This window comes from Ascaphus truei, chromosome 11 (assembly GCF_040206685.1).
Source record: "Ascaphus truei isolate aAscTru1 chromosome 11, aAscTru1.hap1, whole genome shotgun sequence".
Lineage (NCBI taxonomy): Eukaryota > Metazoa > Chordata > Amphibia > Anura > Ascaphidae > Ascaphus > Ascaphus truei.
This window is the reverse complement of record NC_134493.1, coordinates 58,434,070-58,502,828: the sequence shown is the minus strand read 5'-3', so window position 1 is coordinate 58,502,828 and position 68,759 is coordinate 58,434,070. Positions and strand designations below refer to the sequence as shown.

At 48.1% G+C, this 68,759-nt stretch overlaps 2 protein-coding genes across 4 annotated transcripts; both read right to left on the bottom strand.

The window, feature by feature from the left end:
- Window positions 1-17,828: 17,828 nt before the first annotated feature.
- On the bottom strand, window positions 17,829-25,159 carry LOC142463617 (uncharacterized). Its single transcript, XM_075566580.1, has 4 exons — window positions 24,746-25,159; window positions 23,165-23,288; window positions 20,857-20,930; window positions 17,829-20,005 (listed from the first exon to the last, which is right to left on the bottom strand). Exons 1-4 carry the CDS (start codon window positions 25,071-25,073, stop codon window positions 19,638-19,640), a joined length of 894 nt encoding a protein of 297 aa, XP_075422695.1. The 5' UTR covers window positions 25,074-25,159; the 3' UTR covers window positions 17,829-19,637.
- Window positions 25,160-48,814: 23,655 nt separating this feature from the next.
- Window positions 48,815-61,682, bottom strand: LOC142463614 (uncharacterized). 3 transcript variants are annotated; one of them, XM_075566575.1, is made up of 6 exons: window positions 61,439-61,682; window positions 58,950-59,246; window positions 53,551-53,793; window positions 52,734-52,756; window positions 52,517-52,555; window positions 48,815-50,092 (listed from the first exon to the last, which is right to left on the bottom strand). In XM_075566575.1, the coding sequence occupies exons 2-6, from the start codon at window positions 59,206-59,208 to the stop codon at window positions 49,451-49,453; spliced, it is 1,206 nt and encodes a 401-aa protein (XP_075422690.1). In that variant the 5' UTR covers window positions 59,209-59,246; window positions 61,439-61,682; the 3' UTR covers window positions 48,815-49,450. The 3 variants fall into 3 exon arrangements, with proteins under 3 accessions (XP_075422690.1, XP_075422689.1, XP_075422691.1); XM_075566574.1 differs by having other exon boundaries at window positions 58,950-59,243; window positions 61,439-61,681; XM_075566576.1 differs by lacking the exon at window positions 61,439-61,682 and adding an exon at window positions 61,313-61,415 and having other exon boundaries at window positions 58,950-59,243.
- Between the last annotated feature and the right edge of the window lie 7,077 nt (window positions 61,683-68,759).

The following is a 68,759-nucleotide window of genomic DNA, read 5'->3' as shown; positions in this document are numbered from 1 at the left end:
CCTTGGGCCTATGCCTTGCGTAGCGCTTAATCAGCGCCACTGGGCACACTTTTTCATTACGGTTCCTCGTGAGATGAACCCACACTCCCCTTCCCCCTTGGTCGGTTTTAGACCTGTGGATCTTGCACGCTACCGACGTAGTATTAATAATCACGTTTGAGAAAAGCAAACCCACACCCCGGCTTGCTTTAGATGCTGCCACTAGCTCGCCGACCCTGAAGGCGCCAAAGAAAGCCACGGCAAATGCTACTCTGAACAGTTCCCTTCCCGCTGTATTGACACATACCTCTTTTGCTGCCCTCATCCATAACTCAAGCCTGTCCAGTGTTACCGGCTCCCTACCGTCAGTTCTCTTGGCTTCGCCCCTACCCCAGCCTATGAGGATTCTCCTTACTATGAAATCCTTGGTTATGTCCTTGCGGTTATGGAGCTTCAGGAAGAAAGCCAAACCTGCCAACATGGTCCCAACACTGGTCCGTGTCACCCCAGCTGTCTTCTGGGCCTGTAGGAAGCTAATGATCCGTGCGCTGCTACCTCGCTTACCCTCAACTCTGTCCGTTTGCTTGAATGCTAGCCGTGTGTGCCAAGCCCGGAGGTAGGTTTTCCAGGTGCGTGGGGCTAGCGACTTCTGGACCAGGTCCATTAGTCCGATATCCCTATCTGCCAAAGGTGACGTGGGCACGTTAGACCTATGGCCTTTGCCGCTGGCGCTGCTCGCCTAAATGCAGTCCAATTGAACCGCGATAAGGCATCTGCTATCACATTTAATCTCCCCGGGACATGCTTTGCTTTAAAGTTGATGTTGCTGCGCATGCAGAGCAGCACCAGCCTCCGCAACAGCCGGATCACCGGGCTTGATGTTGCGGAGAGGCTGTTTACTGCTCCCACTACCCCAAGGTTGTCGGACCAGAATATGATGTGTTTGTTACTGAGCTCCTTAGCCCAAAGCTCCACCGCCACTATGATGGGAAAAAGCTCCAGGAAGGCGATGTTCTTTGATAAACCCGAGTCTATCCATGCTTGGGGCCATGGTTCTGCGCACCATTCCCCTTTTAGGTAAGCCCCGAAGCCTAGCGACCCCGCCGCGTCTGTGAACAGCTCTAGCTCCTGGTTACTACGGCCCCCTTCTATCCATAGCTTTTTGCCATTAAAGTCCTGGAGGAAAGCTTCCCAGACGCCCAGGTCTGATCTAAGTTCTTTAGTGACCCTGATGCGGTGCAGTGGTCGGGATGCCCCCGCGGTCGACCTCTCTAATCTCCTGCTGAAAATCCTGCCCATGAGTATGACCCTACATGTGAAATTTAGGAGCCCGAGCAGTGCCTGCATCTGTCTTAGTGAAACCTTCCTAGCACCCTTGCATTCCTGAATAAGACCCCTCAGTTTGATAACTTTATCCCTGGGCAACCTAGATTCCCCGGCCACTGAATCGATCTCGATCCCTAGGAATGATAAGGTGCTGACCGGGCCCTCTGTTTTGTCCTCAGCTATGGGTATCCCCATGTTACGCATTAGCCCAGAGCTGCTCTCTAAGAGCCTCTTGCAAAGTGTGGACTCAGGGGGCCCCACGAGGAGGAAATCATCCAAGTAATGTGCTATAGTGTCACACCCCGTACGATTCATTATGCACCAGTGTATAAACGTGCTAAATGCCTCAAAAAAGGCGCAGGAAATGGCGCAGCCCATGGGTAGGCACATGTCCACATAGTAAGCCCCCTCGAACTTGCAACCCATGAGCCTGAAACTATCTGGGTGTAATGGTAGTAGGCGAAATGCTGACTCTATGTCCAGCTTGGCCATAAGGGACCCCCTCCCATAAGTCCTGACTATGGTGATGGCCCTATCAAACGATTGGTATTGGACATGGCACGCCTGCTGATCGATAGCGTCATTGACGGATCTGCCCTTGGGGTAAGATAGGTACTGAATGAGCCTGAATTTGCCGGGTACTTTCTTTGGAACTACCCCTAAGGGGGATATGATTAAATTGTGTATGGGCAGTGAGTGAAATGGCCCTGCCATGCGTCCCAGGCTTATCTCCTTGTTGATTTTTTCACGCACAACGTGCGGGTAAATCGAGGCGGATTTAAGGTTGCGCCTTGCGCGGGTGGTTACCAAATTGGACCCCACTGGAATGACAAAACTCTCCCTAAAACCTCTCTCGAGAAAATCCGCTGTCGCCTGACAAGGGTAGGCCTGGAGCCATGGCAGCATACATTCTAATTTAATTGGCGTTTCCGCCCTTGCCGGGGCCACTATCAGCCTGCTTGCCGGTGGTCTTGGCGTTTCTAAAACATTTGTGCGCTGGGTGGTCGCCGCTGCAGGTTGAACAAACGTGTAGGAACCTACACTCCCCTCCCCTAGAGCAAGAGTTTTTATTGAAGGCCCAGCACTCTGATCTCTTGGGTTTACCCGGTGGTTGATTAGCTGGCCGCCCACCCGGTCCCCTGGCAAAGGGAGCCAATTTCTCCGGTGTAACCCGGCGGATCCATAAGTCCAGGTCCTTAGTGCCAAAATTCAGAACGGGGTTACCGTGCATCTTGTGCCTAAACTCCTCATCGTATTCGTGCCACGCTGCGCCCCCATACGTTTTGCGTGTGTCGTGTATCAGTTCGATGTACTTAAGGACATTCAGGCCCTCCTCTGGGTGCTTCTCCAGCAGGCAGCTGGCTAACACTAGGTAACCCCTTAGCCAGTTGTCCATGGTTTTATGCTTGTTACCGCCCTCATCGCCTGCAGCCTTCGCTTTTTTCTTGGCCTGCAACCCCTCAGTAGAAAGGTCGTATACATCTGTGAATTTCCCTTTTATAATTGCCTTTCTCACCTTGGGTGTAACCCGACTGGAGAGAGAGGTCATAGCGCAGGCGTAAGTGTCCTTACCCTTCATCGCTGCGCTGGCGCTGACGCTACCCTCCTTTGTTTTTGGGGCCTTGCTCTCCTCCGCTGCCTCCTGCGTTGCCCCGCTTGGCCTAGCCTTAAGTGCCCGGTTAATTCCCACTAGCTGTTTCTTTAGGAATATATACATCGGGGTCTTGTGTAGTCGCGTTGCACTCTCTGACTCTGAAATGTCGCTGTCGCTGTCACTATCCGAATCGCTAGTCTCAGTACTAGACATAGGATTCATTTCCTTACCCTGAATCCCGTCGGTCGGGTCAGCATCCTGCGCTGACCCAGAAGTGGAGCTTGTTGACTGGGTGCGGCGTCGATTGTCCTCTTCGCCGTGCGCTGCTGAAGACGGGTAGAGGCCCTGGTCCGACTCCCAGGCGTGAGATGACCACTCATTGGCCGCCGCTTCCTGCTGAAACTGAGAAGACCCAGCCTGCGGTTCCCATGTGGGATCCAGGGGCTGGGTCACATTAAATCCCCCGACCCGACGTGACCCCTGGGTGGGAGGGGCAGGGGCCCCACGATGGCTGGGGCGGTTATACACTGGACCGCCCGCGCCCCTGCCAGCTGGAGGTAAGTAGGTGGGATGGTTGGGCATGGCGTATGGCGGTATGAAGTATGTTGGTGCTTCACGGTAGTAACCCCGCTCACAGTCTGTCCTGTACTGTGAGGGGTAAGGTTGAGGTCGCCCTGAAGGGTGAAATTGAGGTCGCCCTGCAGTACCGCTAGGGGCCTCATGGTGGCGCTGCTGCATTGAAGAGCCAAGGCAAAAGCCTGCCTCTGCAGACCTGCCTGTGACCTCCTGTCCCCTTAAGGAACTCGGGCAGGGAAACCCCCCCCTTAAGGAACTCGGGCAGGGAAACCCCCCCTCCCCCTGCTCATAGGAGCCTGTGGAGTGAGAGGGAAGCAGGGGGAGGGGCCAGGCTGCAGGGGGAGGGGCCAGGCTGCAGGGGGAGGGGCCAGGCTGCAGCCCGCGCAGGGGAAGAGCGCCCCTCCCTCCCCTGCTGCTGCTGCCCATGGGAGGGAGGCGAGTAATGACGCCGAGGAGCACGTGGACCCCGGCCGGAGGGGTAAGTGAGCAGGGGGAGCGGGTCCTGGCAGTCCCCCCGACCGGGTTGAGAAAGGAAGGGGGGGACCTGGCCAGCGTGTGCCCCGGGCGGCGCCTAATATTCCCCGCGATCGGGGTGAGGAGGTTGGGGGAGCTGGATGCGGCCGGGGAGGTGATTGAGCCAGGGGAGCGGGGCCCGACCAGCACGCGCCCTAGCCAGATGGTTCCCGCGGTCGGGTTGGGAGGGCTGGTAGTGGGGGACCTGGCCATCGGGCAGCGCGTTGCCGTCATCGGCAGGGGGGTGAGCGGGCTGGCGACGCGGGGGCTGGCAGAGGAGAGGCCGCACACTATTGAGGGCGGAGCGGCTCTCCCCAGAGATCTGGTCCTCCAGTCCTGAAGGCTGGCGGCGTGGGGCCCGGCGAGACCGCGCTTGGGCAGGGGAAGGTGAGCGCGGGCGGCGTGGGGCCCGGCGAGACCGCGCTTGGGCAGGGGAAGGTGAGCGCGGGCAGCGTGGCTTCGCAGGGCCCCGAACCGGGAGGCGGCCTCGGGAAGGGGGGCGCTTGAGGGAGGGCCTGGGGGCAGTGGAGGGGACAGGGGAAGTAGCGGGCGCTGGCGGGAGGCGTCTACGCTTGGCGGGGGACCTGGCCGGGCTGGGGGGATGGGAACGTGGGTTTCTGCCCGCACCTCTGCGCTGGGATCTGCGCGGGGCAGGGACACTTACCTGATCCTCTGTTGCAGCCGCAGCATCGGATTCAGGATCCAGGTGGGTGAGGCTGGCAGGGCTCGAGGGGTCTTCATACAGCGGGGAGCTGCTGTAATCCACGAGGCCGGTCATCATATCTGGAAAGATGTGCAGATCCGCAGCAAAAATCCTGTAAGGTAAGGGAAAAAATTCCGTTATCTCTGACTCTTCCCCCCGGGGACCCTCTCTTTATACCCTCTCACCCTCCTCCCCCTAGATGGGAGGGGACAAGCAGCCTTCCCACTCCGTGGGGGAAGGGGGGTTATCCGACCCCCCAGCTCACGCCAATCAGGACGTCGCAGCCCTTAAGGAGCCTACGACCCCATTTTGGGGCCTCTGTCTCATCATATTCCCCCCACCAGTCTCCTGGTCAGAAAGCGTATTGCACAGCAGATGCTAATGCCAATTATTGACTATGGAGACATAGTATATGGCTCGGCTCCTCAAACCCACCTTAGCAAACTTGACACCCTCTACAATTCAATTTGTCGTTTTGTTCTCCAATGCAACTACAACACACATCACTGCGAAATGCTCAAAGAACTAGATTGGTCATCACTCGAGTCTAGGCGCAAAGTTCACCTTTCCTGTCTTGCCTTTAAATTCTTTCTGGGCAAGCTACCCATCTACCTGAAAAAGCTCCTCACCCCTACCACACGCAGCACCTATCACCTGAGATCAGACTCCAAAAGACTGTTCATGGTCCCAAGGCTCAACAAAGTATTCGGCCGCTCCTCCTCCTCTTACCGTGCACCCCAAAACTGGAACAACCCACCGCAGACTCTCACAGCCGCCACCAGTTTAAGTTCTTTCAAATCTAAGGCTGTCGCACATTTTAATCTGGTCTGTAACTGTTTCATACGCCCATAATACAAATTATCTTTAACTGTGCATGCAATGTCTTGTATATAATGTATACCCTGTTTATTTATGTAACTGTATTTGTAACCATGTATTATTTGTTTTACTCTGTGCCCAGGACATACGTGAAAACGAGATGTAACTCTCAATGTATTACTTCCTGGGGTAACTCTCACTGTATTACTTCCTGGGGTAACTCTCACTGTATTACTTCCTGGGGTAACTCTCACTGTATTACTTCCTGGGGTAACTCTCACTGTATTACTTCCTGGGGTAACTCTCACTGTATTACTTCCTGGGGTAACTCTCACTGTATTACTTCCTGGGGTAACTCTCACTGTATTACTTCCTGGGGTAACTCTCACTGTATTACTTCCTGGGGTAACTCTCACTGTATTACTTCCTGGGGTAACTCTCACTGTATTACTTCCTGGTAAAATATTTTATAAATAAATAAAATAAATAAATCCCGAGTTCCCCACAGAGCTGCGCCCAGAGCGCCATTAAAATAGTGTTTATAGCAACTGCAGTTATATTAACCCGGTCTCCTCCTGCCCCTGCCCCTGCCCCTCCCCCTCCCCCTACCCCTCCCCCTCCTCCTCCCCCTACCCCTACCCCTCCCCCTCCTCCTCCCCCTACCCCTCCCCCTCCTCCTCCCCCTACCCCTCCCCCTCCTCCTCCCCCTCCTCCTCCCCCTACCCCTCCCCCTCTTCCTCCCCCTACCCCTCCTCCTCCCCCTACCCCTCCCCCTCCTCCTCCCCCTACCCCTCCCCCTCCTCCTCCCCCTACCCCTCCTCCTCCCCCTACCCCTCCTCCTCCCCCTACCCCTCCTCCTCCCCCTACCCCTCCTCCTCCCCTTCCCCCTCCCCTTCCCCCACCCCTCCTCCTCCCTTCCCCCTCCCCTTCCCCCACCCCTCCTCCTCCCCTTCCCCCACCCCTCCTCCTCCCCTTCCCCCACCCCTCCTCCTCCCCTTCCCCCACCCCTCCTCCTCCCCTTCCCCCACCCCTCCTCCTCCCCTTCCCCCACCCCTCCTCCTCCCCTTCCCCCTCCCCTTCCCCTTCCCCCCTCCCCCTCCCCTTCCCCCTCCCCTTCTCCCTCCCTTCTCCCTCCCCTTCTCCCTCCCCTACTCCCTCCCCTTCTCCCTCCCCTTCTCCCTCCCCTTCTCCCTCCCCTTGCCCCTCTCATTCCCCCTGCCCCTCTCATTCCCCCTGCCCCTCTCATTCCCCTGCCCTCCCCCTCCCCGTGCTGTATTATTGTACTTTGAGGTGGGAATAGTAAGGTTTTTGATTTATGGCGTGTAAAATAGCGGTATCAGATGGGGTGTGAACGCCGGTGTTAGACATGCAATGGGCGTGGGGATAAAGTGGGAGGGTTACCTTGCTACAGGGTCACGTGGTGTGTTTGGGATTCCCCTGCAGTCTCCCTGTCACCGAGCGGTGACACTGAATCGCGACGTTTAGCGGGAATCTGCAGTCTCCCTGTCACAGAGCGGTGACACTGAATCGCGACGGTTAGCGGGGAATCTGCAGTCTCCCTGTCACAGAGCGGTGACACTGAATCGCGACGGTTAGCAGGGAATCTGCAGTCTCCCTGTCACCGAGCGGTGACACTGAATCGCGACGGTTAGCGGGGAATCTGCAGTATCCCTGTCACAGAGCGGTGACACTGAATCGCGACGGTTAGCGGGGAATCTGCAGTATCCCTGTCACAGAGCGGTGACACTGAATCGCGACGGTTAGCAGGGAATCTGCAGTCTCCCTGTCACAGAGCGGTGACACTGAATCGCGACGGTTAGCAGGGAATCTGCAGTCTCCCTGTCACAGAGCGGTGACACTGAATCGCGACGTTTAGCAGGGAATCTGCAGTCTCCCTGTCACAGAGCGGTGACACTGAATCGCGACGGTTAGCGGGGAATCTGCAGTCTCCCTGTCACAGAGCGGTGACACTGAATCGCGACGTTTAGCAGGGAATCTGCAGTCTCCCTGTCACAGAGCGGTGACACTGAATCGCGACGTTTAGCAGGGAATCTGCAGTCTCCCTGTCACACAGCGGTGACACTGAATCGCGACGGTTAGCGGGGAATCTGCAGTACGGGGGATTATAAAGGGTGAATATTTCTTGTTTATTTCAGCTGGGATTTCTCATTGAGCAATCAGACAATTTCCCCTCTGCTGGTTTCATTGCACACACGCACGCACACACACACGCACGTATACACGCACACGCACACATGCATACACGCACGCACACGCACGCACACACACGCATACAGACACACGCACACGCACGCACACACACGCATACACACACACATGCACGCACACACACACACACGTATACACACGCATACACACACACATGCACGCACACACACACACACGTATACACACGCATACACACACACGCACACACGCATACACGCACGCACACACACACATACACAGCGCGGTGGGCGGCGCGGGCACCATAGCGGACAGGCTGGCGGAATGCATGGCGGGGGATGCATCTTGCACACCTGTCCAGAGAGGGTGAGGCTGGCCGAGTCTCGTGTGGCACCGCCAGAGGTGCGGGACATGCTGCCGTAGCAGGGCCCAGCCATGGTCGTGGCCGCCTGCAGAGGGGGCAGGCGCAGGGTGACGCGGTGCCGTGTAGCGGACAGTGTGGCTGCCTGGATTGCTGGGGGTGCATCTTGCGCACCTGTCCAGTGAGGGGGAGAATCGGAGATGGAGAGGCTGGACGGCCCTTGGGTGACGCCGCCCGAGGCGCAGTCACCTTGATGACGACAGCGGAGAAGTTGCATGGCGGTGAAGCGGCCGCCCGCTGTGGTCATGGCCGGATTCTGGCCAGACGGCCGCCTGCAGGGGTTGCAGGTGGTGGGTGAGGAAACGGCCGCCTGTTGCGGTCGCGGGCGGTGTCCTGGTGAGACGGTTGCGGGCGGTGTCCTGGTGAGACGGTCGCGGGCGGTGTCCTGGTGAGACGGTCGCGGGCGGTGTCCTGGTGAGACGGTTGCGGGCGGTGTCCTGGTGAGACGGTCGCGGGCGGTGTCCTGGTGAGACGGTCGCGGGTGGTGTCCTGGTGAGACGGTCGCGGGCGGTGTCCTGGTGAGACGGTCGCGGGCGGTGTCCTGGTGAGACGGCCGCCTGCAGCGGTGGCAGTACGGCGCCACAGGCTTTGCAGCATCTGGTTAGGCCAGCCATGCGGTGCCGGGACAGTCAGATCATTTGGTCAGGCAGTCTAGGGAAAGGTGGGGAGGGTTGTGCGGGAGCTGCGGTTACCCGGTTGTGTTATAAGGGGAACAGGGCATTGGGAACGTTCATGGCGCACTGAGGGGGCTGGGGGATCAGACACCCTGATTTCGATGCTTGCTCTGCGGTTGGTTCAGGGAGGATGGGGTTCACATGGCGGACGTTGGCGTGGATCTTTTCAGTAACAGTTTGCAGGAGGGGTTGGGGAGGGTCCTTGCGTGTTTGGCAGTACGGGCCTAGTTATGCGGGGGTGGGGGGTTAAATAGACCTGTCGGTGGCAACTCTTAGGGGATAGGTGCTTGTTCTTGTCAGACTGGGAGCTGGGCGGTTTAAGCCCTGGGGGGAGTGGCGAGTGGGCAGGGTAATTTAGACACGACTTCTGGGAGCCCTCTCGCGACAACGGCTGGGTCACAGGGGCCCGGCTGTTACAGGGCACGGGGTCAGCAATTCATGGACAGGCTGACCGCCCCCTCCACCTCTTTATAAAGGAGCCCTCTGGCCGGCAATGGCATTTATCCCATCAGTTATCTTATACTATATTAGTGAAAGCACTGTATGTTTGCCTGCCTGCCTGCCTGCATGCATGCCTGCCTGCTGGATGTCCGGTGTCCCTAGCGGCAATCTCATTGGTCCCTTGGCCCGCCCGCCCCCGCACACCTCTCATTGGCCTCACACACTCACACCACCCCCTTGGCCCGCCCCCCACACCTCTCATTGGCCTGAGGCGGAGTGACGGGCCAAAGGTCCAAAAAAATAAATAAAACACACACACACACACACACACACACACACACACACACACACACACACACACACACACACACACACACACACACACACACACACACACACACACACACACACACCTCTCTTCCCTCTCCAAATCACCTTTTCCCCCTCCCCAGCGGCATCACCTCTTCCCCCTCCCCAGCGGCATCACCTCTTCCCCCTCCCCAGCGGCATCACCTCTTCCCCCTCCCCAGCGGCATCACCTCTTCCCCCTCCCCAGCGGCATCACCTCTTCCCCCTCCCCAGCGGCATCACCTCTTCCCCCTCCCCAGCGGCATCACCTCTTCCCCCTCCCCAGCGGCATCACCTCTTCCCCCTCCCCAGCGGCATCACCTCTCCCCCCTCACCGCTCCAAATCACCTCTCCCCGCTCCAAATCACCTCTCCCCCCTCCCCGCTCCAAATCACCTCGCTTCCCGCAGCTGCCACGCGGCGCGTAAGATGGCGGACCCCCTTCCTCCCTCGCGGCGCCGAGTCAGACGGTGGCGGCGCCCGGAAGTACAGGTAGGTGTCGCTCCCCACCTCCGGCGCCAAACGGAACTGAGAAAGGGCGCATCAACTGAGGTGTGTGTGTGTGTGTGTGTGTGTGTGTGTGTGTGTGTGTGTGTGTGTGTGTGTGTGTGTGTGTGTGTCACTGTCCACTGCCCCCCCCTCCTATCCACTGCCCCCCCCTCCTGTCCACTGCCCCCCCCTCCTGTCCACTGCCCCCCCCTCCTGTCCACTGCCCCCCCCCTCCTGTCCACTGCCCCCCCCTCCTGTCCACTGCCCCCCCTCCTGTCCACTGCGTCCCCCTCCTGTCCACTGCGTCCCCCCTCCTGTCCACTGCGTCCCCCCTCCTGTCCCCCCTCCTGTCCACTGCCCCCCCCTCCTGTCCACTGCCCCCCCCCTCCTGTCCACTGCCCCCCCCCTCCTGTCCACTGCCCCCCCCCCTCCTGTCCACTGCCCCCCCCCCTCCTGTCCACTGCCCCCCCCTCCTGTCCACTGCCCCCCCCTCCTGTCCACTGCCCCCCCCCTCCTGTCCACTGCCCCCCCCCTCCTGTCCACTGCCCCCCCCCCTCCTGTCCACTGCCCCCCCCCCCTCCTGTCCACTGCCCCCCCCCCCTCCTGTCCACTGCCCCCCCCCCCCTCCTGTCCACTGCCCCCCCCCCCCCTCCTGTCCACTGCCCCCCCCTCCTGTCCACTGCCCCCCCCTCCTGTCCACTGCCCCCCCCCTCCTGTCCACTGCCCCCCCCCTCCTGTCCACTGCCCCCCCCCCCCCTCCTGTCCACTGCCCCCCCCCCTCCTGTCCACTGCCCCCTCCCTCCTGTCCACTGCCCCCCCCTCCTGTCCACTGCCCCCCCCCTCCTGTCCACTGCCCCCCCCTCCTGTCCACTGCCCCCCCCTCCTGTCCACTGCCCCCCCCTCCTGTCCACTGCCCCCCCCCCTCCTGTCCACTGCCCCCCCCCCTCCTGTCCACTGCCCCCCCCTCCTGTCCACTGCCCCCCCCCCTCCTGTCCACTGCCCCCCCCCCTCCTGTCCACTGCCCCCCCCCCTCCTGTCCACTGCAGGAAATGCAGGGGGAGGAATCCATGCCTTTGAGGCGCCCCCCCCCTCCCTTTGACGCCCCCCCCCCTCCCTTTGACGCCCCCCCCCTCCCTTTGACGCCCCCCCCCTCCCTTTGACGCCCCCCCCCTCCCTTTGACGCCCCCCCCCCTCCCTTTGACGCCCCCCCCCCCTCCCTTTGACGCCCCCCCCCCCTCCCTTTGACGCCCCCCCCCCCTCCCTTTGACGCCCCCCCCCCCTCCCTTTGACGCCCCCCCCCTCCCTTTGACGCCCCCCCCCTCCCTTTGACGCCCCCCCCCTCCCTTTGACGCCCCCCCCCTCCCTTTGACGCCCCCCCCCCTCCCTTTGACGCCCCCCCCCTCCCTTTGACGCCCCCCCCCTCCCTTTGACGCCCCCCCCCTCCCTTTGACGCCCCCCCCCTCCCTTTGACGCCCCCCCCCTCCCTTTGACGCCCCCCCCCTCCCTTAGACCCCCCCCCCCCCTCCCTTTGACGCCCCCCCCCCCTCCCTTTGATGCCCCCCCCCCCTCCCTTTGACGCCCCCCCCCCCCTCCCTTTGACGCCCCCCCCCTCCCTTTGACGCCCCCCCCCCTCCCTTTGACGCCCCCCCCCTCCCTTTGACGCCCCCCCCCTCCCTTTGACGCCCCCCCCCCCCTCCCTTTGACGCCCCCCCCCCCCCCCTTTGACGCCCCCCCCCTCCCTTTGACGCCCCCCCCTCCCTTTGACGCCCCCCCCCCCCTCCCTTTGACGCCCCCCCCCCTCCCTTTGACGCCCCCCCCCTCCCTTTGACGCCCCCCCCCCCCTCCCTTTGACGCCCCCCCCCCTCCCTTTGACTCCCCCCCCCCTCCCTTTGACGCCCCCCCCCCTCCCTTTGACGCCCCCCCCCTCCCTTTGACGCCCCCCCCCCTCCCTTTGACGCCCCCCCCCCTCCCTTTGACGCCCCCCCCCTCCCTTTGACGCCCCCCCCCCTCCCTTTGACGCCCCCCCCCTCCCTTTGACGCCCCCCCCCCTCCCTTTGACGCCCCCCCCCCCCTTTGACGCCCCCCTCCCTTTGACCCCCCCCCCCCCCTTTGACGCCCCCCCCCTCCCTTTGACGCCCCCCCCCTCCCTTTGACCCCCCCCCTCCCTTTGACCCCCCCCCCTCCCTTTGACGCCCCCCCCCCTCCCTTTGACGCCCCCCCCCCTCCCTTTGACGCCCCCCCCCTCCCTTTGACGCCCCCCCCCTCCCTTTGACGCCCCCCCCCTCCCTTTGACGCCCCCCCCTCCCTTTGACGCCCCCCCCTCCCTTTGACGCCCCCCCCCTCCCTTTGACGCCCCCCCCCTCCCTTTGACGCCCCCCCCCCTCCCTTTGACGCCCCCCCCCTCCCTTTGACGCCCCCCCCCCTCCCTTTGACGCCCCCCCCCTCCCTTTGACGCCCCCCCCCCTCCCTTTGACGCCCCCCCCCCTCCCTTTGACGCCCCCCCCCCTCCCTTTGACGCCCCCCCCCCTCCCTTTGACGCCCCCCCCCTCCCTTTGACGCCCCCCCCCTCCCTTTGACGCCCCCCCCCTCCCTTTGACGCCCCCCCCCTCCCTTTGACGCCCCCCCCCCCTCCCTTTGACGCCCCCCCCCTCCCTTTGACGCCCCCCCCCTCCCTTTGACGCCCCCCCCCCCTCCCTTTGACGCCCCCCCCCCCTCCCTTTGACGCCCCCCCCCCCTCCCTTTGACGCCCCCCCCCTCCCTTTGACGCCCCCCCCCTCCCTTTGACGCCCCCCCCCTCCCTTTGACGCCCCCCCCCCTCCCTTTGACGCCCCCCCCCCCTCCCTTTGACGCCCCCCCCCTGCCTTTGACGCCCCCCCTGCCTTTGACGCCCCGCGCGCACACACTGACTGCCGCACGCACGCACACACTGACTGACGCGCACACAAAGCCTGACTGACGCACGCACACACTGACTGAGGCACACACTGACTGTGTGTGCGTCAGTCAGTCTGTGTGTGTTTGTGTTTCTGCCTCAGACTCACTGACGCGCGAGCAAACACACAGTGACTGACGCACACACGCTACATGAAGCTGTAAAGGAGGGAGGGAGGGGGGGGGACTGGATTGATGTGAATGGGGGCCAAACAGAGAGAGGGGGGAGGAGAGAGAGGAACGGGAACATTACATCCCGGGCAACGCCGGGTCTCTCAGCTAGTTTGTTATAAAAGGAATCGCCGCGGCCTTTATACCTCCAGGGGGTGGGAAACCCGGGGAGGGGCTACAGAGCGGGCTATTTAAAGCCCAGCTGGCAGGCGGGCAGTCTGTTCGCTGCCCGCCTGCTATTTCCCACCCACCCATCCCTTGTTAAAGAATAGTGCGGGGCAACCCTAACCCCGATAGGCAGCTAAAGGTCAACAATCCCATTGTTTACCTGTCGTGTTGTACATGTGAATATTGCGTGCGAATATTGCGTGTGAATATTGCGTGCGAATATTGCGTGCGAATATTGCGTGCGAATATTGCGTGCGAATATTGCGTGTGAATATTGCGTGTGAATATTGCGTGTGAATATTGCGTGTGAATATTGCGTGTGAATATGGCCTGTGAATATGGCCTGTGAATATTGCCTGTGAATATTGCGTGTGAATATTGCGTGTGACTATTGCGTGTGAATATGGCCTGTGAATATGGCCTGTGAATATGGCCTGTGAATATGGCCTGTGAATATGGCGTGTGAATATTGCGTGTGAATATGGCCTGTGAATATTGCCTGTGAATATGGCCTGTGAATATTGCCTGTGAATATTGCGTGTGAATATGGCCTGTGAATATGGCCTGTGAATATGGCGTGTGAATATGGCCTGTGAATATGGCCTGTGAATATTGTATGTGAATATTGCGTGTGAATATGGCGTGTGAATATTGCCTGTGAATATGGCCTGTGAATATGGCCTGTGAATATTGCCTGTGAATATGGCCTGTGAATATGGCCTGTGAATATGGCCTGTGAATATTGCGTGTGAATATGGCCTGTGAATATGGCCTGTGAATATTGTATGTGAATATTGCGTGTGAATATGGCCTCTGAATATGGCCTCTGAATATGGCCTGTGAATATGGCCTGTGAATATGGCCTGTGAATATTGCGTGTGAATATTGCGTGTGAATATTGCGTGTGAATATTGCGTGTGAATATTGCGTGTGAATATTGCGTGTGAATATTGCGTGTGAATATCGATGTCTCTTTGTTCTGTTACCGTGTGAAGTCTTTATACTTCTCAAGGAAATGGAAGGAATGAAGTTCCTAAGAGGAGGGGTCGTTGACCAGTTTAAGACATGACTTCCAGGAGCCGCTCGCGACAACAGCCTGGTCACAGGGGCCCAGCCGTAACGGGGCACAGGGTTCAGCGGTTCATGGACCGGCTGACCTCCCCCCCCCCCCTCCTGTCCAAGGAGCCCTCTGGTGGGAGTGGAATTTACCCCATTAGTTATGTGTTATAAAATAAATACCGCGGCCTTTTATACCTCCAGACACGGTGTCCCTGTCGTTATTCGTACGTTCCACGTGGGGTCAGGGCGGGGTGGGAGAGGGGAGCCGCCTCGCAGCCTCACAGGCCATGAAAGATAAGACATCTAATTCTCCTAAATGGTTTTTATTCCTGACGGATCACAGCCTCCTGGCAGATCCCAGCCTCCTGAAGGATCCCAGCCTCCTGACGGATCACAGCCTCCTGGCAGATCCCAGCCTCCTGGCGGATCCCAGCCTCCTGACGGATCACAGCCTCCTGGTGGATCACAGCCTCTTGGCAGATCCCAGCCTCCTGACGGATCCCAGCCTCCTGACGGATCCCAGCCTCCTGACGGATCCCAGCCTCTTGGCAGATCCCAGCCTCCTGACGGATCCCAGCCTCCTGGCGGATCACAGCCTCCTGGCGGATCACAGACTCCTGGCGGATCACAGCCTCCTGGCGGATCACAGCCTCCTGACGGATCCCAGCCTCCTGGCGGATCACAGCCTCCTGGCGGATCACAGACTCCTGGCGGATCACAGCCTCCTGGCGGATCACAGCCTCCTGACGGATCACAGACTCCTGGCGGATCACAGCCTCCTGGCGAATCCCAGCCTCCTGACGGATCCCAGCCTCCTGGCGGATCACAGCCTCTTGGCAGATCCCAGCCTCCTGACGGATCCCAGCCTCCTGACGGATCCCAGCCTCCTGGCGGATCACAGCCTCCTGACGGATCCCAGCCTCCTGGCGAATCACAGCCTCCTGACGGATCACAGCCTCCTGGCGGATCAGTTGTACGTATTAACTTCACAGATCGCTGCAAGCGCAACACAGATTCTGAAAGACAAAGGGATCCTACAATATCCTGCTCCCCTTTTTACTGCTAAAGACCCGTTGGTGCAAAAGTCTTTCCTAATCTTACTTAGAAAGGATCTCTGACGCCACCCTTGTGCTTTTCCACACACGCGTGTAAATATACACACGCAAGCATCTCTCTTACGGGAATAGCTGGCCCGCAGCCACAGGCTGGCGGCTACACATAGCACACGGCCTCACAAAGTGAAAGCACTTTGGTGTTACAGGACATGCATTAACTCCTTCCGTGCTGCAGATGGCTGTGACACTTCCTCTGACCCCAGCAGAGAAGATGCGTGAGCTGGAGAAGCACTGCGAGCGGAACAGGAAAAGGGGATATTTAGAGTACAGACAAACCTTGTATACACCGAGGAAATTGCACCCAAATATACCGCGTATTAATTTCTTCAGTGGGTAAAAGGGGACGATAGACAGCACTCTGATGGTGTTAAATATATGCAATTGCAGGGTGCACGGAACCAAAGGGGACCCTTATTCCCCTGTATAGTACTAACAAATCTACGTAAGTACCAGCACTCACTGTCTAATAGCTAAATGATGAAAACAGTTGTAATGCAGAATAAACATTTAATAATAAAACGAACCAGAAATAAATCAAATGTGTTTGCAGAAACCAGTATCACAAATGGGCATGTCACAAAGTGAGGGGTGGGGGGGGGGGGGAAGGAAAAGGGGAAAAAAACATGAAACACAAGGAATATACACACAAAACGGAGAACGGAAAGTATGCTAGGGGGGCGAAGTTTCGAGGGACTACCTCTTCATCTGGCCCATTCCCCCTGATCCAAAAGGTCCCAGAGGTACTTCCCTAAGCCTCCCTTCCCCTATAACTGGTCAAATCAGACACCCCTGAAAATAGATAGCAAACATACAGTGTAGGCTAAATACAGCTAAACAGCTAACAGCAGGGCAGCTAGAATCCACTAAAGTCAATGCCAGTAGTTCAAGTACCACAAGAAACTGTGGGCAATGGCACAGTAAAGGCTGAACACAGCTTGCAAGAAAGCAGCTTGCAAAGAAGCACCAGGAGTCCACAACAGTCAATGAAAGGTTAATGGCAATAGCAAATGAAGACAGTAATCAAACCCAGTGGCTCTGCTCCTTGTGCTCGTGTGGAGTGCCGAGTGCCTGTTTAGCTGTATTTAGCCTACACTGTATGTTTGCTATCTATTTTCAGGGGTGTCTGATTTGACCAGTTATAGGGGAAGGGAGGCTTAGGGAAGTACCTCTGGGACCTTTTGGACCAGGGGGAATGGGCCAGATGAAGAGGTAGTCCCTCGAAACGTCGCCCCCCTAGCATACTTGCCGTTCTCCGTTTTGTGTGTATATTCCTTGTGTTTCATGTTTTTTCCCCTTTTCCTTTCCCCCCCCCACCCCTCACTTTGTGACATGCCCATTTGTGATACTGGTTTCTGCAAACACATTTGATTTATTTCAGGTTCGTTTTATTATTAAATGTTTATTCTGCATTACAACTGTTTTCATCATTTAGCTATTAGACAATGAGTGCTAGTACTTACGTAGATTTATTAATTTCTTCAGTGTTCCATGTGCCTTTCTATCTCTGCCCCACATTCATTGCACAAACACTACATATTTTCTCATTTCTGTCTCTCCCTGTGTCCAGGCAAAAAGTCACAAATCCAACAAGCAAATCAGAATTTGGATAACCCAGAAAAGTGTCAATGTACAAAAATCGTAACGGAAACGTCTGTCTCTCTGTAAAGGATATTGAATGAATATGTGCCCACCCGGGTTTATCAGAACCCCAGTACCCTGCCTTATCAGAACCCCAGTACCCTGCCTTATCAGAACCCCAGTACCCTGCCTTATCAGAACCCCAGTACCCTGCCTTATCAGAACCCCAGTACCCTGCGTTATCAGAACCCCAGTACCCTGCCTTATCAGAACCCCAGTACCCTGCCTTATTAGAACCCCAGTACCCTGCCTTATCAGAACCCCAGTACCCTGCCTTATCAGAACCCCAGTACCCTGCCTCTCTCCTCCCAGTACACCACAAGGTTTGAGCTATCCCCTCCTGGCATAAACCACATCACCCCTCTTTAACCCAATAAACCACCAGGCAAGTGAATAGGGATAACTGACCACAGCTTTATTCATACTTAGCTAAAACCGGGGATTGTATTCCCAACACCATTAATAACCAACGCGCTCCACAGCTGCACCGACCTGGCTGCAAATATATAACGCAACCTGACCAACCCCGGGCCTGTCAGACACACGGCTCAATGGGATTGGGTATACGGTATGGTAGCCGTGTCGGAGAGGGATACTGTTTCTATTTTAAGCAATAACACCCGGTCCGCTAGGGGTATGTCATGTTTCTAATGTTTCAACAATAAATATCCCAAATAGGCTTTGTATAGAATTTATTCTGCCCTTCACAAGCAGGAAGAAAACAGGCTTTAAAGAAATATATGAAAACATCAAATTTACTGTATACTTTGGTACTATGTGATTGGCATCATATTAGTAAATACATTTTTGGCAACACCTCCTAATCAATATTACAATTTTAATAGTTCACCAGAATGTGTTCTTATTTTTTCGATGAGCCCCTCATTGGCTGCTTATTTTCCATGTCTCCTCATTGCGGGTCTCACCACACTGTATGACCCTTCTTGACCTTGCCCTTTGCCAGCTTCCTTCCCAGCCGTCTCTTTGTGTTGTGTTCTAATCATCCTACTGAAACATGTTCCTTCCAACGCCTGGGGCCCGCTGAAAGTGTCAGCTCTTCTGCAATGAGATATTACTAATACTGAGCTGAAGCAGGCCGTACAATAATAAAGAATTATTGCGTGTATATGATATTAATGATGTGCTCAGTCAGTTAACGCTCTCCTACCCACAACCTGCACGGCGGGTGTTGCCCCGGGGTGTCTGGAGAGGGAGTATCTTTCTATAACCTAGTTCAGGGGTAGACAAGGCCGGTCTTCAAGATCAAGAAAACAGGTCAGGTTTTCAGGATATCCCAGCTTCAACACAGGTGGCTCAATCAGTTTGCTCAGTCAAAGACTGAGACAAAGTTTGAGCCAGCTGTGCTGAAGCAGGGATATCCTGAAAACCTGACCTGTTGATGGACCTTGAGGACCGGCGTTTGCCACTCCTGCACTAGGCCTAATAAATGTCAATATAGTTATTGTTCTGTATTAATGTTAAAAAGGAAAGAGTATTTACTAAACGCTTAATGCTTAAATAATGCAGAGGTAAGCGTGGGCTGAATGTAACACCCGGATCAGTAATTAGCATGTAAATGAGAATACATCACCACATTACATAAAGTAACAACAAGGTCACAAATGGGTGTGCAAGAGAAGAACTAACAGCTAATTACCAATTATGTTAGGCTACGCCCTCATTTTGATCCCTTACCCCGGGCTGTATGTAATGGTTACTAGTATAGACTCTAGACAAGAATGGATAATACAAATACCCAATATTAACAATGTTAGACCTATTCATATATTAACCCTATAGAAACCAAGCAGCCGGCTAGTCACGGGAATGTAAAAGCTTGACATTTCTGCATATAGATGTAATGCTTTTTATGACTTATTTTGCAAGGTGTTTATGGTGTAAAATTATCTCCCTCGTGCCTGAATGCACAGTTGCCTTGTTACAGCTGATTAACGAAGATTTCTGAGAGTTAACACAACACATCCCATGTTGGAAGACACTTTCATTTGGATGGGCTCTAAGGTCTCTTCCAGCTGCGGGATGTTCCTTATGGGAGAAGGCTGCGGAATGTTCCATATGGGAGAAGGCTGCGGAATGTTCCATATGGGAGAAGGCTGCGGAATGTTCCATATGGGAGAAGGCTGCGGAATGTTCCATATGGGAGAAGGCTGACTAGGAAACATGGTCCTTTATCGTCCTTGGTTTCAGTTAGTCACCTGTAACTGGACTGATATAGTTTCCGGAACTCTACTGTATATAACTTACGGAGCACAGAGAGGGCCGGGGGGGTACAGGGAATCGCAGACCAGAACGTGGGGGGTTACTCGGAATTATATTTTCTGTAAAGGGAATAAGCATGGGAGTATTTAGTAATATTCAGTATGATTGTCCCATTTGATGTCACTAGGGCCAGTTTGTAATAAAAAGCATTACCAGCAGAGGTATCATACAACGGTGCTGACTTATTCCCATAAAATACATTGCATTTAGGACAGTGTGCACCATGCCTTCTTTTCGGGTTTCTTATTTTGTTGCTCTTTTTCCATTTTCCTAATGGTATCTTCTATAGCTTTTTTCACCTCCCTATCGTTTGCCATTATTACCAAGTCTTGCAGTCGCTTATTATGTTCCACCTTCAGGTCAATGTGTTGCTCCATCCTAAAATCTACCAGGGACAAAACCTCTGTTAAGATCAGGAGAAATTGCTTGTCTTTCCCTAGTGTTTTGCTGTTGTTGTTGGGAGTGTAATTCTCCACCTTAAATATACTCTCTATCCCGATGTTCTGAAATTGTTGATGGACTTGCTGGACCTTCTCACAACTTGTTTTGGTGATAACAACAATGGGCAGGAAGCCTACAGAGAGAGAGAGAGAGAGACACAGAAGCTTAGCAAATGTATACACAGGAACCGGAAGAGCTAGCAACATACCTACAATATGACTCATGTAATCTGTTCCTGTAAGGAGAGTCCACAGGTCCCAGGACTGAGGACTGTAGATCAGGAAAATGCAGGCACATGGTCTTAATAACACATATTTATTAGCCAAAAGAGTCCAACATTTCGGCAGGGTTGCACTGCCTTTGTCAAGGCTTTCCTGATATACAATCATATAACTCAGTGACCGACTGAATGAACTTACTGTATTGTCCATGGAGCCTGTTCCTCTTAATGTAGGGTGGCACATGGATCTATAATCCATTTAGTATGTCCTTCCCAACATACCCCTTTCTGCACTAAGCTTCTTTAGCAGTTAACTCTGCCAATTGGTTGTTAACTCCCTATAAAGTTAAGAGGATGTTACCCTCTAACAGAGGTTAATGCATTGGAGGGATAAAGTATTATAGTTCATCAGAAATAAAGAACTGTCCTGTGCTGCAGTGACATCTTATATACCAGCAATTACATTAAATACTGGGGCATTTCATAATACTGCAGAAGCCAAGTTTCTTCTGGTACCTCTTCCAAATTATTTTGTATGAACTGTAGAACATTAATCAAGAACTCATGTTAGCCAATAACCAAGGTCTAACTGCATGCAAGAAGGATCTAGGATATTACCCACACATGTGTGTGTAAGATATATAACATTCTAGTATGAATCCACAAGTCTCAGACACCTCATACTCAAGCTGGTTCCCTTTTCCCAACCATTGTAAAGTGCTGGCATTCCAGATGTCCTAATAGTGTTCAGAGCAATGTGTTACCTGTCATCCTCTGAGCATTTGTAAGAAATGTTTTTATTTCCTCTGCTCTGGATTTGTCGAGTCCTTCTTCCGCGCTGAGAAAAATAGGGATAACAGAAGATCAACAAGTTCATATATCAGTACATTCAATCGTAGTAATGCACGATTGTATAGATAAGAGGTAGCGCACAGCCAAAAACGAGGGAGGGAGGTCCAGATAATGCAAAAATTAGGATTTATTGGCAAGACATATGTATAGAGGTGAACCTCCTACGCGTTTCGTACCATAGTATGAAATCTTGTAATGGGGTGGTGAGAGTCACAATTTATTTATGCAAGCATCACTTTAGAAATAATATTATATTGTATAAAAGGTTTATTGATGACCTGATCATTATTTGGAAGGGTGACACTCGGACACTTTCTTAATTTCTTCATTACATTAGTGATAACATTTATAACTTAAAATTCACATCTAATTTTGATCGTCACCACATTCACTTTCTTGACCTCCTTCTTTATGTTGATGTCAACAACAAACTTCACGTAATGGCTGAAGGAAGACAGGGCACACGGATTTGTGGTATAACCAATTAATTTATTGAGTTAAACACAGTGTTTACCACAAATCCGTGTGCCCTGTCTTCCTTCAGCCACTAGGTGTATTGGATTGGATGCCGCCTATCGTTCAAAGACGGGAGCACCGGTAACTGTATCGTTTCACTTTTCATGTTATTTTGGTGTGCAGCATTTACCCAAATTCGTATTGGATTCTAACAACAAAATTCAAACAGATGTGTTTCGGAAAACCAACCCCAGGAACAGATTCTTAAGGGCGGACAGCTGCCACCCCAGGGCAGTGGTAAGAGGTATACCCAAAGGACAGTCCTCAGACTGACGAGGAATTCCCCTACTTTGGAGAGTTTCCTTATTCAGTCTGAGGAACTAGGTCAGCGGTTCCTTGAAAGAGGCTGTAATAAAGATAATCTGCAAGAAGCCTTTGGGGACGCACTGTATACGGATAGGTGCTCTGCAAGAAACCTTTGGGGACGCACTGTATACGGATAGGTGCACTGCAAGAAGCCTTTGGGGACGCACTGTATATGGATAGGTGCTCTGCAAGAAGCCTTTGGGGACACACTGTATACGGATAGGTGCTCTGCAAGAAGCCTTTGGGGATGCACTGTATACGGATAGGTGCTCTGCAAGAAGCCTTTGGGGATGCACTGTATACGGATAGGTGCTCTGCAAGAAGCCTTTGGGGACGCACTGTATACGGATAGGTGCTCTGCAAGAAGCCTTTGGGGACGCACTGTATACGGATAGGTGCTCTGCAAGAAGCCTTTGGGGACGCACTGTATACGGATAGGTGCTCTGCAAGAAGCCTTTGGGGACGCACTGTATACGGATAGGTGCTCTGCAAGAAGCCTTTGGGGACGCACTGTATACGGATAGGTGCTCTGCAAGAAGCCTTTGGCGACGCACTGTATACGGATAGGTGCTCTGCAAGAAGCCTTTGGGTACCGACTGTATACGGATAGGTGCTCTCTGCTGCCCGACCGAGATGATATGGAACTGAGTTCTTTGACACCAATTGATTTGAACATATCAACAATTAAGGAAAGCAAATGGAAGAAACAGGGTTACTGCAGCTCTGTGACGAACAAGAATTCCCCAATGTCTATTTCTCAATTTAATAGGTGTAGCAACCAAATTAAATCTATCATTCACAAACATTGGGGAATTCTTCGTTTGGACCCGTTTTTGCATAAATATGTAGGACCTGGCCCCAGATTCATCTTTAGAAGGACAAACACCATTGCTACCTACATTTCACCGAGTGTAATCTCTACCCCAATCACAAAAACGATACTACATCTGACGAAAGTCTCATTTCAGTGTGGTGCATGCAAAGCATGTGAACACATGAAACCCTCCACAACCTTTCTCTCCAATGCTGATTAGTCTTAAGTGTTCTAAAATTCTATTCTTTAGAGCTCTCATTGTTCTCCCCAGTACCTTTTCCACAACCACACGTTAAAAGATTGATAACAAATTGTGTATTACAATTAATGAAATTATTAACCCTTCAGTACATTTTTTATTTGGAGCGTTGGAGTTGATATAGTGACAAGTGTGGCAGGTTTTCCAGATCTGTGAGAACCCTTCTCCGCGGGTCCCTCTCGATGCGTCAACTCTTATTTTTCAGGTCCACTTTAAGGACACGGCTTCCATATTCTTGGATCTGTGAAGTCCCTTAATTTGTTTGCACTGTAGCACCTGTATGTCATGCAGGAACGTGAATGGCAGAGTCTGTTAAATCGCTCACCTGTACACGTACAGTGGTACAACAAGGTCTGTGTAAGTCATCTCGGAATTCATTAGACAGCTCTTTGCTATATCGGCAAATGGCTTATTCCAAGACACCGTTTCATCCAGAGGCAGAATGTTAGCTGGGAAATAGGGAGGAGATTACAGTACATAAGGGAACAATTCTAAATCATAGCTTCCCTCTCTGTGTCAGCTTGTTCTCCTGATGAACCCAGGTTTTTCCTCATATATATTCCCAGTGATTCACAAAATAGCAACTAAATAAAGAACCATAAGGAAAATAATTGATATTTATATGTATCATGCATAACTGTTAACGAAGATAGATCTTACAACAAGAGCCAAAAAAGATGGGGAGGACTAAAGGAAAAAAAATGGGGGGGGAGGAAGGAGGAGAGGGGGGGGGGAAAGCGGGGGAGGAGGGTAAGGGTGAAGTGAGGGGGCCGTGTGGTGTGTTGGGGGAAAGATGGAAAGAGGAGGAAGGGGGTGAAGAAAATGTATAGTATAATAATTGTTATTAGTACAAAGGATACATACAGTCCTATATATAGAACAGCAATATAATATATTTAAATTATTAATTTAATAATAAAATTAATGAGAAAACATATTTGAAACCAAAAAAAAATTCAATGAATGCAGAAAGAAAATCAGCAACAAAATTAATTGACAGAATTAATATGGATGGGTTAAGGAAAACGGCTCAAGAAAGGTACAAATCCCCCAAAAATGAGTCAAGAGGGCTGTCAATATCAGCCGAAATAACAAAATGATTATGATGAATTTAAATACCTTTATATCCCAAATCCACGAATATCAGTTTTTTAACACCCCCTCCCCCCCAAGGTGCATAAGAGCCATGTTAATCCGCCTGGCAGGCACATCATATCAGGGGTGGAGCCGATGATGTCGAGGGGAAGGAGGGAGGTACTACACTCACAGCCAAATCCAAATCCTCAATGTAATGTTTAAAAGCATCAACAACGGAAACATTGGAATTCAAAATGATAAAGCTCCTTAACACTGAAAGAAGAGGACTCGGTGCAGATAAGGGTTTCTTACACACTGGCAGTGCAGATAAGGGTTTCTTACACACTGGCAGTGCAGATAAGGGTTTCTTACACACTGGCAGTGCATTCTCTAATGTGTCTCCCTACCTGTGCATTTTGCAATCCAACCCCCTGTATTCCTTTATCAGCAGACTTTTCGCTTCATTTAATTATTTATTTATTTATATAATATTTTACCAGGAAGTAATACAGTGAGAGTTACCGCTCGTTTTCAAGTATGTCCTGGGCACAGAGTTAAGACAAATAATACATGGTTACAAATACAGTTACATAATGAGCAGGGTATACATTATATACAAGACATTGCATGCACAGTTACAGATAATATATATTATAGGCGTATGTAACAGTTACAGACCAGATTAAAATGTGAGACAGCTTTTAATTTCGGTGTTAAAAAATGTAACTAAAACTGTGCCTATTTTGCTGATTTAAGGAACACGAAGGAGATAAAAAGATGGTGTGTTACATCTCCTAAAATAAAATCATTTCTAAAAGTTTGAACTTACCAAGTTGGGCATAAATTTCTTCTGTCTCATAACTGTCCATCTTCCCGAAGCCTCTGTTGTCTACCATGGTGATGGTGTCTGTGAGGACATAAGTTGTTCTACACGTGGTCAGTCCTCCTTGGGACTGATGTCCAGAGGCCACCTGTGCTGGGGTCTCAAACTTTGTACCCTCCAAGACGTACTTGCAGGAGTTGATGAGGGAGGACTTCCCATGTCCTGCAGAGCCAAAGAGCTGCAGCAGAATCCGGGTGTAACCTTCAGCTCCCTTCTCGGCCTTTCTAAGCTGGTATTTCAGGACCTTCTGCCTGAGAGCCTCCAGATCCTCCATGGCTGGTATTGTACACAGATCTGCTTCTGGAGGCGCTGGGGGAAGATTAATATCTCATACTGAGTTCTCTGGGACTTTAAGTATAAAGTGGAAGTTGAGTCAATGTGAAACTGAAAGGGGAGATGTTTCATCTCTTTGAACCGTTGATTTTTTTTCTACATAGAGGAGCTAAAATAAATAAATCTGGAAGCCAGATCATCAGGACAGTCAGAGTGTACGTGGGTTTGTGATATAAACAGGTGTGGTTTAAAGAACAATAATAAATGTTCAAACAACAAGCACAAGTGACATCAATGTGCAATCAAAGGTTATTCGTGTGTATGGATATCAGAATAGAAAGTGCATGTATATTCCGACCTGAGCACATTGCTGCAAAACACAGACACATTCCCAGAAGTTTCTCAATACAAAAGTCAAACCCCAAAAGGAGAACAAATGTGCCCAGGAAACGTAGAAAGAGGAGAAAAAGAGGAACTGGTGCCAAAAAATAAAAATAAAATAAAATTATGTATACACTGTGGGCACTTTATCTACTATATATTTCTCAAACAGTCATATGTGTCTATGTCTGTATGTGTCTCCCTGTGTCCCTCCCTGTGTCCCTAGCGGCAATCACATTGGACCTGCCTCAGGCCAATGACATTGCTCCCTTGGCCCCACACCTGCCCCCGCACACCTCTCATTGGCCTGCGCCCAACACACCAACCCCACTGCCACACTCTCCCAGCCCTCACTGAGCTTTGGGAACGCTTCACAGCACCTAACCCTGGAAACGCTTCACAGCTCTCACCTCTCAACCCACAAAACCCCTCACCGCCTGATACCACCAAAACAACTGCGGAATGAGGTACAGACTCTTACCTATATATATATATTGTTTAACGCATGCTCAACTCCACACACCGCACCATCACGGAATGCACACCACCTCTTAACAACCACCCCCCCCCCCCCCACCAATGCACGCCACGAAAGCACGCTACCACAGCCACTGATAATCACTTTCACCGACACCACCGGACAACACAGTCCCCCCTCCGGACCACCAAACATACACTCCCTTAGCCCGCAACCCCCCCCCCACAACACACACAGCATCCCGTAGCCCGCATCACATCCCCTCCCGTACGACGCAACACCTCCTCTATCCCGCTCAATACATCCAAAACACTCACGTAGCCAACACCCCACACCCACAGAACCCTCCCGTGAAAACACCACAAACCGCACGGTGGACAACACAACACCTACCTCCATAGAGGGCACGCATACCAACCGCGCACATGGAGCGCCAACACTACCTCCCTTCACGAAGCGCCAACACTACCTCCCTTCACCTCCCTTCACGGAGCGCCAACACTACCTCCCTTCACCTCCCTTCACCTCCCTTCACGGAGCGCCAACACTACCTCCCTTCACCTCCCTTAATGGAGCGCCTCACAACCGCGCACGTGGAGCGCCAACACTACCTCCATTCACCTCCCTTCACGGAGCGCCAACACTACCTCCGTTCACCTCCCTTCACGGAGCGCCAGCACTACCTCCCTTCACCTCCCTTCACGGAGCGCCAACACTACCTCCCTTCACCTCCCTTCACGGAGCGCCAACACTACCTCCCTTCACCTCCCTTCACGGAGCGCCAACACTACCTCCCTTCACCTCCCTTCACAGAGCGCCAACACTACCTCCCTTCACCTCCCTTCATGGAGCGCCTCACAACCGCGCACGTGGAGTGCCAACACTACCTCCCTTCACCTCCCTTCACGGAGCGCCAACACTACCTCCCTTCACCTCCCTTCACGGAGCGCCAACACTACCTCCCTTCACCTCCCTTCACGGAGCGCCTCACAATTGCGCACGTGGAGCGCCAACACTACCTCCGTTCACCTCCCTTGACGGATCGCCAACACTACCTCCGTTCACCTCCCTTCACGCAGCGCCAACACTACCTCCCTTCACCTCCCTTCACGGAGCGCCAACACTACCTCCCTTCACCTCCCTTCAAGGAGCGCCAACACTACCTCCCTTCACCTCCCTTCACGGAGCGCCAACACTACTCCCTTCACCTCCCTTCACGGAGCGCCAACATTACCTCCCTTCACCTCCCTTCACGGAGCGCCAGCACTACCTCCCTTCACCTCCCTTCACGGAGCGCCAACACTACTCCCTTCACCTCCCTTCACGGAGCGCCAACATTACCTCCCTTCACCTCCCTTCACGGAGCGCCAACACTACCTCCCTTCACCTCCCTTCACGGAGCGCCAACACTACTCCCTTCACCTCCCTTCACGGAGCGCCAACATTACCTCCCTTCACCTCCCTTCACGGAGCGCCAGCACTACCTCCCTTCACCTCCCTTCACGGAGCGCCAACACTACTCCCTTCACCTCCCTTCACGGAGCGCCAACACTACCTCCATTCACCTCCCTTCACGGAGCGCCAACACTACCTCCCTTCACCTCCCTTCATGGAGCGCCAACACTACTCCCTTCACCTCCCTTCACGGAGCGCCAACATTACCTCCCTTCACCTCCCTTCACGGAGCGCATCACAACCGCGCACGTGGAGCGCCAACACTACCTCCGTTCAGGGCCCGCATCACAACCGCGCACGTGGAGCGCTAACCCAACCTCAATACACAGCAAGCCCTCCTCTATACCGGCCGCCCCACTAAAAACACTCAACTTACACCCCCCTTCCCCCAACAAACCTGCAACCATACCGCAAACACACCACCTCCCGGTGCACGCCACAACCCCCTCCAGGGACCACACATCTCGCCTTCACCCTGCTGCCACATCCGTGTTTCAATGTACACAACAACCCCTCCTGGATACCTGACCCCCCACCCCCCGCCAAACACTCCCGTCGCACGGATGCCCCCCCCCCCAATAACACTCCCGTAGCCCACAACACCACACAAACCCTCACCTGCACGCAAACACAGCAACACCTCCTGTAGGGCCTCACACATCACCTTAACACTCCTGCAACATCAGTGCTTCACAATATAACATAGCACACATTCCATTCAACAACACCTCCTGACACATGTCTGCTTGCTAAAACAATATGGGATCACAGTGTCCCTTACACACACACACAACACTGAAACACACACCAAATAATCCACACACATGCCCTCAACAACGCACCACACACACCATCTCCGTCACGTGCACACACACGCCCTCAGCCACGCCACACACCATCATACACGCCCTCACGCAACACACACACGCACTCAGCCACGCACCACGCGCGCACACGCCATCAACCACGCCACACGCCCTCAGCCACACACACCCAAACATCCTGTGTGGATACGCCACACAAAATAACACTTACACACACACCTACCTACCCCCCACACAACAAACACCACAACGCATGCTGCGGCATATTCAATCCACCTACCCTACACAACACTTCAACACACCCGCACGGACGCAAAGACACACCAACACACCCTCGCCAAGCCAAACACACCTCACCTTCACACTCAACACAATGCAGATTTACTGCTCTGGAACACCTCTCCCCTGGAACGTGAACCCACCACACACCCAAACGTGCGCACAAACACACACCCACAACACTACATAAGCTCTTAGGTGAAATAAAATATATTTCAGAAAATAAATATCATTCTGCCGTGTGTGTCATTTCTGCAACACACACTCAACACACCCACACACAACACCCATACAACACTCGCACACACCCACACAACAATCCAACAACACTCTACTCACACACACAACACTCCCTCACCCCCACAACACTCACACACACACACAACCCTCCTGTGCTCAGACACCACACACAACAACTATTTAACACACCCCTACCCCCACAACACACTCAACGATGGAAACACACCTCAACTTCACCGTCATGATACACACACTACATAAAATTCTAATTTACATGTCTATGCACCCCCTCCCCTTGCACCTCAAACACCACAACACCCTTCCGTAGAACGCAAACACACCACAACAACATAATTATTCACGGTTCACATCACGGGCAACGCCGGGTCTCTCAGCTAGTTTATTTATATTTACATACTTCATACACACACACACACACACACACACACATCCCTCACATTCAGGGACTATTTAACACCTCTAGTCATAAATCGCACACTACACAGGGGGAGGGATAGGCTCTAGTCACATTCCTAGAGACACTGTTTTTGAGTAAACCCTTTCCCTGCTTTATTCCTTGTAACATCGCGGGAAGAAGAGATCAATGTATCTAGAAAGCTCGCACAAATAAAAGCATTTCGTTAGCCACAGAACGGTATCGTCTATTCGTTTTTGATTTTATATATATACTAGCTGAGAGACCCGGCGTTGCTCGTGATGTGAACCGTGAATAATTATGTTGTTGTGGTGTGTTTGCGTTCTACGGAAGGGTGTGTTTGGCTTGGCGAGGGTGTGTTGGTGTGTCTTTGTGTCCGTGCGGGTGTGTTGAAGTGTTGTGTAGGGTAGGTGGATTGAATATGCCGCAGCATGCGTTGTGGTGTTTGTTGTGTGGGGGGTAGGTAGGTGTGTGTGTAAGTGTTATTTTGTGTAGCGTATCCGCACAGGATGTTTGGGTGTGTGTGGCTGAGGGCGTGTGGCGTGGTTGATGGCGTGTGTGCGCGTGGTGCGTGGCTGAGTGCGTGTGTGTGGTGCGTGAGGGCGTGTGTGATGGCGTGTGGCGTGGCTGAGGGCATGTGTGTGCACGTGGCAGAGGTGGTGTGTGTGGTGCGTTGTTGAGGGCATGTGTGTGGATTTTGTGGTGTGTGTTTCAGTGTTGTGTGTGTGTGTAAGGGACACTGTGATCCCATATTGTTTTAGCAAGCAGACATGTGTCAGGAGGTGTTGTTGAATGGAATGTGTGCTATGTTATATTGTGAAGCACTGATGTTGCAGGAGTGTTAAGGTGATGTGTGAGGCCCTACAGGAGGTGTTGCTGTGTTTGCGTGCAGGTGAGGGTTTGTGTGGTGTTGTGGGCTACAGGAGTGTTATTGGGGGAGGGGGCATACGTGCGACGGGAGTGTTTGGGGGGGGGGGGGGGTCAGGTATCCAGGAGGGGTTGTTGTGTACATTGAAACTCGGATGTGGCAGCAGGGTGAAGGCGAGATGTGTGGTCCCTGGAGGGGGTTGTGGCGTGCACCGGGAGGTGGTGTGTTTGCGGTATGGTTGCAGGTTTGTTGGGGGAAGGGGGGGTGTAAGTTGAGTGTTTTTAGTGGGGCGGCCGGTATAGAGGAGGGCTTGCTGTGTATTGAGGTTGGGTTAGCGCTCCACGTGCGCGGTTGTGATGCGGGCCCTGAACGGAGGTAGTGTTGGCGCTCCACGTGCACGGTTGTGAGGCGCTCCGTGAAGGGAGGTGAAGGGAGGTAGTGTTGGCGCTCCGTGAAGGGAGGTGAAGGGAGGTAGTGCTGGCGCTCCGTGAAGGGAGGTGAAGGGAGGTAGTGTTGGCGCTCTGTGAAGGGAGGTGAAGGGAGGTAGTGTTGGCGCTCCGTGAAGGGAGGTGAAGGGAGGTAGTGTTGGCGCTCCGTGAAGGGAGGTGAAGGGAGGTAGTGTTGGCGCTCCGTGAAGGGAGGTGAAGGGAGGTAGTATTGGCGCTCCGTGAAGGGAGGTGAAGGGAGGTAGTGCTGGCGCTCCGTGAAGGGAGGTGAACGGAGGCAGTGTTGGCGCTCCATGAAGGGATGTGAAGGGAGGTGAAGGGAGGTAGTGTTGGCGCTCCGTGAAGGGAGGTAGTGTTGGTGCTCCACGTGCGCGGTTGGTATGCGTGCCCTCTATGGAGGTAGGTGTTGTGTCGTCCACCGTGCGGTTTGTGGTGTTTTCACGGGAGGGTTCTGTGGGTGTGGGGTGTTGGCTACGTGAGTGTTTTGGATGTATTGAGCGGGATAGTGGAGGTGTTGCGTCGTACGGGAGTGGTTGTGATGCGGGCTACGGGATGCTGTGTGTGTTGTGGGGGGGGGGGTTGCGGGCTAAGGGAGTGTGTGTTTGGTGGTCCGGAGGGGGGGACTGTGTTGTCCGGTGGTGTCGGTGAAAGTGATTATCAGTGGCTGCGGTGGCGTGCGATCGTGGTGTGCATTGGTGGGGGGGTGCTTGTTAAGAGGTGGTGTGCATTCCGTGATGGTGCGGTGTGTGGAGTTGAGCATGCGTTAAACAATATATATATATAGGTAAGAGTCTGTACCTCATTCCGCAGTTGTTTTGGTGGTATCAGGCGGTGAGGGGTTTTGTGGGTTGAGAGGTGAGAGCTGTGAAGCGTTTCCAGGGTTAGGTGCTGTGAAGCGTTCCCAAAGCTCAGTGAGGGCTGGGAGAGTGTGGCAGTGGGGTTGGTGTGTTGGGCGCAGGCCAATGAGAGGTGTGCGGGGGCGGGTGTGGGGTCAAGGGAGCAATGTCATTGGCCTGAGGCAGTGGTGTGAGGTGTGCGGGGGCGGGCGGGTGGGCCAAGGGAGCAATGTCATTGGCCTGAGGCAGGTCCAATGTAATTGCCGCTAGGGACACAGGGAGGGACACAGGGAGACACATACAGACATAGAAACATATGACTGTTTGAGAAATATAGTAGATTAAAAATACATATCCTTGCACTCTCAAAAACAGAACCTTTCAGATTCATAGTGCAGACTATTCTCAAGATATTTCTTGATAGAAGATCTCTGATGTTAATTCTCAGGAAGTATACAAAATAGAATTGAAAAAATATATAGTGCAATTGCAATGATTGTGTGGGGGTATATGTCACATGGGGGGTATATCCCATACGAAGGGGTATATGCCTGATGTTGGGTATATGACAGAGGCTCCACAAGGAAGATTGATGGAATAAAAAGGGTTAATCAAAGCAGAGTCAAAACAATCGAAGAGCCATCCACGATAAGCAGCAGTATAACGTAAGGGTTAGGCAGGAGCAAAGTCCGGAGCAAGCTCAGGTCATACACAGGTGAGTCAATACTGGAGACAGGGATCAGGGGTGTGTTACATTAGCTGGGAGCAGAGTTGCAACGCCCTGAAGGTTGCAACTTTCCGACCTTACATACACTGAGCCTCAGAGCAGGAAGTGGGCGAGTGCAAGGCTGCAAAACATCTGGGTGTTATTATTATTATCCTTTATATGTGAAGCACCAGCATATTCCGCAGCGCGGTACAATGGGGTACAGGGTTATGTATATTACAGATTCCGCAGCGGGGTACAATGGGGTACAGGGTGATGTATATTACATATTCCGCAGCACGGTACAATGGGGGTACAGGGTGATGTATATTACATATTCCGCAGCGGGTTACAATGGGGGGTACAGAGTGATGTATATTACATATTCCGCAGCGCGGTACAATGGGGGTACAGAGTGATGTATATTACATATTCCGCAGCGCGGTACAATGGGGGTACAGAGTGATGTATATTACATATTCCGCAGCGCGGTACAATGGGGGGGTACAGGGTGATGTATATTACATATTCCACAGCGCGGTACAATGGGGGTACAGGGTGATGTATATTACATATTCCGCAGCGCGGTACAATGGGGGTACAGAGTGATGTATATTACATATTCCGCAGCGCGGTACAATGGGGATACAGAGGGATGTATATAACATATTCCGCAGCGCGGTACAATGGGGGGTACAGAGTGATATATATTACATATTCCGCAGCGCGGTACAATGGGGGTACAGAGTGATGAATATTACATATTCCGCAGCGCGGTACAATGGGGGTACAGGGTGATGTATATTACATATTCCGCAGCGCGGTACAATGGGGGTACAGGGTGATGTATATTACATTTTCCGCAGCGGGGTACAATGGGGGGGTACAGGGTGATGTATATTACATATTCCGCAGCGGGGTACAATGGGGGTACAGAGTGATGTATATTACATATTCCGCAGCGTGGTACAATGGGGGTACAGAGGGATGTATATTACATATTCCGCAGCGCGGTACAATGGGGGGTACAGGGTGATGTATATTACATATTCCGCAGCGCGGTACAATGGGGGGTACAGAGTGATGAATATTACATATCCCGCAGCGCGGTACAATGGGGGGGTACAGGGTGATGTATATTACATATTCCACAGCGGGGTACAATGGGGGTACAGAGTGATGTATATTACATATTCCGCAGCGAGTTACAATGGGGGGCGCAGGGTGATGTATATTACATATTCCTAGCGTGGTACAATGGGGGTACAGAGGGATGTATATTACATATTCCGCAGGGCGGTACAATGGGGGTACAGAGGGATGTATATTACATATTCCGCAGCGCGGTACAATGGGGGTACAGAGTGATGTATATTACATATTCCGCAGCGGGTTACAATGGGGGGGTACAGAGTGATGTATATTACATATTCCGCAGCGCGGTACAATGGGGGGTACAGAGTGATGTATATTACATATTCCGCAGCGCGGTACAATGGGGGTACAGAGTGATGTATATTACATATTCCGCAGCACGGTACAATGGGGGGGTACAGAGTGATGTATATTACATATTCCGCAGCACGGTACAATGGGGGGTACAGGGTGATGTATATTACAAAAACAGTTACACACCGCTGAGGACAAACATGCACAAACAGATACAGAAGGCAAGGCCCTGGCCCTGGGAGCTCACACTCTAGAGGGAATGAGGGACAATGTTGAAACAAGAAGGTAAGGTGGCTGTTCATTGTAGGATATGGAGCGGCTCAAGTTAGAATATGGCCCAGTCTGACAGCTGAAGCCACTAAGGTTCTGGGATGGATGTTACATTGGGTGGAGATTGGTCCAGCCACACAGCTGGGGGGTTTGAGGGGGAGGGGAGTGGGATGTTAGAAGCACTGCGAGTGGGCTTCCATGAAAAGATGAGTTCTCGGGGAGTGTCGAGATGCCTGAGAGCGGTGGGAGAGTCTGATGGTGCGTGGTAGGGAATTCCAGAGAGAGGGGGCAGCACAGGAGAAGTCTTACAGGCGTGAGGGGAGATAATAAGGTGGGAGGAAAGGCAGGTGTCGTGGGCAGAACGTAGGGGGCGTATAGGTATATATTTGTTGAAGACGGCTGGGATGTAAGCGTGGGCCAGCGTCGCTGAGACCTTGTAAGACATTATTAGAGGTTTAAATGTAATTCTAGAGGCTATGGGAAGCCTGTATAAGGGTATGCGTAGTGGGGCAGCTGACGTGGAGCAGTGAGCATTTTGGATGGATTAGTGTTGGGAGCGGTGGAAAAGGGGGATGGCGACTAAGAGAAGGTTGCAGTAATCGAGGTGGGACATGATGAGTGAGTGCATAGGATTTGAGTTGAATTCTGAGTGAGAAATGGGCGTATCTTGGCGATATTTCGGATGTGGAGATGGCCGGACTTTGCGAGGGACTGAAAGTGAGAAGAGATCAGTCGGAGTTGTAGTCTTTTAATGTCTCCAGCCTGGTTGGAGATTTGCGGTTATGCATTTTGAAGAGAACAGATCTAGCTTCTTGCCAGGTGCCAGCGAACCAGTCTGCCAGAGTCAATAACATCTGCATATTTAAAAAATAAATAAAGCCAAACATAGTATAGTACCATTGTTATGCTGCTTTTGGCGTTCGGGCCGATGTTAAAGTTTCTTCCTGACAATAGCGATCAAATTAATAAGGTGTGCCAGATGGATGGCTGGAAGGTTTGATGACCCTTCCAGGCGGTCAACGCTCAAAACATTTGGCAACTGATTGCAGGGGTTAACAATCCTTGCAAGCGTGATAGGGGAAAAGGACCCTTGCCAATGTTCCTCGCTATTTAAGTATTTAGACACTATGGGGCCTATGCAGTAAGCAGCGATAAGCCCCTTATCGCCAGCTTCTCGCCAGAAAAAGCCTGCTGCGATTCAGTAACCCCCGAGAAGCTGGCGAGAAGAGCAAAACTCACAAAAAAAAGTCGCCATCCGCTTGGCGATAGGCCCCTTCTTGCTGCTCATCGCCAGCTTTTCCAACTCGCTGTATTCTAGTCGCCCTGCGCAGCTTCTCGCAGCTGATTGCCGCTCTGGAATGGACAATTTCTCTCCAAATCGCCTCGGCAAAAAAAGTTGGCAAGAAGGTGGGGAGAAGCTGCGGATGAGCGGTGAGACGGCACTTAGAAAAAATCAGGCCTTTCTCCTGCCTCGGATTGATGCCGGGGTCTCCGGATCTGATACCCATTAATACCAGCACCGGAGCCCCCCGGCATGAATCCGATGCAGGAAAAATGCATTTACAGCCCACTTCATTACCTTAGTGGCTAAACGCTAAGGCAATGAAGGGGTTAACTAGCAGTTTTTCTGGTTCTCTCTGCTACTATTTATATGTATTTGTCATGTATCCATGTTTCTGTTAGGACAGAACGTATGAACCTTTTACATACAACACATTAGAATGTTTCCTGCTTTCCGTGACGAGAGAATGTAACTACATTTGGGATTTCTGATATCTGATCAGATACAGAAAGACATACAGTATACATTTTGTTAATAATATGACTTTGTTTGTCTTGCATGAATACATATTTGATGAGGCTGCACCTTGGGAACGCGACCTTCCAAAAAGATTGAAAAAACTAGTAAACAGGAACTTAGGGGGACCCGTATGGTACAGTATGGTAAAGAGGAACTTAGGGGGACCCGTATGGTACAGTATGGTAAACAGGATCTTAGGAGGACCCGTATGGTACAGTATGGTAAACAGGAACTTAGGAGGACCCGTATGGTACAGTATGGTAAACAGGAACTTAGGAGGACCCGTATGGTACAGTATGGTAAACAGGAACTTAGGAGGACCCGTATGGTACAGTACGGTAAACAGGAACTTAGGAGGACCCGTATGGTACAGTACGGTAAACAGGAACTTAGGAGGACCCGTATGGTACAGTACGGTAAACAGGAACTTAGGAGGACCCGTATGGTACAGTACGGTAAACAGGAACTTAGGAGGACCCGTATGGTACAGTATGGTAAACAGGAACTTGGGAGGACCCGTATGGTACAGTATGGTAAACAGGAACTTGGGAGGACCCGTATGGTACAGTATGGTAAACAGGAACTTAGGAGGACCCGTATGGTACAGTATGGTAAACAGGAACTTAGGGGGACCCGTATGGTACAGTATGGTAAACAGGAACTTAGGGGGACCCGTATGGTACAGTATGGTAAACAGGAACTTAGGGGGACCCGTATGCTACAGTATGGTAAACAGGAACTTAGGAGGACCCGTATGGTACAGTATGGTAAACAGGAACTTAGGAGGACCCGTATGGTACAGTATGGTAAACAGGAACTTGGGAGGACCCGTATGGTACAGTATGGTAAACAGGAACTTAGGAGGACCCGTATGGTACAGTATGGTAAACAGGAACTTGGGAGGACCCGTATGGTACAGTATGGTAAACAGGAACTTGGGAGGACCCGTATGGTACAGTATGGTAAACAGGAACTTAGGGGGACCCGTATGGTACAGTATGGTAAACAGGAACTTGGGAGGACCCGTATGGTACAGTATGGTAAACAGGAACTTGGGAGGACCCGTATGGTACAGTATGGTAAACAGGAACTTAGGAGGACCCGTATGGTACAGTATGGTGTCTGGGAAAGAGAAGCGCTGGCTCTCCTCTTTGTCTGTATGATCTCCCAGCATTTTGTGTTAGGGGGGATTATACACCTGCGGTGCGCGATAATAAAGAAGTTTATTGTATTTCTTTTGACTTCATGCAGAGTTTTCCTGCTAGGAGATAACTCAGACCTGTATAGATCGAGGGTGTCAAACTCAGCCCTCAACGGCCACCTGTGCTGAAGCAGGGATATCCATAATACCTGGACTGTTGGTGACCCTTGAGAACTGAGTTTGACACCTTATCTAGCCCATTTTATGGACTTTCCTGGCGCCCCCTTCACCCAGTGCCTTTTTAGATAAAATACAGATACAGCCCCCGTTCGGGCCATGCCGCCTGGGACGTTCCGTGGGCTTCCGTCTGGCTGCCCGCAGGGGAATTTGCACTTCTCCGCAGCATGTGCGTGCGGCACGGAGGGGGGTGTTACCATCCGGGACGTGAGGAGCGCCCGGTGGACGGAGAACTGCATCGGTAATACTGATAGCTTTGGAAGGAAATATTCCTGTATAGAGCAGGAAGAACTGTAAACGAGTATACAGAAGTGTTTATGACCGTCCACCAATTACATGGTATATCCGTTTCTCACTCCTGTCTGAACTCATTCTCAGAGGAAACCTTGTGTGATGGGAAACTCTTCCAGCCATTCACTTTCATTAGTGTCATTACTGTGTGGTAGTGTGAACCAAAAATTCATTGTCCAAAAATGATCAAAATAAAACAAGTAATTATTTATTTATTGACGAGCAATTGCAAGGAGACCAAAAATGGTAAAATCTCACAGGCTTGATCTGACCCTCAAAACATTAAACATCTTGCATATATCTAAAATAAACAGCTATATTACGGATTTTTTTATACAGATAAACTAATGTACTGACCATATAAGGAATATGATCAAATATTATGCCAAGTGGAACCATTTCTGCTTTTCTCTACCTTTTTCTACAAAAACAACTGTGTAATCTTGTTAGAGGCACCTGCCCCTGAAGTTGCTAACAGTAACCCTTCTCTTTTGGTAAACAGTCTAGTCGTTCCCCACTATCTTGCTTTCCCATCCTCCTCCTCAGACATTCCTGGCAAACTGGTAAAAAACTGATTAACCATCTCCTCACCAGAGTAGTCTATGTATACCATAATGTGTCTCAGGGACCCCATACCATAATGTGTCTCAGGGACCCCATACCATAATGTGTCTCAGGGACCCCATACCATAATGTGTCTCAGGGACCCCATACCATAATGTGTCTCAGGGACCCCATACCATAATGTGTCTCAGGGACCCCATACCATAATGTGTCTCAGGGACCCCATACCATAATGTGTCTCAGGGACCCCATACCATAATGTGTCTCAGGGACCCCATACCATAATGTGTCTCAGGGACCCTATACCATAATGTGTCTCAGGGACCCCATACCATAATGTGTCTCAGGGACCCTATACCATAATGTGTCTCAGGGACCCCACACCATAATGTGTCTCAGGGACCCCATACCATAATGTGTCTCAGGGACCCCATACCATAATGTGTCTCAGGGACCCCATACCATTATATGTCTCAGGGATCCCATGCCAGAATGTGTCTCAGGGACCCATACCATAATGTGTCTCAGGGACCCCATACCATAATGTGTCTCAGGGATCCCATGCCAGAATGTGTCTCAGGGACCCATACCATAATGTGTCTCAGGGACCCCATTCCATAATGTGTCTCAGGGACCCCACACCATAATGTGTCTCAGGGACCCCATACCATAATGTGTCTCAGGGACCCCATACCAGAATGTGTCTCAGGGACCCCATACCATTATATGTCTCAGGGACCCCATACCATAATATGTCTCAGGGACCCCATACCATAATGTGTCTCAGGGACCCCATACCAGAATGTGTCTCAGGGACCCCATACCATTATATGTCTCAGGGACCCCATACCATAATATGTCTCAGGGACCCCATACCATAATGTGTCTCAGGGACCCCATACCATAATGTGTCTCAGGGACCCCATACCATAATGTGTCTCAGGGACCCCATACCATAATGTGTCTCAGGGACCCCATACCATAATGTGTCTCAGGGACCCCATACCATAATGTGTCTCAGGGACCCCATACCATAATGTGTCTCAGGGACCCTATACCATAATGTGTCTCAGGGACCCCATACCATAATGTGTCTCAGGGACCCTATACCATAATGTGTCTCAGGGACCCCACACCATAATGTGTCTCAGGGACCTCATACCATAATGTGTCTCAGGGACCCCATACCAGAATGTGTCTCAGGGACCCCATACCATTATATGTCTCAGGGACCCCATACCATAATATGTCTCAGGGACCCCATACCATAATGTGTCTCAGGGACCCCATACCATAATGTGTCTCAGGGACCCCATACCATAATGTGTCTCAGGGACCCCATACCATAATGTGTCTCAGGGACCCCATACCATAATGTGTCTCAGGGACCCCATACCATAATGTGTCTCAGGGACCCTATACCATAATGTGTCTCAGGGACCCCATACCATAATGTGTCTCAGGGACCCTATACCATAATGTGTCTCAGGGACCCCACACCATAATGTGTCTCAGGGACCCCATACCATAATGTGTCTCAGGGACCCCATACCATAATGTGTCTCAGGGACCCCATACCATTATATGTCTCAGGGATCCCATGCCAGAATGTGTCTCAGGGACCCATACCATAATGTGTCTCAGGGACCCCATACCATAATGTGTCTCAGGGATCCCATGCCAGAATGTGTCTCAGGGACCCATACCATAATGTGTCTCAGGGACCCCATTCCATAATGTGTCTCAGGGACCCCACACCATAATGTGTCTCAGGGACCCCATACCATAATGTGTCTCAGGGACCCCATACCAGAATGTGTCTCAGGGACCCCATACCATTATATGTCTCAGGGACCCCATACCATAATATGTCTCAGAGACCCCATACCATAATGTGTCTCAGGGACCCCACACCATAATGTGTCTCAGGGACCCCATACCAGAATGTGTCTCAGAGACCCCATACCATAATGTGTCTCAGAGACCCCACACCATAATGTGTCTCAGGGACCCCACACCATAATGTGTCTCAGGGACCCCGTACCATAATGTGTCTCAGGGACCCCGTACCATAATGTGTTTCAGGGACCCCACACCATAATGTGTCTCAGGGACCCCATACCATAATGTGTCTCAGGGAACCCATATGTCTCAGGGACCCCATACCATAATGTGTCTCAGGGACTCAAAACCATAATGTGTCTCAGGGACCCCATACCATAATGTGTCTCAGGTACCCCATACCATAATGTGTCTCAGGGACCCCATACCATAATGTGTCTCAGGGTCCCCATACCAGAATGTGTCTCAGGGACCCTGTACCATAATGTGTGTTAGAGACCCCATACCAGAATGTGTCTCAGGGACCCCATACCATAATGTGTCTCAGGGACCCAATACCATAATGTGTCTCAGGAACTCCATTCCATAATGTGTCTCAGGGACCCCATACCATAATGTGTCGCAGGGACCCCACACCATAATGTGTCTCAGGGACCCCATTCCATAATGTGTCTCAGGGACCCCATACCATAGTGTGTCGCAGGGACTGTCACGGGAGATGCATTTAATAACACATTTATATTTCGTCGATCCTGATTGAGCAGAACAGGTTGAGCAAAATAAACTGAGATTTATTCCCTTGATAGGCAAACACACGACAACTGCAGAATAAACTTAATAATTACACTGACGGGTATTTGAACAGGAGATAATGTCCAGAAAGGTGCAAAGCACCAGAAGATTGTCTTTTAAAATGTAGTCCTTTTGCAAGGGCACAAATTGCCAGCCCCAATCCTTCTGTGAATGTGCAAAGTCTTTTCTGGTCCGTTGGGGTTAATCAAATAAGCCCCAGCAATCACAGTGTCCTAACGCAGAGTTTTGTCCTTGGTTCCGATGTAATAAGACTCTTTGCATTCCAGGCATGTGCTGCTGCTCTTCTCTGCTCACATGGTAGAATAAAAAAAACGAAAGACAATGGGGATAGCCTGGGTGGGATATATATAGGATTTGGAAGCCTATTGCCAACATACCCACCCAATCCCCCTCGTGGGAAAGTAATCATTCCCCAATCACCTACTTGCCCACAGTTTGGAGAGTGGGCAGTAGGGATTTCCTGTTCACACAGAGCATGTGCGACAACGCCATCTTGCTACTTAGCATAGATGCACTCTCCTCTCTACCTGGCCCCTCTCAGGCTGGAAGGGGGAACTCGGGGTGTGAGTTAACACAGATAGTCACCAGGACTTCCTATTTAGCACCCATCTGGCCAATTCACCCCCCCTTACTCTGGGTCTTTTGATATGCAACTTCCAGAGAGACTTACAGCTGTGGGCCCAGCAGGCTAGCTTTGAAGATTGCATAGGCAAGTGACCAGCTCATAGGTGTCAAAACATTTGGTTCTTGTGTGCATAACATTTGTTCCTTAATGCATTACAAAGGCAGGCAGAAACAATAGCATCCTGCCGGTACATTTTAAAACTGCAACAAACAGGCACTTTATCAAAAATATATGTTTCCCTTATGACAAAGTTATATTTTTAATAGGTGTGTTCTTGGGGGATTACACCGAGGCTGCACACCAAAAATCAGGGTGCTGGCTCACGCCGTTCCTAAATTAGCAGTCTTAATGGAACGGCTCCTCTTATTCAGCACTGCAAGTAAAGACAAGCCTGCAAAAAGGGGAACAGCAAAACATATGGGGGACAATGGTACAGGGGAACAGCATATAATATTAACACCTTCATCCCCAATACGAAATAGGGGTAACCAGCCGAGCCCACTGCCTTTATTAATGCGCTGGTTACCCCCATTTTCGCCACAGGGACCCCATACCATAATGTGTCTCAGGGACCCCATACCATAATGTGTCTCAGGGACCCCATACCATAATGTGTCTCAGGGACCCCGTACCATAATGTGTCTCAGAGACACCATACCATAATGTGTCTCAGAGACCCCATACCAGAATGTGTCTGAGGGACCCCATACCATAATGTGTCTCAGGGACCCCACACCATAATGTGTATCAGGGACCCCACACCATAATGTGTCTAAGGGACCCCACACCATAATGTGTCTCAGGGACCCCATACTATTATGTGTCTCAGGGACCCCATACCATTATGTGTCTCAGGGACCCCACACCAGAATGTGTCTCAGGGACCCCATACCATAATGTGTCTCAGGGACCCCATACCATGTGTCTCAGGGACCCCACACCATAATGTGTCTCAGGGACCCCATACCATAATGTGTCTCAGGGACCCCATACCATAATGTGTCTCAGGGACCAACTACCAGAATGTGTCTCAGGGACCCCATACCATAATGTGTCTCAGGGACCCCATACCAGAATGTGTATCAGGGACCCCACACCATAATGTGTCTCAAGGACCCCATACCATAATGTGTCTCAGGGACCCCACACCATAATGTGTCTCAGGGACTGCATACCATAATGTGTCTCAGGGACCCCATACCATTATGTGTCTCAGGGACCCCACACCAGAATGTTTCTCAGGGACCCCATACCATAATGTGTCTCAGGGACCCCACACCATAATGTGTCTCAGGGACCCCACACCAGAATGTGTCTCAGGGACCCCATACCATAATGTGTCTCAGGGACCCCATACCATTATGTGTCTCAGGGACCCCACACCAGAATGTGTCTCAGGGACCCCATACCATAATGTGTCTCAGGGACCCCATACCATAATGTGTCTCAGGGACCCCATACCATAATGTGTCTCAGGGACCCCATACCATAATGAGTCTCAGGGACCCCATACCATAATGAGTCTCAGGGACCCCATACCATAATGTGTCTTAGAGACCCCATACCATAATTTGTCTCAGAGACCCCATACCATAATGTGTCTTAGAGACCCCATACCATAATGTGTCTCAGAGACCCCATACCATAATCCAATTCTCAGGCCCAATTTCTGCTTAGTGAATCTGGGCCTTTGAATGTAAGGCCCAGGACATAGTGCACTCAGCGTCGCTGAGCCAGGCTGAGCCGTACACAGGTTCCCCAGTGACACAAAAACACACAGACCACTTCAAAGTGACACACACACACACTGACAGCTACCAAGTGACACACACACAGTGATACCCGCCTCCCAAGCGCGCTTGCTGTCTCCTCTGCCAGGACAGCAAAAAGCTCCTGGTAGAGCGAGCGGCAGCAAGCAAAAGCGAGCAGCAGCACCTAAGTGCTTACTATGTCCCAGGCCTAAGGCTGTACTGACCTTATGCTCACATTATCCTATAAAATAGCCAGTCCCTCTCCCACACTGGAGAGAGGAAATAAAGATAAGTCCACAAGTGTATTTCTTTTGTTTTAATTAATGGCAAGTTATATGGATACAAATATTATACAGATGCAGATATAATACCTGTTATACATTTATTTCTGTGACTTCATCCTACCACCTACAGTATATAACACTAAGCACATTGATAAATTGTAACCTGTATAATATACTACTAAGCACAGTGACACATTGTAACCTGTAACTGTAGAATATAATACTAAGCACAGTGATACATTGCAACCTGTAACTGTATAATATAACACTAAGCACAGTGATACATTGTAACCTGTAACTGTATAATAAAATACTAAGCACAGTGATACATTGTAACCTGTAACTGTATAATATAATACTAAGCACAGTGACACATTGTAACCTGTAACTGTATAATATAACACTAAGCACAGTGATACATTGTAACCTGTAACTGTATAATAAAATACTAAGCACAGTGACACATTGTAACCTGTAACTGTATAATATAATACTAAGCACAGTGACACATTGTAACCGGTAACTGTGTAATAAAATACTAAGCAGTGACACATTGTAACCTGTAACTGTGTTACATAATACTAAGCACAGTGACACATTGTAACCTGTAACTGTATAATATAATACTAAGCACAGTGACACATTGTAACCTGCAACTGTATAATATAACACTAAGCACAGTGATACATTGTAACCTGTAACTGTATAATATCACAATAAGCACAGTGATACATTGTAACCTGTAACTGTATAATATAATACTAAGCAGTGATACGTTGTAACCTGTAACTGTATAATATAATACTGAGCACAGTGACACATTGTAACCTGTAACTGTATAATATAATACTGAGCACAGTGACACATTGTAACCTGTAACTGTATAATATAATACTAAGCACAGTGACACATTGTAACCTGTAACTGTATAATATAATACTAAGCACAGTGACACATTGTAACCTGTAACTGTATAATATAATACTAAGCACAGTGACACATTGTAACCTGTAACTGTATAATATAATACTAAGCACAGTGACACATTGTAACCTGTAACTGTATAATATAACACTAAGCACAGTGATACATTGTAACCTGTAACTGTATAATATAATACTAAGCACAGTGACACCTTGTAACCTGTAACTGTATAATATAATTCTAAGCATAGTGACACATTGTAACCTGTAACTGTATAATATAATACTAAGCACAGTGACACATTGTAACCTGTAACTGTATAATATAATACTAAGCACAGTGACACATTGTAACCGGTAACTGTTTAATAAAATACTAAGCAGTGACACATTGTAACCTGTAACTGTATAATATAATACTAAGCACAGTGACACATTGTAACCTGTAACTGTATAATATAACACTAAGCACAGTGATACATTGAAACCTGTAACTGTATAATATCACAATAAGCACAGTGATACATTGTAACCGGTAACTGTTTAATAAAATACTAAGCAGTGACACATTGTAACCTGTAACTGTATAATATAATACTGAGCACAGTGACACATTGTAACCTGTAACTGTATAATATAATACTGAGCACAGTGACACATTGTAACCTGTAACTGTATAATATAATACTGAGCACAGTGACACATTGTAACCTGTAACTGTATAATATAATACTAAGCACAGTGACACATTGTAAACCTGTATCTGTATAATATAATACTAAGCACAGTGATACATTGTAACCTGTATCTGTATAATATAATACTAAGCACAGTGATACATTGTAACCTGTAACTGTATAATATAATACTAAGCACAGTGATACATTGTAACCTGTAACTGTATAATATAATACTAAGCACAGTGACACATTGTAACCTGTAACTGTATAATATAATACTAAGCACAGTGACACATTGTAACCTGTAACTGTATAATATAATACTAAGCACAGTGACACATTGTAACCTGTAACTGTATAATATAATACTAAGCACAGTGACACATTGTAACCTGTAACTGTATAATATAATACTAAGCACAGTGACACATTGTAACCTGTAACTGTATAATATAATACTAAGCACAGTGACACATTGTAAATTGTAACTGTATAATATAATACTAAGCACAGTGATACATTGTAACCTGTAACTGTATAATATAATACTAAGCACAGTGACACATTGTAACCTGTAACTGTATAATATAACACTAAGCACAGTGATACATTGAAACCTGTAACTGTATAATATCACAATAAGCACAGTGATACATTGTAACCGGTAACTGTTTAATAAAATACTAAGCAGTGACACATTGTAACCTGTAACTGTATAATATAATACTGAGCACAGTGACACATTGTAACCTGTAACTGTATAATATACTGTAATACTGAGCACAGTGACACATTGTAACCTGTAACTGTATAATATAATACTAAGCACAGTGACACATTGTAACCTGTATCTGTATAATATAATACTAAGCACAGTGACACATTGTAACCTGTAACTGTATAATATAATACTAAGCACAGTGATACATTGTAACCTGTAACTGTATAATATAATACTAAGCACAGTGACACATTGTAACCTGTAACTGTATAATATAACACTAAGCACAGTGACACATTGTAACCTGTAACTGTATAATATAATACTAAGCACAGTGACACATTGTAACCTGTAACTGTATAATATAACACTAAGCACAGTGACACATTGTAACCTGTAACTGTATAATATAATACTAAGCACAGTGACACATTGTAACCTGTAACTGTATAATATAATACTAAGCACAGTGACACATTGTAAATTGTAACTGTATAATATAATACTAAGCACAGTGATACATTGTAACCTGTAACTGTATAATATAATACTAAGCACAGTGACACATTGTAACCTGTAACTGTGTAATATAATACTAAGCACAGTGACACATTGTAAATTGTAACTGTGTAATATAATACTAAGCACAGTGACACATTGTAACCTGTAACTGTATAATATAATACTAAGCACAGTGATACATTGTAACCTGTAACTGTATAATATAATTCTAAGCACAGTGACACATTGTAAACTGTAACTTTATAATATAATACTAAGCACAGTGACACATTGTAACCTGTAACTGTATAATATAATACTAAGCACAGTGACACATTGTAACCTGTAACTGTATAATATAATACTAAGCACAGTGACACATTGTAACCTGTAACTGTATAATATAATACTAAGCACAGTGACACATTGTAACCTGTAACTGTATAGTATAATACTAAGCACAGTGACACATTGTAACCTGTAACTGTATAGTATAATACTAAGCACAGTGACACATTGTAACCTGTAACTGTATAATATAATACTAAGCACCGTGATACATTGTAACCTGTAACTGTATAATATAATACTAAGCACAGTGACACATTGTAACCTGTAACTGTATAATATAATACTAAGCACAGTGACACATTGTAACCTGTAACTCTAATATAATACTAAGCACAGTGACACATTGTAAGCTGTAACTGTATAATATAATACTAAGCACAGTGATACATTGTAACCTGTAACTGTATAATATAATACTAAGCATAGTGACACATTGTAACCTGTAACTGTATAATATAATAATAAGCAGAGTGACACATTGTAACCTGTAACTATAATATAATACTAAGCACAGTGACACATTGTAACCTGTAACTGTGTAATATAATACTAAGCACAGTGACACATTGTAACCTGAACCTATAATATAATACTAAGCACAGTGACACATTGTAATCTGTAACTGTTAATATAATATTAAGCACAGTGACACATTGTAACCTGTATAATATAATACTAAGCATAGTGACACATTGTAACCTGTAACTGTATAATATAATTCTAAGCACAGTGACACATTGTAACCTGTAACTGTATAATATAATACTAAGCACAGTGATACATTGTAACCTGTAACTGTATAATATAATACTAAGCACAGTGACACATTGTAATCTGTAACTGTATAATATAACACTAAGCACAGTGACACATTGTAACCTGTAACTATAATAAAATACTAAGCACAGTGACACATTGTAAGCTGTAACTGTATAATATAATACTAAGCAGAGTGACACATTGTAACCTGTAACTGTATAATATAACACTAAGCACAGTGACACATTGTAACCTGTAACTATATATAATACTAAGTACAGTGACACATTGTAACCTGTAACTGTATAATATAATACTAAGCACAGTGACACATTGTAACCTGTAACTGTATAATATCACACTAAGCACAGTGATACATTGTAACCTGTAACTGTATAATATAATACTAAGCACAGTGACACATTGTAACCTGTAACTGTATCATATAATATTAAGCACAGTGATACATTGTAACCTGTAACTGTATAATATAATATTAAGCACAGTGACACATTGTAACCTGTAACTGTATAATATAATTCTAAGCACAGTGACACATTGTAACCTGTAACTGTATAATATAATACTAAGCACAGTGACACATTGTAACCTGTAACTGTATAATATAATACTAAGCACAGTGACACATTGTAACATGTAACTGTATAATATAATACTAAGCACAGTGACACATTGTAACCTGTAACTGTATAATATAATACTTAGCACAGTGACACATTGTAACCTGTAACTGCATAATATAATACTAAGCACAGTGACACATTGTAACCTATTACTGTATAATATAATACTAAGCATAGTGACACATTGTAACCTGTAACTGTATAATATAATACTAAGCAAAGTGACACATTGTAACTTTATAAAACACAAGGTCCCTTTATTAATGGGCTGAAGATCTCACACAGGGAGCATTTTTTATTAAATATTTTGGTGGGACCATGATCTCTGCTATATCATGTAGAGTGAGTGTGCATATATAGTGAGTGTGCATATATAGTGAGTGTGCATATATAGTGAGTGTGCATATACAGCGAGTGCGCATATATAGTGAGTGTGCATATACAGCGTGTGTGCACATACAGTGAGTGTGTACATACAGCAAGTGTGCATATACAACGAGTGTGCATTAGAGCGAGTGTGCATATACAGCGAGTGTGCACATTCAGTGAGTGTGCACATACAGCGAGTGTGCATATACAGTGAGTGTGCACAATCAGTGAGTGTGCATATACAGTAATGGCATATCCTGGGAACAGAGGCAGCTCATATACTTTATATCAGGGGCTGCCAACTCCAGTCATCAATGGCCACCAACATTTCAGGTTTTCAAAACATCCCTGCTTCAGCATAGGTGGCTCAATCAGAGGCCCCTGTGCTCAAGCAGGGATATCCTTAATTCCTGCTGGTGACCCTTGAGAACTGGAGTTTGCCGCTCCTGATCTGCAGCGATCGTTGTGTTTCAGTGGGAGAATTGAACAGATGTAACTCGGTGTCACACACACGTCTTTGCATAAATACGGCGGTCAGAGGACGCAACGCAGAGGCGGCAGTATAGAAATATTTATACACCTTTACCACTGGTTTGAATATTAATATTTGTTTAACACACCTATGTAGGGGGCCCCACTAGTTTGCTTTCTTTTTCTCCATATTGTGTTTTTCCCTACATTTCATGTGTTTTTTCCCCTTCTCCTTCTTTCCCCTCCACCCCTTACGTTGTGACTTCTCCCATGGTGACACTTATTGTCTTATTCACACATTGGCTATTATTGCTATGATTCCAGTTTATTGTTAGTGTCATTAAAATTGTTCACATTCATTTCACTTGTATTCTTCAGTATCTTTAGCTGTGAGACAGAGAGTGCTGGTCCTGCCATAGGCGTGTTAGTACTAGAGAGGGCAATAAGGGTCCCCATCTGTTCCGTGCACTCTGCAACTTTTCATATTTATCCAAGTCAGAGTGCTGTCTATCGCCCCCCCTTTTTATTAATATGTGTATACATTTTATACATGTATAAGGCTCTACAGTCATTGTTTTCTCCTGTACAATGTGGACATGGTATAAAGAAAGGTGTTTCCCAGAAAGGTGCATCTGTATACACTATGTCTCCCTGTCTGCATTCTTTGTCAAAATTTATTTATTTTGAAAAGTTACAAAATCTCTACTATCTCCCGATGAATCAGTGATTGTTATATTCTAAGAAGAAAGGGTGAATTTGCTATCATTGCATAATCTTTCCAACATGAAATTGGCTAGTAGCTGTTTCCCTAAAAATGTGTAAGTCTGCCTAAAAATCTTCAGTGCTAGATGCAATGTTCTGGGAAGTGAGGAAAGCAAATTAATTAATGGAAGTTGTATTTCATGGAAAGGAAGTGGAATTTGTTGAAATGGAAGGGGTATTTCATGGAAAGGATGTGGAATTTCCTTGAAGAGAAATCGTATTTCCTGGAAGGGATGTGGCATTTCCTGGAAGGGAAATCATATTTCCTGGAAGGGACGTGGCATTTTCTGGAAGGGACGTGGCATTTCCTGGAAGGGAGGTCGTATTTCCTGGAAGGGAGGTCGTATTTCCTGGAAGGGAGGTCGTATTTCCTGGAAGGGAGGTCGTATTTCCTGGAAAGGAAGTCGTATTTCCTGGAAAGGAAGTCGTATTTCCTGGAACGGAGGTCGTATTTCCTGGAACGGAAGTCATATTTCCTGGAAAGGAAGTCGTATTTCCTGGAACGGAGGTCATATTTCCTGGAAAGGAAGTCGTATTTCCTGGAAAGGAAGTCGTATTTCCTGGAACGGAGGTCGTATTTCCTGGAAAGGAAGTCATATTTCCTGGAAAGGAAGTGCCATTTCCTGGAAAGGAAGTTGTAGTTCCTGGAAGAGACGTGGTATTTCCTGCAACATGTTTCGTGCTCCAGTGGGTGGTGAGAGAGTAGACTGGTGTAGTGGTCACATTCTGCCCGCCTTGATGTCCATGTCCCAAGGTAACACTGAGCACTACCACAATTATGAATACAACCAGTGCGATGAAAACCAACCATATAGCATATCTCTAAAAGAGAGAAGAGGGCAGACAGGAGGAGGTGGAACTTTATGCTGAGGGATTAACACATAATTACATTTCCACAATGAGTTATACGATTACTGCAACACACAGATCTTTTCCTCATTATTATCCATTTACTTTTCTTTCTCACTGACTGCCCGCACCTCTGGAATGTCCTTCCCCTTAATACCCGACTCGCACCCTCCCTATCCACCTTTAACACCCACCTTAAAACACACCTGAATAACGAAGCATATGAGCAGCTCCGTGGCTGATACTTTACACCTCATACATAAAGCGTGGCCCCCTGCAGACGCACTAACCAACACACCCTCCTTCTGTCTGTACGTTATCTCTACCAACTAATTAGATTGTAAGCTCTTCGGAGCAGGGACTCTTTTTCCGAAATGTTACTTTTATGCCTGAAGCCCTTCTTCCCATTATCTGTTATTTGTATTATTTGTTATTTATATGATTATCACGTGTATTACTACTGTGACACACTGTGTACATTAATAAATAAATAAAGACATACATATATTTTGAAGAATAGGTGACATTCCCAGGGTTATAACTTTTACGCTCTGTATCAAAGTGTCCATTTCGCAGTTTATCTCTCAAGTATTAATTCATCGTTGCCGATCTCACTGGAGTGGACACCGCCCTCTATAATCCTTCAATTCTTTCATCTTTATCAAGATCTCCACTAGATTTATACTGGCATAAACAATGTAACCAGATGTATCAAATTAAACACATCCAACTGGAGGATGCAGGCCTTGGTCAGCATCTTTCTCTGTGTCTCCATCACCTACTCTGAAATGCTCTCCCTGGGGGGGGAATTTTATTTATTTATTTATAAAATATTTTACCAGGCAGTAATACATTGAGAGTTACCTCTCGTTTTCAAGTATGTCCTGGACACAGAGTTAAGACAAATAATACATGGTTACAAATACAGTTGCATAAATGAATAGGGTATACATTATATACAAGACATTGCGTGCACAGTTAGAGAAGATGTATATTATAGTCTTATGAAACAGTTACAGACCAGATTAAAATGTGAGACAGCCTTAGATTTAAAAGAACTTAAACTGGTGGTGGATGTGAGAGGTAGGTTGTTCCAGTTTTGAGGTGCACGGTAAGAGAAGGAGGAACGGCCAGATACTTTGTTGAGCCTTGGGACCATGAACAGTCTTTTGGAGTCTGATCTCAGATGATAAGTGCTGCATGTGGTAGGGGTGAGGGGCTTGTTCAGGTAGCTGGGTAGCTTGCCCAGAAATGTATACATGAAAAGAAAAAAAACAGACATGAGACACTGGGAGAAGGGAAACGTGACTTCCTACTGATGGGGAAGGAGGGGGAGGGGTGATTAGTTGTTGTTAAGATAGCAAGGGAAGGGGTCAAAGGGGTTGGTAAGGCTATATTAGTGGGTGGTATGGTGTTAACCTACCTCCAGGATTCTGGACCCGTGAAGAAGCTCCACCCTGTTTTAATGATGGTGTTGGGCTATGTTTTGCTTGTAATTTCAGTAAGATTGTGTTGCAGCTTGGCAGGAAGGTGTTATATGGGATAAGGGACCCTCTTAAAGTTGGATCCTTGTAGGGAGGTGGTGAAAGAAAGGCAGTGTCATGTGTCTAGGGCGGCCCATATGGGAATGACCTTCCAGTGCTGTTTCTTTTGCACACTGAGGAGTTTACTGTTCCAGCTTCATTTACCTTTGGACTGTTCCTGTGTATGCTGGTCACAAGTCTACTTCAGTGGGTCATTAACCTTGTAGCACCATAATTTGCCAGTTATATTCCTTAGCCGTCACTGTGTTTACAGACACTTTTGCATGAGATTTGTGCTTCCCAGTTTACCTGTATTTTGCACGGACAACTAGCAGTAGCTTTTTATATCTTTGGTATTTCACTGTTACATTTTCCTTTGAAATCTAGTGTCAGTGTGTCACTGTGTATTTCAGGGATCTAGTCACAGGGTAAGGGAAGTACCAGGTGACTTTGGTCTACCTGGGAACGGGCCAGAAGAAGGGGTCTGTACCCCGAAACGTTACGTTGCCCCCCTTGCCCTGCACTTTTTATTTCTCGTGTTTTTTTTTCCTCTCCTTCCCTCTTTTCCTTCCCCATCCCTCTCATTGTCCCTGTTCCCCTATATACACGTTGTCCCTTTGTTGCTGTTTGACCTTATATGCATCGTATATGTATAATTAAATTAGATTTTTGGCTGATCCTTCATTAGTTCATTTTTCTTTGGTGTGCTGGGAACATTTATGTTCTATTGACCTTCCAGTTGGTGTTTATGTTGGACCAAGTGGCTCGGGTGGATATTGGCAAGTAGAGGTACCAGTGGCCGATATTTGCTTCCTTCTTTTCTTAATAAGATATACAGTAGACACAAATGAATACTGTTTTTTGGTACACTTACCTGCCAGCAGCTCATGTCTTCTGGTTTAGAATATAAATCCTTTAAAAAAAAAAAAAAAGTCAGATATTTGTGGTCAGTGCGATAACTGTAGATGTCAGATCAATGTGTTGGATAGTATTGGCACACAGTGTATGACTGAGCCATTGTCACAGGAAAATACTACATTCAATTAAAGGGATTCTACAGAAAAAATAAAGACATTGAAGAAGTGACTTACCAGCTGTGAAACTTTTCTGATCCCTGTCAAAGAAATACAGGAAAAGGTGTTAGCAAATCCTAAGAACGGCTAATAGTCCCACTATACAAAAACAATATATAGTCCTGTTCAAAATCACAATCTACAAAGGTATTAACATATTAAAGTCTCCAGGCAGCAGAACTGGGAAACACAGAAAATTCCATGAGGCTGATACATAGCGACCAACATATTTATAAATAATAAGGATGGACACTTTTTATGGTGTTTTTGATATTGGTCTAAGAAATATTAACGGTGTTTTTACGTGGGGTCGTTTCTAGAAATGTTTTCTAAAACAAATATCTGTACGTAGTGGTGAAAATGCGCAGGACGCAGTACATAGCGCGGTGTGGGGACCTGCTGATAGGCTTACTTTGAAGTGGTCGCCAGCTTAACATGTTTTTGCCAAAGGTTTGAACTAAATGGCCCGTACTTATGCGAAGAAAACATATATAAATCAACTAAATAATTAGTCACAGTGGATGTGCGTTGGGTTCCTTTGTATAACTCCTAAGCAACAACATATATGGAGGACCAACCCAGGAGAAGGGTAAACGGTTCATCTTTTGACTTCTACTAAGTGTGTATGTGTGTGCATTTAATAACCACACACGGGGTGTTGTACTGTTGGCATATGTGTGTGTACAAGGCCTGTGTATGCATGCGGGCTTCATATGGTTTGGCCAAAGGATTAAACTATATGGCCCACACTTGGGCTCGCTAAGATTGTGTGTTTCTAACACACACACACACTCGTTTGTTCACCCTAAAGTAAAATATCATCTTGCAACTCTACCTGATTTCATCGGACTGGTTTCATTCTTCCCTTTCCCCATGATTATTTTCTTGATCTGTTCCAACTTTTTCTTCATTGAATCCGATGTCCCCAGAACTGGAAGGTTCTCCTTGTCCACTCTGTTGAAGAGGAACAGATTGTGGGCCAGTCTCCCAATGCTGGGCTGATTCTGCAGGATTCTGGTCTTCTCCAAAGAGCTGATGTCCTGCAGGTCATCAATCAGCACAATGACTTTCTCCTTCCCTACACACACGTGAAACATGACACGCTAATACTGGTGTTTTTATTCATTACATTTTATTTTAATGGTTAATAGCTTTGTGACAATCGAGAGGATTTGGCCCAGGATTAAAGGGGTGACCCCCCAATTGGCCACCCTCTACCCTCACCTGGGAAGCAAGGGGTTAACTGGACTGAGGTCAAGTAATGTGTTTTTACCTCGCTTCAATATCCAAATGCTTATTCCCCTGTAAAAAATGTATTGTTTCTGGGCCAGTGTCTGCACCACACTCACTGGGGCTTAAGGGGTTAATAAGCTACAGTTTAAGAAAATACAACTGTGGGGTGTCTTTTCAGAAAATCTGGACTTCAAAAGGCTTGATTGAAGTTGGGTGTGAAAAGCAGAAGGGGTTTTTAGTGTACAGTATGTTAATACCTAATTTGCAGACCAAGGGAATATGGTTAGGAAACAGCCCAGCCACTCTACCTGTTTGCAGGAAGCTAGAGTGGGGGGTGAGCATTATAACTCACACTTACAAACCATAGTATCCTGCCATGTGGTAGACTGGCCCTAACGCCTCTGATTTAGGAGTGGGGCTACAGAATGAGTGACCTTATTAAATATAAGAATATTATGAGATGTCCTTGGCTGAACGTGCTAAGAGTTACATAGGTGTATTCGTAGGACTTAGCCCCAACTAATGATTCTAAACACTTGATAGCTAACAGATACTAAGAGCCAGATATTAATATCTCTCTTAATTTTAGTACTACATGGTAATATTTAGTCTCATTGGGAGCGTCATGTGTGACGGAATGTATTAATATGTCTCACGTGCCAGTAAGAATTACTGAACTGAAGTTATGAAGTTATTTACAGCGTATATGGGATTTTGAATCTGTTGTGAAAACTGCAAACTCTCTCTGTTATGGTAATAGGCAAGCAGAACATCTTGCTAGAATTTACATAGCCTGGTGATCAAAGGCTAAAGTGCCTAATTGTTTATGTTGGAGGCAGGAACCAGGAACTGTTTGGTTTTTAAGTGTGATATCTTGCAAGTCCAAAATCAGCTTCAAAAAGCTTCAAAGACTTTTGCTAGCCTTTTCGGCATCTAGGGTTAAGAGATGAGTTTGACATGGTATTTAAGTCAGAGTCCTCCCTTACTCAGTGTCTTCATGCAAAGTCTTTCATGTCCTCATGTCTTCATGCATGAGTCTTCATTCATGAGCTGCAAGTCTTGCTGTGATCAGCTGAAATATGGAAGAAATGGCCCAGTCTGTATCCTGATGGCTGTCTTGTCCTAATCTTTAAGTAAGTGTCTATATTTTGCCTGTTATTTGTATAATCTGTTGTGTTCACCTTTATCAAGGAATAAATTATATTTTATCATATCTAAGTCTCGTCCCAGTTCAACCCAGTTATATATATATATTATATATATTATATATATTTTGGTGTGTATTATTAATAGCCTGTCACAAAGCTCCCGTCACAAGCTTTTCCCCACATACTACGCAGCTCTCCCTTACTCTACTCTATTGTATCATTCAGCTTTTATCACGGGCAGCAGCTGCAGATGCCCAGTTGCTGGAACAGGCTGACTGGAGTCAATAGACAGGTACGGTCATCAGTAGTGGTCAGCAACAGGCTGCAGGCAGGTAGCGGTAGACAGTGGACAGATAATGGTCAGCAACAGGCTGCAGGCAGGTAGCGGTGGACAGTGGACAGATAATGGTAAGAAGCAGGCTGCAGATGTAAAATGGTGGTCACTGGACAAGCAATGGTCAGAGGTAGGCAGCAGGCAGGTACTGTGGCAGTGGTCAGAATAGGGTCTGCTAATGGAGAAACAACAAACAATATATGGCAGCCAGCTTGATAACAGGGGCAACCTAAATAATCAGGAAACCATTAAGAGGAGGAGGAGGTTTATAAAGGCCTGGCTGTGGTACCGAATCAGTGCGAGCCATCAGCTGATCAGCAGCTTTCAGAAACAGCAGCAGGCAGGCGCAAGAAAAACGCAAATCCACCAAAATCAGAGCCTCGGAGTTTGTTGTATTTTCCACCAAAAATCCGCTTTGCGGTGTAAAATCTGCCAACGGATTTGGGCGGTAACTACCTCTCATTCTGCACCTGTCTCCATATCTCCATTTACAGACACACTGTAACTACCTCTCATTCTGCTCCTGTCTCCATATCTCCACTTACAGACATACTGTAACTACCTCTCATTCTGCTCCTGTCTCCATATCTCCACTTACAGACACACTGTAACTACCTCTCATTCTGCACCTGTCTCCATATCTCCACTTACAGAAACACTGTAACTACCTCTCATTCTGCTCCTGTCTATATCTCCACTTACAGACACACTGTAACTACCTCTCATTCTGCACCTGTCTCCATATCTCCACTTACAGAAACACTGTAACTACCTCTCATTCTGCTCCTGTCTATATCTCCACTTACAGACACACTGTAACTACCTCTCATTCTGCACCTGTCTCCATATCTCCACTTACAGAAACACTGTAACCACCTCTCATTCTGCACCTGTCTCCATATCTCCACTTACAGACACACTGTAACTACCTCTCATTCTGCACCTGTCTGTCTATCTCCACTTACAGACACACTGTAACTACCTCTCATTCTGCTCCCTTCTCCCTATCTCCACTTACAGACACACTGTAACTACCTCTCATTCTGCATCTGTCTCTCTATCTCCACTTACAGACACACTGTAACTACCTCTCATTCTGCTCCCGTCTCTTTATCTCCACATACAGACACACTGTAACTACCTCTCATTCTGCTCCTGTCTCTCTTTCTCCACTTACAGACACACTGTAACTACCTCTCATTCTGCTCCTGTCTCCATATCTCCACTTACAGACACACTGTAACTACCTCTCATTCTGCTCCTGTCCCTCTATCTCCACTTACAGACACACTGTAACTACCTCTCATCCTGCACCTGTCTCCATATCTCCACTTACAGACACACTGTAACTACCTCTCATTCTGCACCTGTCTGTCTATCTCCACTTACAGACACACTGTAACTACCTCTCATTCTGCTCCCTTCTCCCTATCTCCACTTACAGACACACTGTAACTACCTCTCATTCTGCATCTGTCTCTCTATCTCCACTTACAGACACACTGTAACTACCTCTCATTCTGCTCCCGTCTCTCTATCTCCACTTACAGACACACTGTAACTACCTCTCATTCTGCTCCTGTCTATATCTCCACTTACAGACACACTGTAACTACCTCTCATTCTGCTCCTGTCTCTCTATCTCCACTTACAGACACACTGTAACTACCTCTCATTCTGCACCTGTCTCTCTATCTCCACTTAGACACACTGTAACTACCTCTCATTCTGCTCCTGTCTCTCTATCTCCACTTACAGATACACTGTAACTACCGCTCATTCTGCTCCTGTCTCTCTATCTCCACTTACAGACACACTGTAACTACCTCTCATTCTGCACCTTTCTCCATATCTCCAATTACAGACACACTGTAACTACCTCTCATTCTGCACCTGTCTCCATATCTCCACTTACAGACACACTGTAACTACCTCTCATTCTGCACCTGTCTCTCTATCTCCACTTACAGACACACTGTAACTACCTCTCATTCTGCTCCTGTCTCTCTATCTCCACTTACAGACACACTGTAACTACCTCTCATTCTGCACCTGTCTCTCTATCTCCGTACAAACACACTGTAACTACCTCTCATTCTGCTCCCGTCTCTCTATCTCCACATACAGACACACTGTAACTACCTCTCATTCTGCTCCTGTCTCTCTATCTCCACTTACAGACACACTGTAACTACCTCTCATTCTGCACCTTTCTCCATATCTCCAATTACAGACACACTGTAACTACCTCTCATTCTGCACCTATCCCTCTATCTCCACTTACAGACACACTGTAACTACCTCTCATTCTGCTCCTGTCTCTCTATCTCCACTTACAGACACACTGTAACTACCTCTCATTCTGCACCTGTCTCTCTATCTCCACTTTCAAACACACTGTAACTACCTCTCATTCTGCACCTGTCTCTCTATCTCCACTTACAGACACACTGTAACTATCTCTCATTCTGCACCTGTTTCTCTATCTCCACTTAGACACACTGTAACTACCTCTCATTCTGCTCCTGTCAATCTATCTCCACTTACAGCCACACTGTAACTACCTCTTATTTTGCTCCTGTCTCTATCTCCACTTACAGACACACTGTAACTACCTATCATTCTGCTCCTGTCTCCATATCTCCACTTACAGACACACTGTAACTACCTCTCATTCTGCTCCTGTCTCTCTATCTCCTCTTACAGACACACTGTAACTACATCTCATTCTGCCCCTGTCTCTTTATCTCCACTTACAGACACACTGTAACTACCCCTCATTCTGCTCCTGTCTCTCTATCTCCACTTACAGACACACTGTAACTACCTCTCATTCTGCACCTGTCTCTCTGTCTCCACTTACAGACACACTGTAACTACCTCTCATTCTGCTCCTGTCTCTCTATCTCCACTTACAGACACACTGTAACTTCCTCTCATTCTGCTCCTGTCTCTCTATCTCCACTTACATACACACTGTAACTACTTCTCATTCTGTACCTGTCTCTCTATCTCCACTTACAGACACACTGTAACTACCTCTATTTCTGCTCCTGTCTCCATATCTCCACTTACAGACACACTGTAACTACCTCTCATTCTGCACCTGTCTCTCTCCACTTACAGATACACTGTAACTACCTCTCATTCTGCTCCTGTCTCTATCTCCACTTACAGACACACTGTAACTACCTCTCATTCTGCATCCCTTCACATATACTCTTCTCATATGCTCTATGAGATACACTATGCTTTTATATGAAACCTGGTCCTCCTTACCGATTTCACAGGATAAATAGTCCAGTTCCTCATCATACAAAGTAGTCATCTTCCAGTCTGCCTCATCTGATACCCAACTATCGCTCAGTATTCAACCATCCCAAAGACTACAATTTGGAAATTTGCTTAAAACCTTCTCCAGTTACTCAGTAAAATTAATAAATACTTTAGTATTCAGTCCACATATGATGCATTCTTAAAGTTTGACTATTTGTATTTTATGAGACCTCTTTCTCTTACCAAGACAATGGGATAAATACTCCAGCTCCTCATCATACAGAGAATCTGTCACATCGGTGATATTTATCCTGCCTCTCTTCTTCGTGTGGTATAGAATGGCAAACTTGCACTTGGAGACCTCTTCTCTGAAGTTCTGGGAGTTGTTACTGGAGATGTAAACAGGTCGGACGTCCATCACTGTCGGCGGAGTCACGGCGAGGAAGTGGGACAACCATTTGTAGGAGCTCTGACCGTCTCTTGAGAAGATTCCAACTGACATCTTTTTTTCCCCTTTTCTCGTTGTTCAGAGAGGAACTGCTGAAACAAGACAAACCATCATCAAACGTCCAAGTTGTCTGTCAAATAATGTCACTAAAAAGTAAAAAGTTGCGACCATGATATAAGCCACTGGTCACCTTCCCTCCTGATTTCCATGGGGCAGCCAGGGAGACAACTACATTATCTTCAGGGGCTTATGCTCTCCCCTTAATTTATGGAACTGAGCCTTTAACCTCTACAGTGCCCTAATAACCTGGTACAGTATTGGACCTGCCATGCTACAAGCCTTTATGATCTACGAGGTACATTACAGTATGTGCTCTTACCCATTTTCTATGGGGTAATTGGACTTACAGCATCCGGACAACAGTCATGGGCATGCAATTTCTCCTGGAGGAATCACATGACCGGAAGTGTCGAAGATCTTTTGGCATTGTAAGGGTTAAAGGGTGATTCAGCCTGGGATCCCCAAAACCTCAGGATCTATCTTTTAAATACATTGTATTTATTTACAAAGGCTCCCCCAAATGTCCCAGGCCGCTTAAAAAGTACATTTTAAATTACCTCTAATATTTATTTGGGGGAGAGAAATGCTACCCCCAATTCATCCTACCGCCACTTCCATACTGAAAACCAACCAGTGGAGACTGGAAGGAGTAACAATAACAGGACATTGTGAGTGCCGACAGCAAGGAGCATTTTCAGCATTATTAACAATGATGTAAGATGCTATTTTTATTATTATCTCTGTTCTCTCTGGACTCTGATCTGGACATATTTCCACTGTTTTATTACCAAATCTTCCCTTTGGCTTAAACTTTTGCAGCCTTTTACATGAAGGTGGGAGGTGGGGAAGTTTGGGGTGTAGGAGACATAGAGGAGGTGAGAAGTATGTTGCGAGAAGCATGAGGGGAAAGTAAGAGGCATGGGGCAGGTAAGAGATATGGTTTTGGATGAGAAGTATGGGCAGGAGCTGATGCTATGGGTGAAGGTAAGAGGCATGGGGTTGGAAGAGAGGTATGGGCATGAGGTTATGCTATGGGTGAAGGTAAGAGGGATGGGGAATAAGAGGTATGGGGATGAGGTGACGCTATGGGTGAAGGTAAGAGGCATGGGGTTGGAAGAGAGGTATGGGGTTGGATGAGAAGTATGGGCACGAGGTGACTGTATGGGTCAAGGTAAGAGGTATGGGGGAATATGAGGTATAGGGTGGGATGAGAGGTATCAGCAGGAGGTAACACTATGGTTGAGAGTAAGAGGTATGGGGGAATAAGAGGTATGGGGTGGGGTGAGACATGTGGTCAGGAGGTGATGCTATGGGTGAAAGTAAGAGATATGGGGGAATAGGAGGTATGGGGTGGGGTGAGATGTGTGGGCAGGAGGTGATGCTATGGGTGAAAGTAAGAGATATGGGGGAATAGGAGGTATGGGTAGGAGGAGACGCTATGGGTGAAAGTAAGAGATATGGGGGAATAGGAGGTATGGGGTGGAATGAGAGGTATGGGCAGGAGATGACGCTATGGGTGAAAGTAAGAGATATGGGGGAATACGAGGTATGGGGTGCGGTAAGAGGTATGGGCAGGAGGTGACTATGGGTGAAAGTAAGAGATATGGGGTAATACGAGGTATGGGGTTTGATGAGAAGTATGGGCAGGAGGTGATGCTATGGGTGAAGGTAAGAGGTATGGGGGAATACGAGGTATGGGGGAATATGAGGTATGGGGGAATACGAGGTATGGGGGAATACGAGGTATGGGGTGGGATGAGAGGTATGAGTAGGAGGTGACACTATGGGTGAGTGTATGAGGTATGGGGGAATAGGAGGTATGAGGTGGGGTGAGAGGTATGGGCAGGAGGTGCTGCTATGGGTGAAGGTAAGAGGTATGGGGGGTAAAAGGTAGCTCATTCTACTCACCTCCCTTTCCCTCATATATCTCACCCCTCCTCTCATACCTCTCACATCACCCCTCATGCCTCTTAAATCCCCTTTATCATTTCAGCCCCATTCCTATCACCCCCTATCCCTTACCCCCACTGCCCCTCTCCTCACCCTCCCCCCCCCCCACCCCCCCCCCACCCTCACCATCCCTCTCTATACCTCTCACCTTCTTGGAAAGACTACAAGAGTCCAAGCCAAACAGAGGATTTGGCCATTAAACAGAGGAAATACATCTAGATCAAAGTCGAGAGAATACAGAGGTGCGGGTCACAAATGGCACTGAAATACATACGTCCACGCCTCAGCCAGTGCCACGGAATATGCTCCTGTATCCTGCTCTCCTGCGGGCGGTGGTGGTTGTGGCACTGTTAAGCCTCCTGCCCTGTGCATTCCTCCACATTCCATCAGCGGGCAGTTCCCAGCACAGAGGGGGAGGGAGGAGGAGGATCATCTGGCAGCAGAAGGGGAATTCACAGCACAGGGAGTATGTGAAAAGGACATTTCCAGCGTGCTTTTTCCATATGGGTGGGACCCTCATGGAAGCTGTTTTACAGAAAAACACGGTGTTGCTATGTACTATTAACCCCTTCATTGCCATACAGGCTGGCAACCTTGTTCTAACCCTTTTCTTAACCATTTCACTGCATTGCAGACCCCCAGGGTTAATAGTTGCAGCAAATTGTATGTCTTTATTTATATAGCGCCATTAGTGTACATAGCGCGTCACAGCAGTAATACACGTGGTAATCAAATAAATAACAGATAATATAAATAACAGATCATGGAAATAAGTGCTTTAGACATAGAAGTAACATTAAGGAAGAGGAGTCACTGCCCCAAAGGAGCTTACAGTCTAATTGGTAGGTAGGGAGAACGTACAGAGAGAGTAGGAGGGAGTTCTGGTAAGTGCGTCTGCAGGGGGCCAAGCATTATGTATCGTGTGTTCAGAATATCCACAGTGCTATTCATATGCTTCTTTAAGCAAGTGTGTCTTAAGTTGGGTCTTAAAGGTGGATAGAGAGGGTGCTAGTCGGGTACTGAGGGGAAGGGCATTCCAGAGGTGTGGGGCAGTCAGTGAGAAAGGTTTAAGGTGGGAGAGGGCTTTAGATACAAAGGGGATAGAAAGAAGACATCCTTGGGAAGAACGCAAGAGTCTGGATGGTGCATAACGAGAAATAAGGGCTGAGATGTAAGGAGGAGCAGAAGAGTGTAAAGCATTAAAAGTGAGGAGAAGAATGGAGTGTGAGATGCGGTATTTGATCGGAAGCCAGGAGAGGGATTTCAGGAGGGGAGATGCTGAGACAGATTTAGGAAAGAGTAGCGTGACTCTGGCAGCAGCGTTTAGGATAGAGTGTAGGGGAGACAGGTGAGAGGCAGGAAGGCTGGACAGCAGGAGGTTACAGTAATCAAGACGGGAGAGAATGAGGGCCTGAGTCAGAGTTTTAGCAGTCGAGCAACAGAGGAAAGGGCGTATCTTTGTTATATTGCGGAGGAAAAAGCGACAGGTTTTAGAAATGTTTTGAATGTGAGGGGCGAATGTGAGAGAGGAGTCGAGTGTGACCCCTAGGCAGCGTGCTTGGGCTACTGGGTGAATGATCGTAGTTCCAACAGTATTGTGGAAGGAGGTAGGAGGGCCAGGTTTGGGAGGAATTATGAGGAGCTCTGTTTTAGCCATGTTGAGTTTAAGGTGGTGGTGGGCCATCCAGGATGATATACTGTAGCAGAGAGACATTTAATAGCTGCAAGGGAGCAGTATGATATCATAGGCATTACTGAAACATGGTGGAATGAAACTCATGACTGGACAGTTAATTTAGAGGGTTATTCTCTTTTTCGGAAGGATCGCACAAATAGAAGGGGAGGTGGAGTATGTCTATATGTTAAACCAGATCTAAAACCTATTATAAGGGATGATGTCTATGAAGGGAATGATGACAATTTAGAGACCTTGTGGATAGAAATTAGCAGTGGAGGTAAAAGTATAAAGAAAATGTTTGTGGGAATATGCTATAAACCACCAAATATCTGTGAGATTGAGGAAGCTAAAATACTTTTGCAAATGGAGAAGGCATCAAAACTGGGTCATGTTTGCATAATGGGGGATTTTAATTATCCTGACATAGACTGGGGCAATGAGATTAGCGTTACAACAAAAGGAAACAGGTTTTTGGGGGTGCTTAAAGATAATTATATGACCCAAATTATTGAGGAACCAACCAGGAGAGGGGCAGTTCTGGATTTGGTCATATCAAACAATGTAGAAGTAATAACAAATATTCAAGTCCTGGAACATTTGGGTAACAGTGATCATAACATGGTCTCATTTGAAATAAATTATCAAAAAACAGATTACTTGGGTTCAACAAAGACTTTAAACTTTAGAAAGGCAGATTTTAATAAACTGAGGTCTAATCTAGTAGTAATACAACGGGATGATGTTTTTGCAGGGAAAAATGTAGAAGATAAATGGGCAGACTTTAAAACATTGTTAGAAAAGCACACTTATCAGTGTATACCCTTGGGTAATAAGTATAAAAGAAATAAGTCAAAACCAATGTGGCTAAATAAACAGGTAGGGGAGGAAATGGACAAGAAGAGGAAAGCGTTTAGATTCTTTAAGTCAGAAGGGACAGAGACATCGTATCAGTATTATAAGGAATGTAACAAAAATTGCAAAAGGGCAATTAAATTAGCAAAAATGGATAATGAAAAAAGGATTGCAATAGAAAGTAAAGTCAACCCTAAAAAGTTATTTAAGTACCTTAATAACAAAAAAATGAGAAAAGAAAATATAGGACCCTTTCAGTGTGAGATGGGTAGGCAGATTATTGGAGATAAGGAAAAAGCAGAGGTATTAAACACATTCTTTGCCTCTGTGTTTACCAGGGAAGAATCAAGTTCAATAGTAGCGCCACAGGAGGAAGCCACAACCTCTATATTAATGACCAATTGGTTAACTGAGGAAGAAGTTCATAAGCGACTTGAAAAAATTAAAGTAAATAAGGCACCTGGCCCCGATGGCATACATCCAAGAGTTCTCAAGGAGTTAAGCTCAGTAATAGCGAAACCATTATATTTATTATTCAAGGACTCCATTTCCACAGGCTCAGTACCACAAGATTGGCGTAAAGCAGATGTGGTGCCTATATTTAAAAAGGGAGCTAGATCACACCCGGGGAATTACAGACCTGTAAGCCTGACTTCAATAGTAGGGAAACTATTTGAAGGTTTAATACGGGATAATATTCAGGAATACCTAATGGAAAACAAAATTATTAGTAATAGTCAGCATGGATTTATGAAGGATAGATCTTGCCAAACTAACCTTATTTGTTTCTTTGAGGAGGTAAGTAGGAATTTAGACCAGGGTAATGCAGTTGATGTGGTCTACTTAGATTTTGCAAAGGCTTTTGATACGTTTTGCATTTGGGATGCAAGAATAAAAAGGCGACTTACAAATTAAATGGAGATATATTGGGGGAATCCTTGATGGAGAAGGATTTAGGTGTGCTTGTAGACAGCAGGCTTAGCAATAGTGCCCAATGTCATGCAGTAGCTGCAAAGGCAAACAAGATCTTATCTTGCATCAAACGGGCAATGGATGGAAGGGAAGTAAACATAATTATGCCCCTTTACAAAGCATTAGTAAGACCACACCTTGAATATGGAGAACAATTTTGGGCACCAATCCTAAGAAAAGACATTATGGAACTAGGGAGAGTGCAGAGAAGAGCCACCAAATTAATAAAGGGGATGGACATTCTAACTTATGAGGAGAGGTTAGCTAAATTAGATTTATTTACATTAGAAAAGAGGCGTCTAAGAGGGGATATGATAACTATATACAAATATATTCAGGGACAATACAAGGAGCTTTGAAAAGAACTATTCATCCCACGGGCAGTACAAAGGACTCGGGGCCATCCCTTAAGGTTGGAGGAAAGGAAATTTCACCAGCAACAAAGGAAAGGGTTCTTTACAGTAAGGGCAGTTAAAATGTGGAATTCATTACCCATGGAGACTGTGATGGCAGATACAATAGATTTGTTCAAAAAAAGGTTGGACATCTTTTTAGTTGGGAAAGGTATACAGGGATATACCAAATAAATTTACATGGGAAGGATGTTGATCCAGGGATTAATCCGATTGCCAATTCTTGGAGTCTGGAAGGAATTAATTTTTCCCCTTAATGGGGTTTTTTGTTTGCCTTCCTCTGGATCAATAAGTAAGTATAGATATAGAATAAAGTATCTGTTGTCTAAATTTAGCATAGGTTGAACTTGATGGACGGAAGTCTTTTTTCAACTTCATCTACTATGTAACTATGTAGCTATGTAAACTTTGGTTTGTACAGCAGGTGTAAGGATGGGTGTTGAAAAGTATATTTGTGTCTCGTCAGCATAGAGGTGATAATTAAACCCAAAAGATGTGATTAGGTCACCTAGAGAGAGTGTGTACAGAGAAAAGAGAAGAGGTCCCAGGACAGAGCCCTGGGGTACCCCCACACAGATATCAATAGAGGAGGAGGAGGTGTTAACAGAAGAGACACTGAAAGTACGATGGGAGAGGTAGGATGAGATCCAGGATAGAGCTTTGTTCCGAATACCAAGAGTATGGAGAATGTGAAGGAGAAGAGGGTGGTCCACGGTGTCAAATGCTGCAGAGAGGTCGAGTAATATGAGCAGAGTGTAATGACATCTGTATTTGGCAGCATGGAGGTCGTCAGTTATTTTAGTGAGGGCTGTTTCCATGGAGTGAGCAGTGCGGAAGCCAGATTGTAGAGGGTCTAGGAGAGAATAGGTGTTGAGAAAATGGAGAAATCGAGAGAATACAAGACGTTCAAGAGTTTAGAGGCAAAAGGCAGGAGGGAGACCGGTCGATAGTTAGAAAGACAGGTAGAGTCAAGTTTGCTGTTTTTGAGTAATGGTATGACTGTTGCATGTTTGAAGGAGGATGGAAAGGTTCCAAAGCATAGGGAGGAGTTAAAAATGTGTGTGAGCGTAGGGATTAAAGTAGGAGCAAGAGGTTTTAGGAGATGGGAGGGAATGGGGTCAAGAGGGCAAGTGGTAGAGGGAGAAGAGGTGATCAACAGCGACACATCCTCCTCTGAGACAGTGGAAAAAGAGTCAAGGAAGGCAGGAGGAGAGTTAGGAAGAGGTGTAGGATGGGAGGAAGAGACAGAGGGGATGTTCTGACGTATGGATTCCAGCTTTTCCTTAAAATAGTCAGCAAAGTCCTGAGCGGAGATGGAGGAAGGAGAGGCAGCTGAGGGTGGTTTGAGTAGAGTATCAAAGACAGAGAACAGTCGGCGTGGGTTAGACTTGTGCATGTTGATTAGTGAAGAAAAGTAGGCTTGTTTAGCTTGCAAGAGGGCAGAGTTGAAACAGGTTAGCATAAATTTGTAGTGAAGGAAGTCTGCGAGAGTATGAGATTTCCTCCAGAGGCCTTCAGAGGAAAGAGTGGAGGAACGCAGCATGCGCGTGTGGGAATTTAACCAGGATCTAGGGTTAGAAGGGCGACTGCAGCAGAGAGAAAGCGGGGCATGTAGATCAAGAGAGGAGGACAAGGCAGAGTTGTAGTTCCTGACCAGGTTGTCAGGGTCTGTAGCAGAGCTGAGAGAGGAGAGGGAGGAGTGTAAAGTGGACTCAAAGTCAGGTAAGTGAATAGAGCGCAGGTTTCTGCCGAACCGGGTGGTAGATGGAGGTGGAGAAGGGGAGAAGCGAGATAGAGAGAATGAGATGAGGTGATGGTCAGAGAGAGGAGAAGGGGAAATGGAGAAATCAGAGAGAGAGAAGTTTTTAGTGAAAACCAGGTCTAAGTAGTGGCCATCCTTGTGGGTGCTGGCTGCAGTCCACTGTTGAAGGCCAAAAGAAGAGGTTAGAGAAAGAAAGCGGGAAGCCCAAGGGAGAGAGGGATCATCAATGTGGCAATTGAAGTCCCCAAGGAGAAGAACAGGGGAGTCTGAGGAGAGAAAGAAAGAGTGCCAGGATTCAAAGTGAGAGAGAAAAGCAGAAGGGGGATGAGTAGAGGTAGGTGGGCGATAGATTACCGCCACATGGACAGGGAGAGGAGAGAAGATCTGGACAGTGTGAACCTCAAAGGAGGGAAAAGCAAGAGAGGGGGGAATAGGAAGGGTTCGGTAACGGCAGAGAGTAACCCTAACCCTACACTCTGCACCACGCTACCACACGTGGAGGACAGGAGAGGGAACAGAGACAGCCCCAGCGCGCGGGTCTGATCTCTCAGAACTGAGATTACCCTTCATACTTCCTATGTGATGCCCTACTCCTGTGATAGACACCAGAATCGGGGATTATTAAAGAAATTTTATATGTAAGTTACTAATTTTATTATTTGTTGCTAATACAATATCTATCTCTCATCTTGGTGCGCTTTTGTGTTTTTTCTTGTTTTGCTGATATTGGTATCACCATCGGGGTTCCGGTGGAGACCACATTTGGAGGTGGGGGAGACACCTCATAAACACAGAAGCAGCAAGAGAACTGAGAGGGATCAACAATCCAAGCTTAAAGAGCCAGAGCGCGGACTGAACTTTTCATTACTGGCATCACAGCAATAGTTAAGTGTTGAGATGTGCAGTCTGGGATAGATGATATCCTCCTTTCCAACGTAGATCAAATGCAGGAATCAAAAGCAGTAGGTGGTGTCCACTTTTCCATTTCTTTTTGAACTTCCTTTTTAAACCTCATAACTACTTTAAACATATCTACTTAAAAGCATATCTGCTTCAGAGCATGGCTGCAGGCAGCTATGGCTGCTATGAGTTTACTTATATATTTTTACAAAGTCACCTGGTTGGCATAACAAACTTAATTAGCACATGTGAGGGACGTTAAAGCAAATGGTTTTTCTAAGATGGGTGATTGTCTTGCACAAGTGTGAAAGCTGAATTCAATTAAGACAGTAGGGCAGGCATGTCAAACTCGCGGCCCGCGGGCCGCATGCGGCCCACCCCGAGTATCTGTGCGGCCCACCCAGTGTGTCCCGGTTACGGCGGCGGTGAGGAGGATGCGGCAGCTGGTATGTATTCTCTGTGTGAGTGAATGCTGCCAGGTGATTGGATGAAGGGCCGCATGAGTTTGAATGAAGGAGGCGGGACTTAGAATGCCGGCCGGGATGCAGGGGATTGGTCGCAGGAAGGTCAGAGGAAGCCGGGGGCGGGGTTTCCGCTTTGTGCAGAGCACACGGTGAGTGTGTCTCTGCCTTCCCGCTCCTCTGCCTGCTGCGCGATGTTCCCCACCGGGCGGGCAGCCACAGGGACCCGAGGTAGAGGCGCTGACCCCCCTTGCCGCTGACCCCCCTTTCCGCTGACCCCCCTTGCCGCTAACCCCCCTTTGGCCTGACCCCCCTTGGCGCTCATCCCCCTTGCCGCTCACCCCCTTTCTGCGCCCCCCCCTTGCCGCTCACCCCCTTTCTGCGCCCCCCCCTTGCCGCTCATCCCCTTTCTGCGCCCCCCTTGCTGCTCACCCCCTTTCTGCGCCCCCCCCTTGCACCCTTGGCGCTCCCTTTGCCCCCGGTCCGCATGTTGCGGAAGCTGGGCGTGGGGGCGGGCAGTGGTGATGCGCAATCGCGAGGATCAAAAAGCAGGCCTT

Bases quoted from the DNA above. Each gene is read 5' to 3' on its own strand.
- LOC142463617 (XM_075566580.1), bottom strand. From the start codon at position 25,073: ATGGAGGATCTGGAGGCTCTCAGGCAGAAGGTCCTGAAATACCAGCTT. The intron at 23,289-24,745 runs GTAAGTTCAAAC...CCTATTTCCCAG, and splicing joins AGAAATTTATGCCCAACTTG to CTAACATTCTGCCTCTGGAT. The intron at 20,006-20,856 runs GTAACACATTGC...CTCTCTCTGTAG, and splicing joins AAATGCTCAGAGGATGACAG to GCTTCCTGCCCATTGTTGTT.
- LOC142463614 (XM_075566575.1), bottom strand. From the start codon at position 59,208: ATGTCAGTTGGAATCTTCTCAAGAGACGGTCAGAGCTCCTACAAATGG. The intron at 53,794-58,949 runs GTAAGAGAAAGA...ACGTGTGTGTAG, and splicing joins GTATTTATCCCATTGTCTTG to GGAAGGAGAAAGTCATTGTG. The intron at 52,556-52,733 runs GTAAGTCACTTC...TTTTTTTTAAAG, and splicing joins TCAGAAAAGTTTCACAGCTG to GATTTATATTCTAAACCAGA.